A 72,089-nucleotide genomic window follows, 5' to 3' on the forward strand; every position below is an offset into this window, starting at 1 on the left:
ACCGGGGCGGTATATAGCCCAAGTAAGAATCTTTGGAATACCAAGGATCAAGGAGGAATGAGTTGTCGAGTGTGAGTATGCTCGAATGGATTCTAATTTATCGTATGTTGTATTTCAGAGGTAGATCATGGTGAGGACACGTCTTATGCCTGAGAGCAGTGGGGCCAGTGATGAGGAGATCCGCCGGATCATCCATGAGGAGGTGGCTACGGCCATCAGGGCAGAGATACCAGAGATGTTTGGGTCTATTAAGACCACGTTGATTGAGACCTTTGACGAGCGTTATGCTGCTCTTTCTGAGGCTGTTGTTGCAGCAGCCACCGCAGCTATTGCTGTCGCGAGGCCGCAGGGTGGTGATGTGTTACTGTTCCGAGAGTTCAGCAACACAAAACCGCCGGAGTTTGATGGGACCCAGGACCCAGTGGCGGCTATGAGATGGATTTCTGACATAGAGGGGTGTTTCTTCACTTGCTCATCTCCTGAGCATTTGAGAGTCCGGTTCGCGCTGAACCAACTTCGCTTGGGAGCGAAGGACTGGTGGAAGTTTGTGACGGCGCACTTTACGCCTGCTGAGCTTGCGGTAGTGACCTGGGAGAGGTTCAATGCCATGTTCCGAGACGAGTACGTTCTCCAGGTGGAGAGGGAGCGTTTGGCCCATGAGTTTCTGACCCTCAAGCAGGGTACTGAGTCTGTTACGGTGATTACCAGGATGTTCCAAGAGAGGGCGATGTTCTGCCCTGAGCACGTGTCTACTGAGCAGGCACGTATGAGCCGATATTTGAGTATCTTGAGGCAAGGGTCATGATGGAGTCTGTAGAGCGGGGTCTTGCTACAAGTGTGGCAAGGAGGGGCATATGGCCAAGGACTGCCCCAAGGGGTTTGCGGTGTGTTTCCACTGCAACCAGACCGGATACCAAAAGGCAGAGTGTCCGCAATTGCAGGGATCATCCCAGGGAGCACCTCAGGGATCTGCCCCTGCCGCCATCAGAGCTACCGAGAGTCAGCCAGTGAAGGCCGAGGCGCCGAGAGCACGAGGGAGAGCCTTTCAGGTGACCGCGGAGGAGGTCCGCGCAGCGCCCGATGTCGTGGCTGGTATGTATTCTTTCGTGTATTTATTTGATGTTGAGATATCATGCTTATATTATGTTATGTGTAGTTACTTTTCTTGTGAATTTTGTACCTGCCTTGGTGTTATTTGACGCGGGTGCGAGTCGGTCTTTTGTGTCTTTAGCTTTTAGTCAGCAAATCAGTCTTAGTCGTGAGGCGTTGAGTCGGCCTCTGAGAGTTTCCATAGCTGACGAGAGGGTGATATATGTCATGGAGGTAATCCGCGGGTGCGTATTCGAGATCTTCGGGGTCGAGTTCCCGATTGACCTGGTTCCTATCGCGATGGGCGATGTCTGTGTCATTGTGGGCATGGACTGGTTGAGCAGATTCGGTGCGGTTATCGACTGCGAACGACAGCTGGTGACCATACGAGACCCTAGTGGGGGAGTTCTTACGGTGTACGGCGAGGGTACCCGTTCTAGGTCAGCATTTTGTTTGGCCGCTAGGGCGAGGCAGTGTCTACAGCAGGGTTGTAAGGGCTTTGTGGCATATGTGATGGATTCGAGGGTTGATTTAGAGAGGCCGAGGTCAGTTGAGGAGGTTCCGATAGTGCGTGAGTTTCCGGATGTATTCCCAGAGGAGTTGTCGGGTGTGCCTCCCGTGATGCAAGTGGAGTTCAATATCGATTTGGTTCCGGGTGTCGCGCCTATCGCTAAGGTACCTTATCGCCTTGCACCTCCAGAGATGCAAGAGTTATCCTTGCAGCTTCAGGAGCTGTTGGGAAAGGGGTTTATTCGGCCGAGCAGCTCGCCATGGGGAGCGCCTATCCTTTTTGTCAAGAAGAAGGATGGTTCACACTGGATGTGCATTGATTACCGGGAGTTGAACAAGCTGACAGTCAAGAACCGTTACCCGTTGCCAAGGATCGATGATTTGTTCGATCAGTTACAGGGAGTATCTTGGTTCTCCAAGATTGATTTGAGGTCTGGATATCATCAGGTGAGGGTTCGAGATGAGGACGTCCAGAAGACAGCATTCAGGACGCGTTATGGGCATTACGAGTTTGTGGTGATGCCTTTCGGGCTCACCAATGCCCCCGCAGTGTTCATGGATCTCATGAACCGAGTGTGCAGGCCGATGTTGGATCGGTCATTGATTGTATTCATCGACGATATTTTGGTATATTCGAGATCTAGGGAGCAGCATGAGGAGCATTTGAGGGAGATCCTCGGAGTTCTGAGATCGGAGAGGCTTTATGCCAAATTCTCCAAGTGTGATTTCTGGTTGCGAGAGGTCCAGTTCCTAGGACATCTCGTTAACCAGAAAGGGATATTGGTCGACCCAGCCAAAGTCGAGGCATTGATGAGTTGGGAAGTGCCGAGGTCGCCTTCCGAGATCAGGAGTTTCTTAGGGTTGGCGGGTTATTATCGGAGATTTAGCAGAGACTTCTCCAAGATCGTGGTGCCACTCACCAGGTTGACCCGGAAGGGTATCGCTTTTTCATGGGGCCCCGAGCAACAGGCCTCCTTTGAGACGCTTTGCCAAAGGTTATGTGAAGCCCCGTGTTAGCCCTCCTGGAGGGGATGGAGGACTTTGTGGTATACTGTGATGCATCGATCTTGGGGTTGGGAGCGGTGCTGATGCAGAGAGGGCATGTGATAGCATACGCATCGAGGCAGCTGAAACCTCATGAGACGACGTATCCCACCCATGATCTAGAGTTGGGGGCAGTGGTGTTCACCCTCAAGATTTGGCGTCACTATCTGTATGGGGTTCGGTGTACGATATATACGGACCATAAGAGTCTGAGGTATTTGATGGATCGGCCCAACCTAAATATGCGGAAGAGGAGGTGGTTGGATGTGGTTAAGGATTATGATTGTGAGATTATGTATCATCCGGGCAAGGCTAATGTGGTAGCCGACGCCCTGAGTCGTAGGGCGGAGAGAGCCCCATTACGAGGTGTATGTTTGCGATTGACCGTGATGGCTCCGGTGTTGGACACCATTCGTGGAGCACAAGTTGAGGCCGTAAGATCGGAGAACCAGAAGAGAGAGTGAGTTGTTGGGTTGGTATTGGAGTTTTTTACTGATAGTCGGGGGCTTATGACTTTTCAGGGGCGTATATGGGTACCGTTTGTTGGAGGGGCGCGTACCATTTTGATGGAAGAGGCTCATTGGTCGAAATTTTCGATCCATCTTGGGGCCACTAAGATGTATTTGGACCTGTGGAGGGAGTACTGGTGGCCCTGTATGAAGAGGGATGTTGCATGGTTTGTTGAGAGGTGCTTAACCTGCCGTAGGGTTAAGGCCGAGCACCAGAGACCGCATGGTAAGTTGCAGCCGTTGGAGGTTCCCGAATGGAAGTGGGAACAGATCACCATGGATTTTATCACCAAATTGCCAAGGACCGCTACGGGAGTCGATGCAATTTAGGTGATTGTGGACTGGTTGACGAAGAGCGCCCACTTCCTTGCTATTAGTGAGAGCTCCTCCACAGAGAAGTTAGCAGAGATGTACGTGAGGGAAGTGGTATCTCGGCATGGGGTGCCAATCTCGATTGTCTCAGACCGGGATGTACGTTTCACTTCCAGATTCTGGAAGAAGTTTCATGAGGAGTTGGGTACTAGGCTGCATTTTAGTACCGCATATCACCCCCAGACGGACGGGCAGAGTGAGCGGACGATTCAGACGCTCGAGGACATGCTCCGGGCATGTGTGTTGGATTTCGGGGGAAGTTGGGATACGTACTTACCCTTGGTAGAGTTTTCCTACAACAACAGCCATCATTCGAGCATTGGTATGCCGCCCTTTGAGCTGTTGTATGGGAGGAGGTGTCGGACCCCCATTTGTTAGGGAGAGGTTGGACAGCGTGTGATGGGCAGTACAGAGATCGCGCTTCAGATGACAGAGCAGATCCAGTAGGTCAGACAGAGGTTGTTGACCGCCCAGAGTCGTCAGAAGAGTTATGCGGACAGACGTCGGTCCGAGCTTGAGTTTCAGGTCGGCGACCTTGTGCTCCTGAAGGTCTCTCCTTGGAAAGGAGTGATTCGATTTAGGAAGAGGGGCAAGTTGGGGCCCCGATACAGTGGTCCATTCTGAGTGGTTGCGAGGGTAGGCAGGGTAGCCTATCGTCTGGATTTGCCAACAGAGCTGGGGTAGATTCACGACACTTTCCACGTGTCGCAATTGTGGAAGTGTATAGCCGATGAGTCAGCAATGGCTCCATTAGAGGATATTCAGGTGGATGCGAGCCTGAATTATGCTGAGAGATCAGTGGCAATCAGAGATCGGAAGATCAAGGTTCTGAGGAACAAGGAGGTACCCTTGGTTTTGGTTCAATGGCAGCATCGGAAGGGGTCCGAGATGACTTGGGAGAAGGAGCGTGAGATGCATGAGCAGCATCTGGAGTTATTTGCAGAGCGAGACTTCGAGGGCGAAGTCTAGTTCTAGTGGGGGAGAATTGTAATAGCCTGGATTCCCAGGTATTATTCATTTATATATTTTTGGTGTTTTGTGAGGAGACTCGGCGAGTTGGAGCACAAACTCGTCGAGTATGATCTCGGCTATGGGCATGCGTTCGCGTCTGGACTCGGCAAGTCCACGCTGTTTAATGAAACCCTAATTTCCAGGGTATGAGACCTATTTAAAGGGGCTTATGGCCGTCATTTGCAGCCACCAACCCCAGAGAGAACCCTAAAGAGTCTTTGAGCGTTTTGTGAGAGAGAAGAGGAAGATCCTTGACTATATGTGGGTGTTTTTGCATATAGAAGAGGATCAAGGCAAGAGGAGACCAAAGAAAGTGCTAATCCAGTGATTCCTGAGCTCAGAGACTTCATTTGAGGTAACCATTCGTTCCTTTCTCAGTCCTTGGTGTAAATCTTAGAGTTAGGGTTTCTTTGTGGAATGATCCATGGAGTAATTGGCCTCTTATCGTGTTGGTGCTTTAGATCTGGACCCAAAGAGGTCCAGAGACCCTTTTCCCTCAAGCTTTATGAGTGTTAATGGAGGCCATGAGCTTAGAATAGCATTCTAGAGACCATATCATCAAATAAGGCCTTTGAACCTTTGCATGAGCACCAAGATAGTAACTTTACGTGATGTATGTGCTTGGAAGGACTGGATCTATGAGTTATTGGAACGGACATGACCTCAGGAGTGAGTTTGAGTTTATGCATGGCATAGACTCGCCGACTCTGAAGAACAGACTCGGCGAGTAGCATGAAGATTGTCCATAACCACTTAGCGAGTGGTCTTGCCAAGTTAAGGGGTTGACTCAGTGAGTCAGGGAGAGTCAGAGAGGGTTGACGGGTGGATTGAGTCAAGCTGGAACTCATCGAGTTGTTCTTGAGACTCGGTGAGTTGAGTCGTGGTGGCCCCGCAACTCATGCCAGGTGGAACTCATCGAGTTAGGAAAATACTAGACGTGTCGAGAGAGGATCCCAGGGAATAAGTGGATGCGTATAGACTCGCCGAGTCGCTATAGTGCCCTCGCCGAGTCCGGTCAAAGTTGACCGTTGACCATTGACCAGTGTTGACCTGTGTTGAGTTGATAGGGTTAGTCAACCTTAGTTGTGAAGTGTTATTTAGAGATATATATTGTGTTATTGGAGGACTATAGGTCGGGGGATCGAGCACGAGTGATTTCAGGGATTTGCGAGTTACCGAGATACGCGAGGTGTGTCTTCTCACTATACTTTACCTTGAGTAGGTAACCAGAGTTATGTGATAGAGTATTTGTATGCTATGTATATTATGTGTTGCACTGCATCATTCTATGTGATTTATGCTATGCATGTTTACAGAGTTAGAACCTGAGGGTTCACAGAGTATGGGTGCACGGACCCACAGAGTTATAGCATCGAGTGGCTAATATGTATTGTGTGGTATTTTGGGGAACTCACTAAGCTTTGTGCTTAGAGTGTTTGGTGTTATTTGTTTCAGGTACTAGTGATGACCGTGGGAAGGCGCCGGCTTGATCAGTACACACACAGGATTTTTATGTCATGAGATCTTGGGATTTTATATGGCATGGATTGAGTTTCAAACATTGATGTTTTTATGAATATTAAATGGTTTATGTTTTTATAAAATGCAAAAAATTGTTTTGAAATTTACGGTGTTACAAGTTCTTCTTCCTTCAAGATCACCAATAACACCTTAAAGGTTCACTTCCAAGCTCAAAACACTCAAATGGGAATTAGGGTTTCACTCTTTGGGTTTGGAGAGATGGAGGTTGGTCATAAGAAGGTCTAAGAGCAACTTAAGGTGTTTAAACAGCGCACAAAGCATAAAAATTAGGGTTTTCACCTGGTAAACGTACGCCCCGCGTACGTGGGTGCCTCCGTGACCAATCTATCGATCCAATACACCCAACGTACTACTACCATAGCCCAGTGTATTCGGCTAGGTTCCAAACTACAATGGTTTTAAGGTTAAGGGAAAAAAGGAAAAATACCTAAAATGAAAATGTTACGATTCTCCCCCACTTGAATCAAACTTCGTCCTCGAATCTGCTCACTCTTCCGATGCTATTCCTTCATAGCCTCAACCTGAGCCTCTCGGATCTGCTCTAAAAGCGGAATAATCACCGTCATCCTCAAACACATGCCCATGATCGGAGTCGCGACCACCTTGCGGCTGAGAGCATCCGCCACCACGTTCGCCTTCCCCGAGTGATAAAGGATCTCAAAATCATAATCATTCACCACATCCAACCATATATGTTGCCTCATGTTTAGATTCAGCTGATCCATCAAATACCTCTGGCTCTTGTGATTTGTGTAGATAGTATAGTGGACCCCATAGACATAATGTCGCCAAATCTTCAAGGCAAACACCATAGCCCCCAAATACCTCATGAGGCTTCAGTTGATCCATCAAATACCTCATGAGGCTTCAGCTGCCTCCAAGCGTAAGCAATCACATGAACCCTACGATCAACGCGTCACAATATACCACAAAATTTTCGACACTCTCCGACAGAGTCAAAATCGGAGCATAACAAAATCGCTGCCTCAGAGTCTTAAAACTTTTCTGCTACTCAGGCCCCGAACGAAACGTGACGGTCTTCTTCGTCAACCGATTCAAAGTAACCGCTATCTTGGAGAAATCCAGAATGAATCTCTGGTAGTAACCTGCCAATCCAAGGAAACTCTTAATATCGGATGGGGACCTCAATCCTCCTACCTCTTCACCGCTTCGACCTTGGCCGGATCAACCAGAATACCATTTTGGTTGACAAGGTGCTCCAGAAACTCCACCTCACGCAACTAGAACTCACACTTGGAGAACTTCTCATACAGTCTCTCTTTCCTCAAGGTCTCCAATAGGGTGTTAGAATAGACCATGATGTCATCAATAAACACAATCAGATATCGATCCAACATGGGTTTGCGTACGCGATTCATGAGATCCATGAATGTGGTTGGAGCATTGGTGAGCCTGAAGGGCATCACCACGAACTGTTAATGACAATAATGAGTCTGTAAGGTCGTCTTATGTGTATCCTCCTCTCTGACCCTCATCTGATGATAACCCGAATGCAGATCAATCTTGGAAAACCAAGATGTACCCTAGAGCTGGTCAAATAAGTCGTCAATCCTCGGGAGTGGATAATGGTTCTTACCGTTAGCTTATTCAACACCTGGTAGTCGATACACATTCGATGCAACCCATCCTTCTTCTTCATAAACAGGATCGATGCAACCCATGGCGAACTACTCAAACGAATAAACCCCTTTCTAACACCTCCTGCACCTGTGTAGACAATTCATGCATCTCTGGAGGTGTTGAAGGTGCTTTGGCTATCGGAGCCGAACTAGGAACCAAATCAATCTGAAACTCCACCTGCGTCTCTGGAGGCACTCTAGGAAAATCCTCTAGAAATACATTTGGGTACTCCCGAACAATCGGAACATCAACCACAGTAGCCATACCCTTTTCTCGAGTATCCAAAACATAGGCAATAAATCAAGAACAACCCTATTGAAGATAGCGTCTAGCCCTAGCTGCTGAACATAGAACTGGCCCACGCTGAACACCCTCTCCATGGATCACTAACTCTCCCTCACCTGGGGTCTGAATACTTACCAAATTCCGCTCACAATCAATCATTTCCTCATTGTGGCTTAGCCAATCCATCCCTATAATAAACTTATTCTCATATAGGGGAATATGAACAAAATCAATCGGGTACCACTCACTAAACATCTCCAAAACACAACCCTGATGAAACCTTGATAGCTGCATAGAAAGATCATTACCAATCTCATCCTCTAATGGATAATCCAGCTCCCCCGGAGCATCGAAAAATCTCTTGTTGAGTGTGAAAGATACAAAGGATCGGGTAGGCCCCAAATCAATCAAAACCAGTGCAGAGATATTGTTCACATGGAATGACCCTAAACGCAAACACAAAATATAATCAATAAAATTAACATAAATAAAGAGATAAAGAGAAAATACATACCCGTCACCACATTTGGTGCTGCACGAGCCACCTCGGCTGATGGTCGGAATGCTCTGCTCCTCACAACAGGCACCTCGGCCTTGCCCTGTCGGCCATCAGTAATCCGCAAAATCACTAAAGAGGGTGCTATAACTTCCCCCTTGCAGCCAAAATTAGGCAATTGGCCTTCTTATGTCCCCCCTAATTGAAATGGAAGCAAATCAGATCAGATACCTGGGTGGTGGTGGCATTCCTGTAATCCTTGCTGAAATGATATGTCCTACCGCACTTGAAGTAGCCAGAACCACCCAACCTGTACGCCCTATCATGCATCTTGCCACAGCAGCCCCAACCCTGCTGGCCCATCGACCTCGAGTCAAAAACCTTGTGTCTTTTTCCCAAACCATTTACACTCTGAACCTGATCCAGCTTCCTCTTCCTATCCATCTCCAAGTCAATTTCCCTCTCTATGGCCCGTGTTATCATATCCTTCAGTGTCTTACAACTGGATCGACTCACAAACTTCTTGATATTGTTCGTCAACATCTCTTGGTATCTTGCCCTCTTCATCTCCTCACCCGACACATACTGCGGAACCAATAACGCCCTCTCACGGAACATAGCAGTGATATTTGCCACCGTCTTTGTAGTCTGGTGAAGGTCCAGAAACTCTCTCGCCAACTGCTGGACCTCAATCATAGGTGCAAACTCGGCCTGAAACCTCGTCAAAAAAATCCTCTCAAGTCATTGACTCAATCGCCTCACTCCCAAGGCGTGACCAACCTTCTCCCACCAGTCTTGAGATCTGTCTTTCAAAAGACAAGATGCAAGTATGACCTTTGCTTCCTCATTACAAAAGCTAGATTGGAAGGCATTCCCGACGTCTTCCAAACAATGCCTGCTCGCAATCAGGTCCTTCTTCACGAAGAACTTTGGGGCTCCACATTCCCAGAACTCACGGAAATTCAAAGTGTGAGCTCCCAGCATTGCCACTATATTAGAAAGAAAAGTTCCCAAGCACTCATCCAGAATCTCCAGAATTCCCTCCTTGACTGTGCCAAAGATCACAGGTGTCTGCTCAAGTATACTGTAGGTAATCTTTGTTAACATGAACTCTCGCATCAGATCATCCATAAACCCGACCCCAAAGCCCAAGCCTGAACCATCACTGGCGCCCCCATTTGCACTAGGACCTCATCGAGTGACCACCATATTGAAACATAAACCATATAAACCATCAGAACGTACTCGAAGAAAAATCCCACACCCTAAAATCTCTCTGGTATAATCGTGGCTTTCCTTGACTCGAGTATGGATCCTATGTTTCCAGTAGTACAGGCCCATACTACCTTCCACATCTATTCGTACTTTCCTCAAGGATCGCTCTGAATCCTCCAGGTCACTCCCTTATCAATCCAAACAACCCTCTGTTGGGTCAAAATATGGTTTATACTTTACTTTTCTAGGCAATTGTATTTCTCTGTAATATTTGTGAATATATGGCCTAGTTTACGGCTGAGTTTACAGCCGTAAACACCTTACGGCCGTAAACTCATTTACGGCCCATTTGTTTCCGGCCCATGTTCCCTTGTATAAATAGAGGTGTTAGGGTGAGGAGTAAAGATTGATGAACCCTAGAGAGTTTACGGCCAGAGAGAAACAGGAGCTTTTATGTGTGTGTGAATCTTTTGTGTAAGGAACTTAATTCATATCATCAATACATTCAAGATTCAACATATTCTTCTTCTCCTTCTCTTCTATTTGATCTGGCATCATCCATTTGATTGGGATTCCGCACCATCAAATGGATCTGATTGATACACAGGCAAATTAGGGACTTACAATTGGTATCAGAGCCAAGTTGTATCAGTCAATTTTGTCAGATTTGGGGCTTTATTTGATCTTATTTTCGAAATATTCTTGCGTTTTTGGATAGATCTCGCAAAAATAAGGGGGGTTTGTTCTTCGTATTTTTCATAAAAAAGGGTTTTTGATCGTGTATTGGAGCTTCAAAGTCGAAAAATCGCTGTTTTTCACGTAATCGTTGAAGGGTTTTCGGCCAGAGTTTACGGCCGGCGGCGGAGTTCGTGTTTGCGGCTAGGGTTTCTCATTGGCGGCGGCTAGGCTTTCGGAGTTCACGGCCGGATTTTACGGCCGGAAATTGTTCACAGTCGCCGGATATTTGCGGTCTCGGCTTATAGAACGGCGTCGGCTCGGTGGACGGAAGTTGCGGCTCAGTTCAGCGGCTTGGCTCGGATAGCAGCTAAGGAAGTCATCTTCAAATAAAAAAAATAGAAGCGAATTTTGGGGTTACCGGGGATCGAACCCGAAACCTCTAGTTCACAGAAAGCACTCCTTGCCAACTCGACCAACCGACCCCTTGTGATTTCCCTTCGAAAATTTAAACTCAAACACTTCTAGCCGCACCCTAATTTCGAAATTTGACACTTTTAACCCCAAAAATCAATTTCTTTCCTTTTTAAATATCTTTTTCAACCAAAAATTTTAATTTTTAATTTTTGACTTTTATTTTTGACTTTTTACTTAAAATTTTGATTTTGACTTTCAAGTTTGACCTTTGACTTTAAACTTTGGCTTTTTCGTTTAACTTTTAAATTTTCAAATTTAGCTTTTCGGTTTGACTTTTCAAGTTTGACTTTTGAGTTTTACTTTTTAAATTTGACTTTTAAGGTTGATTTTTGAGGTTTATACTCAAAGGACATTTTAAATTTTTTTTTTTTTTTACTTTTAAGTTTTATGTTAGCTTCTAGTTGTGTTTTTTAATTGATTTTAAAGTTTATGAGGGAATTAAAAACATGAAAGAGAGTCGTCAAGAGATGTTAAGACAAAACTTCAACATGTTCAATTATATCTAAGGAGAAACCCTCGAAACTCAGTTGCAGCGATTTACTACACTCACTATTGAGATGAATATTGCTGGGATCTTTTTGACCAAATCTGAGATAAACAAAAGGCTATTGAATTCACTACCAAAATCGTGGGATATGAATGTAGCTGTCATCAAGAAGACAAAAGATCTCAATCGTCTTAGTATTGTTGAAGTAATTGAAGAGCTTGACACTTTAAATAGTTCTGTAAACCTTCCGGTCAATGAAGTGTCATGTTCTCATTCATGTGAAGTTTCATGTTCTCAATCATGTGAAGATACGATTAAATTTCTTCGGGAACAAATTGATTTATTAAAAGGGGAAGTTGAGGACCTGATATATAAAGGATATCAACTCAGGAAAGGACATAAACCCCTGAATGTTGAGTTAGAAGCTAAAACCAAGGACTTTAGGAAACTTCAGGAAGAGTATAGCAACAAGTGTGAAAATTATGATTATGTTAAGAGTCAACTTGCCTCTGTAACTGAAGAACTTGACGCTTTAAAAATCAAGTGTGGAAAAACTGATGTCAGTTTCAAAAATTATATTGTGTCAAGTCAGACAGTCGAGTCCTTATATGAAACCCAGTTAAGATTCAAAGAAAATCAAAACAAGGGTCTAGGGTATGATAGTGTTCCTCCTCCTTTCAATCATAACTACACATCCACCCACATGACAAAGAAAGAGATTGACATGGAGGCACATCTTCAATTTGGCAAACCAACGGGATTTGTGTCACGAGGAGTTATTAATATTGAAGATACTAATGTTGCTACTTCTTGTGCAGGCAAAGTAACAGAGGATGAGAACAAGGAGAGCACTACTGAATAATCCAACATCTCCTTGAACTCTGAATTTGTTGCTTCGAACTCAACTGCTTCTGATCAGCCTGTCGTTGGTAAATACAGGCCACCAATTCCAACGCAACAGAGTTCTTGTGGCAAGTGTGCATGTGGGAACAACAAGAGACAAGGCAAGGATATGCCACCAGGGGCAGGAAGAAACAACTTCACAGTGAAGAAAAAGACATGTTTTCACTGTGGAACACCTGGACACATTGCCAGAAATTGTCCAAATCGTGCATACATTCCCTACTATGCACAAGGCTGGCAGAACGCGCCAAGAGGGAGATACTCCAAAAGAAACCCCTCAAGGTCACGTTCAGACATTGACGACTGGAATGCCAAGAAGGCCAAGAATGTAACTCCCAAGGCCAAGAATCAAACTCCAAAGGACAAGCATCCGAATCCTAAGGGCAAGAAGGAAATGTCAGCCAACAAGCCCAGTTCAAGAGATGCTCCAGTGAAACAAAGACCGGTTAGGTCAAAGTCATCTCGGCAGCCGGCTTCAAGTTCCAAAGCAAGTGTCGAGGCACCCATCGGATCGAAAAAGAAATGGCTTAAACCCAACTACAAATGGGTTCCAAAGGCTCAAACTCCCAAATCAACTAACGACTCTAATATTTCTACATCTTCTATTTGTGATAAGCAGGACATGTCATGGGAGAGAGTACCGTGCAAGGATGACAAAGGTCGACCCAGTTTCAAAATGGACTGGGTTCCAAAGACCAACTGATCCCGCTCTGTGTCGGAGCATCTATGGAGGCATATCATCAGACTTCGGTTTGTTGGTAGTAGCTGTTCCAGGCACATGATATGAGGCATCTCTCAATTGTACAACACTCAGAACATTGTTTGAGAGTATGTGTCCTTTTGCGGGAAAGGAAGAAAGGAAGAGATCACAAATGGGGTTAGTGCTTAATGATATGAAGAATTTTCGGATCTCAACTGAGATTATATTTGCTGTTCTCAGACCTTCTGAATGCAGATTCAATCGGTAAATTACGGTTTGCGTTTTCTTCTCTATACTCCTGAATTTTTTCTTACTCTGATTCGCTTTAAAGACTAATTTTTGTTTTAGGATAGTTTAAATTTGTGCATTTATTTTCGTTTCTCTCATATGCACAAATTTAGGGGGAGAAATAAAAACAAAACAAAAATTAAAAAAATTTCAAAAAAAAAACATTAAAAAAAATAAAAAAATAATATATATATATATATATATATATATATATATATATATATATATATATATATATATATATATATATGTTGGTATGAAGTGTTCTTGAGGGAGATTTTTTTGGGAAGTGATATTATCAAGTGAAAACAGGCAACCTGCGTCTGTGTAACGTACCCGAAGTTGAAGGGTCTATGCTCTGGTTTGATGCGTCGGTAGGCACGAAAAATTTTAAATGGACTTAACTAGGGAGATTTGAACTTAGGAAATTTATAGACTTGACAAATCTTGACCTAGTTAGATCCATTCATCCTGACAATACGATGCTCGGATAGGTTGAGCAGGGAGAAATATATGGGAATCTACTCGTCACATTAAATGAACCCGTACTTGGAACCGTGGTTTAACTTTTCCTCGATGTGCGGATTCTGTCCTTAATTCCGGTTGGATGGGGCGACTGGTAAATTCCGATAAATTAGTTCTGTAGAATATCATTTTCTTTCTTTCCGTCTGTTAGTCATATGTTGTCTTCTTTACGTGACTTCCAATCCGACCTGGTACACAACATATGCAACTCTATGTCTCTGCAGGCTATATATATATATATATATATATATATATGTGTGTGTGTGTGTGTGTGTGTGTGTGTTTGTGTGTGTGTGTGTGAAATACTTCTCATCTGTTAGCCATATGCTGTCTCCTTCGCGCGACTTCAAATCTGACCTAGTACACAACATATGCAACCTTCTTCTTCTCTTCCCATGCAAACCAGTTCTAGATACATCATTTGAATACACGTTTAAGGACTTGAAAAGTGACGTATAATCAAACAACCAATCCGGACCCACTCTGGCGTCTGTCTCATTCTCTTCCAACCAACGCACGTCATAGGATTCCACAATCTGTTTGGTTTTCTTATTGTAGACTCTATAAGCGGTGCGAGCAGCATACCCTACAAAATTACAGTCATCGGCTTTGTCATTAAACTTCCGGTTGGCATCTAGGTGAAGAAGGGTGCAAGGATAGCCAAATACTCGGAAGTGACTGACTGACGGCTTGTGTCCATAGTAAATTTCATACGGAGTTTTCATTTGAGCTTTGTTGATAAGCACTCGATTCTGAACATAACAGGCAGTGTTTATCGCCTCCGCCCAAAAGAAAACAGGCAGCTTTGAGTCACACAGCATCGTTCTTGCAGCGTCTTTGAGTGTTCTGTTCCGCCTTTCAGCAACACCATTTTGTTGAGGTGTATGAGCTGAACTAAATTGACGCAGGATACCCTTTTCAGCGCAGAAGTGATTGAGAACAAAATTCTTGAACTCTGTTCCATTATTAGTACGAAGCGCCTTCACCCTATGATTGGTCTGATTCTCAACAAGTACAACGAACTTCTTGATCAATTCAGTGACACCAGCTTTGTTGGATAGAAAGAAAACCCACATAAATCGAGTGAAATCATCAATCACAACTAAACAGTAAGAACTTCTGTTGATGCTTAGCACGTTCACTGGACCAAACAAATCCATGTGAAGTAATTGAAGAACCTGACTGATTGAGTTAACCTGTTTTGGCAAGTGTGACTTTCGATGGTGCTTTCCTTGAGCGCATGACACACATTTTTCAAACGTGAGAAAGTCCTTGACGGGAAATCCACGGACCATCTCATTTTTCGCAAGACGATTCAGATTCTTGGCGTTAGCATGACCTAATCTTCGGTGCCACAGCATTGCAGTTTGCTCGGAGATCTAGGAGAATAGACAAGTAACTTGTTCTAGGAGATTGCTATTCATATCAATAATATAGGCGTTCCCATCCCTTTTTTATTTTACGAGAATCCATTCTTCAGGGATGACAAAGCCTGGCTTTAAGACCATGCATTCCTTGTCAGTGAAATGCGTAGAATAGCCGTTGTCACAAATCTGAGAAACGCTTAACAGACTGTGTTTCAACTCGGGAGCGAAATTCACGTTTTCGAAACTTAGAACTCCATTTGACACGGTTCCTCTTTGAGTGATTTTCCCTCCATCTCCACCCGCAAAAGAGATATACCCCCCATTAAATGATTGAATGTTGTGCAGTTGGGTGATATCTCCCGTGATCATATGCCGGGAACAGCCACTGTCGACGAACCAGGGTCTGACGACATTTCCCCGCAACTGTCCCTGCAAAATGTGCGGGTTTAATTAGATTTGGGCACCCAGTTCATGATCTTCCTGGGAGATCCTGATGCCTTTCCATATTTATTGCACTTAAACTTCTCTGAGGACATAGATGATGTATTGGGAGCAGGTTTGGGCCTCCATTTATAATTAGGTTTTCTGAAAAGCTCAGTTAACTTTGTCATTTTATGCTTAACAATCTGCTTAAAGCATGTGTGACTTCTACCAGAGTTGGTCAAAGATCCACTACTGCTTTGGGATGAGCTTGACCTTGGCATGGCTATGCTCCTTTTGGGCAGACTGCTCGGGACATGGTGATTAAAAACCTTTTTATGTCTGTGAAAAATATCCCTTTTTCTATTTCGTTCATCTGCCCAATCATCATTTCGAGAGCGGCTTCTAGAGGAATTTCTATTTAAAGACCTTCCTCTGAACTTGTTCTCCCCTCTTGGAAGATTATGACTCACAAACACTCGGTTAAGACAATTTCTAGCAATATGACCACTAGTACCACAATTAAAACAAATCTGCTTGTTATTGTTAGAACTTGTGCTGCATTTATCAGATTCGTTTTCCCTACAAACACCCTTGCTTGTCTCACAAGAACATGCAACATTATTAGGTTGTGAAGCAAGTGAGGGTGCTATACTCGTGGAGGGTTGTGAAACTAGTGGTGTCTCAACATTTTTATCACAAACATTCAAATTGTCAACCAAATTGTTCAAAAATTTATCAGACATATTAAAAGCACTCAAAACAGTATCAGAAGTAACAACTATTGTATCAGAAGAATTAAAAACACCACAAGAAATATTATCACTTAAAACATTTGAAAAAGAATTGTCTTTATTTAAAATGAAAACTTCAGGTTTAGACTCGATTTTATTTTCAGAAACACATCCTTCAACTTCGTTCTTTGACTGATTCAAGGATTGATCTGCAGGAGAAGTAGAAATGTTAGTACTTTCAACATTAATAAATCCTCCCGAAATAAAACCGAAGGGCTTGCCATAAATCATAAATGATTCATTGGCAATCTCTTCTTTGGACAAAGGCTTGGACACATATGAATGATTGAAAAGAGGGGGTACATGATTATACCCTAGACCTTTTGATTGATTCCTTTTAAACTGCATACTTTGGTCTATCATATTTGCAACCACCTCACTTGAGAAATCATATTTTCTATAATATATATATATATATATATATATATATATATATATATATATATATATATATATATATATACATATATATATGCAACTCTATTTCTGTACAGACTATATATATGTGTGTGTGAAATACTTCTTATCTGTTAGCCATATGTTGTCTCCTTTGCGCGACTTCTAATCCGACCTGGTACACAGCATATGCAACCTTCTTCTTCTCAACCCCTCTGAAGTAGTTAGCAATAGAATTTTGAATCTCTTCTCTCTCTGAATGGTTGTCTGCTCACCCGGTGTAAGGAGTACTCTGGAAGTTCTTGATGGCTGGGGCGTATCAGGAAGCGGGAAACACGTTCCAGTACACTTAAAATTGAACTCATACAGATTGTCTATAGATCTCGCTGCTCGATTTAGGTGGACAACAATATCCCTGGTCATCGTCAGCTGAATGGTCCTTAAGATATAGTATTGAGGAATTTAGGACCAGATATAATATCTAGGAACTTAAGTTCACCTTGTCTTGTAACAAATAGTATGTCCTAAATCTGTCACAAAATTTTCGTGTTTAAGTGGACAACAATACTGACGATCGACCAGACAAAGATGTGAATATGAAAGGTACCGACAAGTGGATAAAGGCTGTCTAAAAACTTTGATCCCAAATCATTCTTAAAGTTAGATATCATTTTATTTTTGTTAAGTTTGTTCATAGTGTTCTTCTAATTTAAATATTAGGGGAGAATTAAAATAAAAAAAAACAAAAAAAATTAAAAAAAATTCAATATAAAAAATAGTGTTATTTATGTTTTACTTTTTGTTCTAAGTTTTCTTTTAGTTTTGTTTTTGTCTTGAAAAGTGATATCAGGTATAGATAAGACTCATGGAGTTTGTGTTGAATATTTCTGAGCCAAAGCCTTGTCTGTGAGCATCGAAGAATTCGCATTCAAAGGAGCAAGAAATGAAGATTATTCTTTCAACATTCAATCCTTCAACCCCAGAAGCAAGGTGAAGCTACAATTGAAGATTATGTGACGGATTGCATTGAAGCCTCCTCAATCAGTCTGCTGCTATCTTTGTACATGCTGAAGTGATCCAGAAGATTTGTTCTTTCGGATGTTCTCTCTAAAGATTCTCAAGCTGAAAGCACTATCTTTCAAGAATCAGTACATCAAGCCTCCTCACCCAACGTGCGTTCAATGCCAAATTCTGAAGAAATGCCCAACCGCTCAAGATGAAGTCAATTATTGAAGATTCATCAAGTTCATCTTGAAGTCGTGAAGAATTCGAAGATTAAAGCTGAAGCCAAAGCTCCCAATGAAGATTATCAAGAAAGCCAGCTACTTTTTAGGGGGAGCTTGTTGGGTCAATTAAGAAAAGAAAGCTATAAACCAAGGGGGAGATTGTTGGGTCAAAATATGGTTTATACTTTACTTTTCTAGGCAATTGTATTTCTCTGTAATATTTGTGAATTTATGGCCTAGTTTACGGCTGAGTTTACGGTCGTAAACACCTTACGGCTGTAAACTCATTTACGGCGCATTTGTTTCCGGCCCATGTTCCCTTGTATAAATAGAGGTGTTAGGGTGAGGAGTAAAGATTGATGAACCCTAGAGAGTTTATGGCTAGAGAGAAACAGGAGTTTTTATGTGTGTGCGAATCTTTTGTGTAAGGAACTTAATTCATATCATCAATACATTCAAGATTCAACATATTCTTCTTCTCCTTCTCTTCTATTTGATCTGGCATCATCCGTTTTATTGGGATTCCGCACCATCAAATGGATCTGATTGATACACAGGAAAATTAGGGACTTACACCCTCAACAAGACAAGGCTCTCGACACCAATTCACCTCCTAGGATTTCCTAGTACTACCACCTCACCATTCTTCGCCATCAGTTGCAGAATGAATTCCCTCTAACATCCTCTAACTAGCTCACGAATACTATTTCATATCACCGACATTAGATAATTCTTTGAATGAGAGGTCTCACACTACAACAGTTGGACTCCAACAAGAGTTGTGCAATAGAGTTCAAAAATTAACTTTCTAAAATTATCTAGTCTTAATAATATGTAACTTAACATATTCTTTTACTAGTTAGCTTATGTTAATGGGAACTCCAAAAAGCATAAAGCAAGCACCATTCGAGCATCGAGTAATTGGAATAAAGGCATAACCTAAACAGGCCATCCTACCACTGACTGATCAATACTAGTATGCAAGTCTACAAAGCTTATAGAGCAGACATACAAAGGCATATCTCCTAGCATTGTGTCATGAAATCCTGAGCAAATCCTTAGCCCTAATCTAGCATGTGATTCACATATTAATAATTCAAGGCATAACATAAACACCAAGGATCTGATACCAACTTGTAATGTCCCAAAATATAAGACCAAAAATTTTGCTTTCATAATAATAAACTCATCAATCAAACATATTTACAAAACCATAAAGAAACAATAGAGTATGTCAATCAAGCATCCCAAAATACATCAGATTTAAGTAAGGCGGAAATCATGATGTGTGTGCGATGCGATCAAACCGAGCTCTACCCTTCGATCTGGAAGTTCCTGCAACATAAATTGTAAACCGTAAGCACGAAGCTTAGTGAGTTCCCTAGAATACCTCATACCATACATATCAAGCATACAATGGGCCATGACCCACAACCATTGGGTCCCGCCTGGATTTGAGCCCCGCTCGGAATGGATCTATATGTACAATGTGATGGGCCCCGCCCAACTCACTCATCAGGCCCCACGTAACATACATACAACATATAGACACATGCAAGGTAACACAGAAAACTAGTATACATATAACCATAATCCATGGGTCGGCATTGGTGTCTTCGACCCGCTAAACAATGGGAGGAGACTCACCTCAAATTGCTAAAACAACTAGATAAATACACGGACTGCTGATCCAGGAAATCTCCGCACTAAATACCATCAAATAATACCCTAATTAAAAATTACGTCATAAATCATAACCGGGACCCAACTCATTATCCTCAATGTCTAGGGTAAAAGACTATTTTACCTTTTCCTTACTAGGCCCAACTAGCTTGGCCCAACCCAATGCCACCAAAAATCCCAATATAGCCCAAACTCTTAAATGATACCCAAAGCCCATAATATGCCTAAATCCAAGAAGGCCCAAATCCTAACAATGGCCCAAATTCAAAAAGACTCGTGACCAAACAAGGCCAAAAACCCTAGTAGTCCAAATATGACCTAAAACACAAAAGTCAACTAATGTCAACAATTGTTGAGTACGCCCAACGTACTCATACTTAGGCCCTGCATATGCCACCTTGGGCCAGTACGCGTTGCATATAAGATGGGTACACCCAGCGTACTCCACAACAAGCCCAACTCGCCATTAAGTTCTTAATTGGTTAAACCACTAAGTCCACTTATCAGATCTTATCCTAACTGATGTCTTAACATGTAAAGTTGGCAAACTTACTCCTTTACATGTTTTAATGGGATCCAATACTCAATAAAACCCATAATAAGAACCCTAACTCTTGCATGGTCCAATATAATACATCAAGATTGAATTTTTATGCACAAAGTGCCTCAAAAATGCTAAGATCTACCATCCTTAGTTATGGAGTAGCTCATACTCTCAAGCATAACTTAAGGGACCATAAAAAGCATAAAAACAAGCCCTAACTAGATCTTTTAGAATGGACCATCAAGTTAAGAGCTTAATGCCTCCAAATGCTTTCCAAGTTGGTGATGATTATGGATCCACAAGCTCTAGCATAACAATGCAACTTCCAAGAGTTCTTCTTCCTTCAAGATCACCAAAAACACCTTCAAAGTTCACTTCCAGGCTCAAAACACTCAAATGGAAATTAGGGTTTCGTTATTAGAGTTTGGAAGGTGGACGTTGGTCATAAGAAGGTCCAAGAGCAACTTAAGGTGTTTAAATATGGCACAAACCCTAAAAATTAGGATTTGCCTGTAGTGACCGTATGCCCTACATACTTCCATGCACGCCTCGTAAATGCTGGTCCCTCTGCAAACAATCTATCGAGCCAGTATGCCCAACGTACTCAGCTAGGGACCAAAATGCAAGGGTTTTAAGGTTAAGGTAAAAAAAGGAAAAATACATGAAATGCAAATGTTACAGACAATGTTGGTAGAAGTTCCTAACATCGCAGAAGTAAGTGAGTTGGAGGAAGCCTTTTATGTTTTGTGCCCTAAAGAGTGTTACCACCCTAATGTTGCTTGATTTCTGTTTTGTGGGACCCATGTTGATGTGAGCTAATTATTAAATGAATATGTTATGTTACATGCTGCCAAGGTTAAATAATTCTAGAATGATTGGTTTGTCCCTATTGCATAGCTCTCGTTTAAGTCTAACCATTGTAGGTTTGGATCTTTTATTCAGAAGATTATTTAAGTTATGTTTCATGTAGTTGTATTCATGAACTAGTTATTTGACATTAGTAGGATTTCTTCAAAAGCTGATTGCAGGGTGAGGTGGGGAACCTAGGAGAGCCTAGGAAGTGCTTTAGTGAGAATGGTGTGTTGTTTAGCAGGTTTTAGGAACACCAGTTTGAGAAGATGACTTAAAGGAATCATCATTGTTTAGCAAGTTTTAGGAACACCAGTTTGAGAAGATGACTTAAAGGATTCATGATGATTCTTGAGGAGAGTATGGATAGGTGTGGAATTCCTTGGGTATGTTCTGATAATTTGTATGGTTGGTTCTCAGTACGGTGATGAGCACCCCTGGAGGAGGTTATGGTTCTAGTTCAAGTTCAAGCTCTGGTGTTGAATCGATTGATGGGAGGATTCATGAGTTTATTATGTCTAAGATTGATCGATGTATTTTGGATGTGACTCCTGTGAGTTTGGTACCATCAAGAAAGGGATTATGGAATTGTTGGATGAGCAAATTGGAGCTTTCCGTACAGAGATTACGGATGGTCAGATTGGGGCGCAGACTCTCTCTTTTAGGGAGTTCAAGGCTTGTGGATCCCCAGAGTTCTTCGGGAAGAAGGACCCTATTGCGAGTAGGCAGTAGATTACTGACATGGAGAATGCTCAACATACTAGTTTCTACCCGTAGGGATCGAAGGTGGGATTCGTATTTTGCCTTCTAACTTTTGAGGGATGGAGTCGTTGATTATTGAGAGGAGGTCGGACACTCTCTGGGAGTTACGGATGTTGCGGCCATGACTTGGGATGATTTTGTGACGAGGTTCAGGGTTGATTTTGCACCAGCTATTGAGGTGCACAAGTTTGCTAGGGAGTTTCAGGACCTTTCCCAGGCGATGGAGACAGTGGCGTAGATCACTGCCATGTTCAGGGAGAAGGCATTGTTGGTTTTGTAGTACGTTGTGGATGATATGTTACGGGATGATATTCAAGAGTGTGTTAGCCTGTTAAGCAGAAAGGATTTAGATGATATGATTTCTAGAGCCCATGAGCGCGAGCTTGAGCTATAGCTTTAGATGAAGTGTGGGTTGGAGCAGGAACAGACCACAGTGGGCCAAGTGAAGAGTCCCAAGACTCAGGATTTACGTTCGAGATGCCACCAGAGTCAGGGTTGTTATGCCAAGTGTGGGAGGACTCACAAGCGGAGCTGTCATGAGAAGGGAAGGGTTGCTTCTATTATGGCCAGGCTCGTAGTTTTAGTCGGGATTGTCCTCGGGGTTCGAGTCTGATTTTTTTCACTTCAACCAGGTGGGCCACAGAAAGCCTGACTGTCTGAGGTTGACAAGTGGAGCGATAAACGCACCTAATGCAGCTACATTGAGGATTAATGATGGTCGCGAGGTTAGGCGAAGGATCTAGTGGTGAGGAGTCGAGCATTTCAGTTGTAGGCCGAGGAGACCCGAGTTCCATTAGGTGTTGTTACAGGTATGTATCGTATTCATGTTCTTCATGCTTTTATTAATTATTCTTTTAACAATGTGATTGTGTGTGAGATTTTTTGTTCTCTTTGTTTAAGTATTCACCCAATAGTCGTAGTTTCTTTATGATTGCCTTATTATTATTGATCAAGCAATTTTCAGATGCCAATTTGTATACCGAGAATCATTTTGAAGGGTATTTGGTTAAGCCGATTGTGGGCGTCAGCATGGGAGGCGGAGGTCGTTGTTAGAGTGAGGCCTAGGTGAGAGTGAACTGAGTGTTCTGCTTGGAGGAATAGTCGCTAGATTAATTATGATGGTTCCATCGCAATGGGTTGGAGAAAGTTGCAGTGTAAGTTTATTGGATTTTTAGAATTAAAGATGGTCGATATCTCTCATGGTTGAGAGGTATAAGGGATTGGTCAAAATGCGAGTGTAGGGTGATTTGCTGTAAGATCTATGTTTTTAGAGATGTGTGTGTGGTCCTCGCATCGGAAGCTTCTTGGAAAAGATCTTGTTGTAGCCGATTTTCCCATATGGGACAACGAAGACAAAGTTCAAAGGTGCTTTCCCTCACACCAGAAGCTTTTAGGCAAATATCTTGTTAGTAGGATAAGAGTTGTTGTGATCTATCAACTTCTAGGCATGGTTGATTCATGTCCACGTGGTTTTTCCCAGAAGAAAGTAAGTCATTTTATTGGTTATATATTTGTTCTGATAGTATGTTTATTCGTTCTTTTCCATCAGTTGAGGTTGTTCAAGGATTTGAAATTGAATCAAGGGAAGGTGCTTTGGATGCGACAATGTTTTTCGGCAAGATTAGCAAAGTGTTAACCTGGTTTTTGGGGTGTGTGAACCCCAATTTGTTTGGTCATAAAATCTTAGTCCTTGTGAGCTCAGGATGGTGACGTTTGAGCATTGAGGTTGTGGGATGGCTCGAAAACCCAATGGTTATGGGGTTGGAAAGTATAGTTGAATCTAATTGGGGGATAATCGGTGGGATTAATGTGAATACTTCCTAGTGTGAATCGATGTTGAATTCTATACCCTAGGTCAAGTGGTGAGCCAGTTCTACTTGTGGTATGAGTCGGGGTTATGCCAGGAATAATTTTCATTATTTGGTTGTAATCAAGGGGGAAAATGCGGAGAATTCAGGTTATCCTGTCCAAGGACATGGAGCATCGGTATTGTCACATTATGGGTTCGTGTCTAGGTACAGATTGAGGGTTATATTAGAACCTCTCTGCCTGTTATTGTCTAATAAAGGATTTAGGGTTCGAAATACAACCCAAATGCTTGTTTGGGATTTAGCAGGTTGGGTTTTCGGCCTAGGTTGATTTTGGATCGATATTGTGGATGGTTGGTACGACCATGGGTTGGGCCCATGGCTATAGCAGAAGTGTTGTGAGACTACATATTGGACCGTAGTCTCCGCTAGGATGTGTTTAGGCATTGCAGGAATGGTTGTAAGACTGTAAGGGGATCACAAACTTCATTTAGGTTGAGTTGGGATTGTTATTTCTATTTAGCCACTTCATGTTCAAGCAGGAGGGTTGTTAGAGTTGTATCAGTGGTTAGTCTAGTATAGCTCCTGATAGAGGGTGAGGCCTGTTTGGCTAAGCTAGCTTGGGTGAGACCTGTGTGCGAGGCCCATTTGGATATGCTAGTTTGGGTGAGACCTATAGGTGAGGCCCGTTTCATTATGCTAGCTTGGATGAGATCCGCAGGCGAGGACCATTTTGTTATGTTATCTTGGGTGAGCTGACCATTCAAATGCTTGAGGATATGCTCCGGGCAGGTAGTATTTGTGGTGAGTCTCCAAGCCAGTAATCGAAGGTTGGCAAGATCAGTGTGCTCCGGGATCTTAGATCTCAAGTGGATTAAATGGTATCACGATGTATCGTGAATTAGTAAATGTATGACTCATGAATGTGGGACCCAGTAATGAATAATAAGGTTGGGGTGTTAGAACAAGTTTGGAGTATGGAAGATCAGGGATCAGCGAGTTGGATCTGTGTGGCAGATATGCTAGGGTAGCCTTTATCAGTTAGATTCTTGGGCGGATTTATGTTGTGCGACCGTGCTTGAGATTTTCAGCCTCAACAAATGGGAAAGGAATTTGCATCCTAGTATATTATAAGGTCAGCATGAAATCAGGAGATCTCAGACATAACGAATATGCGAATTTTTGGTTATCAGGATGTGAGCTATGTATAGGTTTTGCATCAATGGTTGATACTTGTGATGGGAGTTGCCTTTATTTTAAGATTCAAGGTTATCGACATCAGTGAATGCAAAGGGTTCTGTTTTCCAGTTATCATCGAAATATTTGGATTCGGAGGGGTTTTGTTAGTTTCAGGTTGCAATATGAAGTCTTTATGGATGTGGATTGAATGGTATTGTCTATCCGGAAGTCAGGCATGACATAGGGTTTTCGGATTTTGGGTGGAATAGTTGAAATTTCTCTTTATTGGTTAAGGTCGGTGTGGCAAGGTTTGTTTCTTCATCGGGGCATCTGATGTCTGCCAACATTGAGTTTCGATAACAGTTTGGATGGCAGTCTTCCATGTGAGATTATTTCTCGATTCTATTTTAGAATTTAGGAAGTTCAGTCAAGGTCGGCTGGTCTGGTAGAGTAAGTTTCAAGGAATAATTTAGAGGACGAAATCTAATTTAAGAAAGGAGAGGCTTAATATTCAGATCTTTAAAGTATGAATTTTTAAAAGTATTTTGGGATTTTTAGTTGGCCACAACATGGTGGAGGAATCACCACAATGTAACAGAACTTTTATGGGACGTACATCTTTAGATAGTGCTATGGCATGATGCTATATTGGCCACGACATGGCATCCATTTTGTGTAAAACTATGACAACCCGAAATTTTCTATTACTTTGAAAGCTCAGTCAGTCAACTCAATTTAGTGTCAGACTCATTCCTGCTATCATTTAGCATATTTCAGAGTCTGTTTGAGCATTTTGAGCCTAATACACTTAAGGAATAAGTGTTAGAAAGTACCTGCTAGAACCACAGTGTAGCAAATCAGACCATAACCCACTTAAAATGAGTTCACAGCCACAAGACCATGAGTTTACGGCCGTAAACTCATGTGGCCGTAATCTCGAGAGTGTATATATGGTCCTTGTCCATTTTTCTCATTCTTTCCATTCCTTGGCTGATTTTACTTCAAATCCTCTCAATTATCATCCCGATCTTCTCCCTAGATCTTCAAAACTAGTAAGTATTCTTCCATGACTTGTTGATACATCTCTTAATCTAGTATCCTTACATGATTTCATCCATAAAAATCATGTTTTCATAGATCTTCAAGTTTCACCAAGAATACACACTAGTGTTCTTGGCCAAAACCGACCATTTCAAGCTCCTATATCGTAAGTACTCTTGTTCTAACTTGTTATGTACTAGATTAAACATGTTTAGGCCATAGAAACATCAAGATTTAAGGGTTGGATGAGAGTTTACGACCAAGGATCTCCCAAGGCCGTAAACTCCCTATAAGTGTGCATTGATGCCCCAAATTCCTTCCTTATGCTTAGAACTTCGATTAGAACCCTCCACCAATGAACTAGGGACATTAAACTTCGAGTTGGTACATAATACCATGAATTTACGGTCATAAACTCTTGGTGGAATGGTCCCGAGGCCGTAAACTCATGTAAAGGACAATTCTTGGACCTTAAACTCATATAGACTCTTGTTTAGCCTTGGAACACTTAAACACTTGAGACTGCATAACTTCAAGACCATAAATATGACCCTTTAGAGAGTTTCCGGCTAGGAGTAAACTCCCCTGGTCCGTAAAATCCATGGAGTGTGGTCCTTGGGCCATAAACTCAAATGCAATGCCTTACAATCCTTAGATGAAACCCTATGACCTTCTAACACTTTAACCAAAGTGTTTTCCACGATTTAGGGTGTTTATACTTGTCTAATTAGTGTTATAATCACTAATTGTAAACATATATATATGTCCTTATATGTTATTAGGATCATTGTGTGTGTTCAAGTCTTCACTTGACACCTAGCACTTGTCCGACGCTTCCATACGATCCACTCACTACAGGTGAGTTCATACCCCTTAATTAACCTTTTAGATGTTTTTAAATTCTTTTATCGGGGGAATACAAGTTGAATCATACTAGTTATTATATCAATCACATGTGATTAATAACTAGCATACAAATGGATTTTGATGAAGCAAATGAATCGAGTATGAAATTTGTCAGAGTTTCAAGTGATAAAAAAGTAGTATGCGAGATTTGAACACCAATGTAAATATGATTTCTGGTTCAGCTCTATTACGCTTCTCAAGTTTTTACAGAGTACAAAGTACAAGTTCTGTAAAAAGCTCTATGTAACTCTAGTAAACACTCCTATTTATAAGAAAGAAAAGCATACAAAAAATATTCTAAGGACTAAGCGTTATGCTTCGAATACAATGCCTTAGAAAAATACATTACATAAGGAACGAAGATTAGATTATACGAAGATACGAAATACTTCGACTAATTACTACAAAATATACTCTTACAATATCCCCCTTTGGAATTAAAGTCGAAGTCTTCAATTGGTAAGAATTTGAATAGAGTAAAGCATGAGCCTTCGAATCTCCGTATACCAGTTAATAATTTTCTTCAGTTCCTTCTTATCACCTTCGTTATTCTTCTTACAATGGTTCATACGAACAACTAAGTTCGTATATTGCAAAGTTGAATATCTTTCCACCTCAGCAGCTTGAAACAAATTTTATTCGATCTTCCTGACTTATCCTTCCCAGAAAAGACTAACCCAAAGGGTTTCAAGTAGATTTCTCCATCAGCATATCTTTTAAGTTCTGCTTGAGTCTTCGAAGGATTCATGGGAGCTTTTATTTCCAAACCCTTCGCAGTTGCCAACTCCACATCAGTCATTGCAAGACATTCATAATAATTTTCAATAAAGATTTTGATGTGAGTCACTCCAACCTTAAACTCATATGGCTCAGTATTTTGCAAATAAGAAAATGATCTTTCCTTTAGAATTAATGCAACTTGTATAAGATCATACAAGTTCATCAATGGAAAGTCAGCCACAGTAAAATCATATACTTTTCCATCTGCCCTCACCACCACATACTTAATATTTTGGACTGTGTCTTCGAAGATCACATCCTTCTTTATGCTAATCACTTTCTTGATCTTTGTTAATGACCACACTTCTTTAGATGGCTTAGCAAGAACAGCATGAAATCTGATTTTCAAGTGTGTCCCTTCATCTTTTTCTTTAAATTTGCTCTCAGCCTTGAATTGTGGCATGATAAACATCATTTCTTTGATGGGGAAATCCAATTGGCTTGAATCTGTGTTTGTAACAATGTAGCTTTGTTTAGGCTTTTTCTCAAATGCGTACATGTGATTAAAATCAACTTTGGCTTCAATCGTTTCATAGTTATAGTGCTTCGCAGGATCACCCTTGTTCAAACAAGGAATGTCACTTGCTCTTTGAGTATTCTCATTTTCTCAACCTCTGCTTCTACTTCTGCCTTCTTCTCCTCCTTAGATTTTTCAATCAGTATCTCTTTTCCCTTTGACTTAGCACCAGATACATTAATATTTTCTTTCGATTTGGAACCACTCCCTCCAACTTCAGTATTTTTACCAATCACAATTCCTTTTGGTTTTGTGAATGGCACAGTAGTGACAACTGTTGAAGAGATTGGACCAGCTGTTGCAATGATTGGTTTTGTTGATGGAATATTCGTTGAAAATACTTTCCCCACAACCTTTGAATCTCCTCCTGTCTTTGTTCCTGCCATTATTTTTTCTCCCCCTTGGACCCCTGTGCTAGCAGGCGGGGCATACGTAGTTGGAAGAAGACTGCAGATGCAGGATAAAGGAGCCAGTTGCTGGACAAGTAAATCTTCAAACTTTGAAAATTTCTGGATCAAATCTTCCGAAGATATTGTGGATAAAACAAGATTGGAAGATAGAATTTTGAGCTCTTTAAGAAGTGCGAATATTTCCATGAAATTTTTATTATCAGTTGTTAAAAGCTGAGTAATTTGTGGACTCAAGCTTTCATAGAGCTTCGCAAACTTTGTAACAGCTTCGCATATAATATCCACCTTCTTGATGATGGATTCGAATTCAGTACGAACAACTGAAATTTCCTTCTCCATATCTTCACGTAATTCCTAAATTTTGAAATTTACATCTTCTCGCACTTTCTTCACATCTTGAACGAATAGCACATGTCGTTCTTTTGCTACAACTTTCAAATATTGTAAGGTTGACGAAAAGTCAAATTTCTATGACTTCGCCCGTAACTCATTGTTTTTATCAAAAAGATCTATCTTTTCCATTAAACGGGACTCAGAATCTTGAATCATTCCAGAAACTTTGGATGTCAGCCTCCCTTCAAGCAATGACAACAAACCATCAACTTCTAGACTTGATACTGCATGACTTCCCCCAATGTCAGCTTGAGATTGAATAACTGAATTGAGTTTTGTATTCAAAATCTTAAATTGTTTCATCGTCGTAAGCATATGATCCGGGAAGTCAGTTTCCTCCTCATCGAACTCCAAGTTTTCAAATGTTCCCCCAAAGCCTTCTGATACATTTTCGGTTTCCAGGAATGCATCTTTTAGTGGAGAGGTGGTGGTAGATGGATCAGTTGATTGTGATGAAAAGAGAGTTGTGAATGGATGTGAAATAATGTGATTAAATGTGGAAGAATCAGTGGTAGATGTTGTAGGAATAATAGGGTTAGTCTGAGAAGGCAAAGAAACGAGAGATTCTTAAATCACATTCGAAGTGTTACCATTAGCTGCATCATTTACCATTAGTTGCATCATTCAAAGTATTCTCACCCATGATGACATTTGTATCCATATTAGATATGTTTACATTGATGTCTGAAGTTCGAGCCTCCACAGTAACTGGTGGTTGAGTCACAGAAGTATCAGCTTTAGAAGATTCTTTGAAAAGAACTGTTTCTGGAGTCTCTGGAATAACTTCTATCTCATCAGTTGTAGAATCAGAAGAAAGAACCAACTTATGCTGCTTCTTCTTAGAAATATTCTTAGCCATGTCAGCAGCCATTCTCTTCTTTGATGATGGAGAAACAGGGGCAGGAATTTCCCAAAAAATGACCCCTTGATGAGATACTTGTGTTTTGCGAACAATCATACCTGATGATCTTCTCTTACTCTTAGATTTCATCTTAATTCATCCGAATACACCAGTCTTCGAAGGAATGACTTCCTTTTCAGTGACCTGGGTATCAGGAATAATTGGGTCTGTCTAAATTGACTCAGGTTCAACTACAAGAACCTGCTTCGTTTTTTTTTGAAGACTTGACTTTTGTATCTAAAGACCCAACATCAGTTGTCTTTGATTTCTTTGATTTTTTTTGGATATCTGTGGTAAAAGAATCCCAGTTTCCACAGAAGTATCAGTAGTTGCTAAGTAAGAAACCAAGATTGGGTTCGAAGGATCAACTCTCTTTAGCATCGCATCGGGGATACGAGCTGTAAACAAAAACTCATCCAAATCATCCGTTGCATCCTTCGGACAATTATATGTATGAAACACAACCTTCTCCTCATTAGCTGGAACTAAAATCCCTTCTTTATCATAGAAATGTTGCAAAATCAAGCTCCAGTACCTAGCACACGAAATGCCATGAACAACATTCGTGTTCTCGATACTCTTTTGAAATTCCTTCCAGCGTTGAGTAGAATAGTCCACCTGAAGATCATAATATAGCCCTGCTACCGTGGCGTATACCTCCATTATGCTCTTATCAAGTCCCACCGTTCTTCCAGTCAAACATTGAAGAGAAATCCCAAAAAGAAAATTCCATACACATGGAAGCTCCGACTTCTTAAAATTGCTTATTTTTGTTAACTGGGGTTGATGACCCATTTCATTAAACATGTAGACGATTTGAGGAAATGTGAAAGAAACATATGGTGGAGAATTTGGGATATCGAGAATTTTGCAGAAAAGCTTTTCTGTCAATCTAACCTTTTTATCATTGATTAGATTAAATGTAACATCATCCAATCCTTTGGAATATGTGGCAGCTGAATCCGGCTTGTGATAACCAGGATAGAGGAACAGAAAAGGAGTTGAACATTGCTTTTGATAATACAGAATTTTGCAGAGCGACTATCAGCATTTTAAGTTCTTCAGGATACAATGAAACATTGGATTCCACCTGATAATTGGTACCCTGAATCTTCATGATTGGCAGAGAAGTAACATCATCTGTTCTGTGAGAAGGTTCAGCCGTAACATTTGCAACATTCGCCATTTTTAGGGTTTTGAAGTAAATGATGAACAGAGAGAATTTGATTCACAGAGAGTATTTGGAATCAAGAAAGCATAAACGGATCATTAACCCTTGTATCCCCTTTTATATGTACCTCTTCAATTTGAAATCAAAGCGGGATAAGCATTTAATGTTTGCTGACGTGTCACCGAGAAAAGTGCATCATGACGATGATAAAGTAACCATGCGTCAAAAAGTAACTGTCACATCGACTTGAAAACCGGAAGTAATATAAAACATCTCCTCAAATAGCCTGTATTTATTGACCCAATGAAATTGTAACCGTCAGAACCCTTCGGATGGAGGTTAGGCTCTTTTAATTTTGGGTTTTAAAGTAAAGTCATTTGCCAGAGATTCGAAATCATCAGCCTGAGTTGGTATTACTCAGAACCTCAAGGATTTCGTGTGTGAATTGTGTCCAAGAATTAAAATCAGAAACAAATAATTTTTTTTTTTGGATATTTGTGATGTCAAAAATGAATTTGACATGAAGGCAGTTAAACCCCAGGCAAGCATTGCTTCGTTAATTATCAAGAGAGATAGTCAACAGCTTGTGTATGTTCCTGTGAAATACAATCGAAAACTTATAGATAAGTTTTGAAGGGAATATTTTGTAAAGTTAAATGGCTGGCTAAAAACAATTTCGTTACATATCAGCCTTAACATAAGGTGAGTAATTGTAACAGAAATTACTTGTGTGACCAGTGTAGTCATTGACAAGTGTGCTTTGAAAAATATTTAAAGTAACTTTGGGATTCGAAATAAACTCAAACAGAAATCATATTCATGAAAAAAAATTATGTTGGATCTTGTTGGGTAACAAACTTCGTGGGTTTCGAAAATTTGATCAAGATCAATCATACGAAATGAATATGATTTGGAGTTTTGAAGATTGGTACTGAAACAAAAGTTTCGTTAAAGATGGAACATAGTTCCTCGTCAATTCCTTAATTTGGAAAGAAATTTTGGTTTCACTATCATCACGGTCACATGATGACTGATAATTGACACAGATTTGTGATATACCTAGATTTCGATTGGTTTTGATCAGAAACCTCGTGGATATATGTCTTCGTGTGTGCAAGTGTAAGAATTTTAAGATGAAAAATATTGGTTCCTTAGAAAGAATGTACCTCTATTATATTGGACCAAACAGAAAACTCTTAACTCATGAGAAGAGTAAGGTAGCTCATTGGACTAATGTGAATGTAAGCCTTATTGGGAAGAAATCTTCGTATGAATAATTTCATTAAGGCTTTCGAACATTGAGTCAATTCGAGGCTTTAGATAACATGTTGCAGCATGCTTCTAGGGACATCTTAACTAGTTGAAATTCAAAAAGTAGAGATTTATACCTGACCCTAGAATCTGCGAACATTTGCCTCTTCATCTCTTCAAGAAAATCTACAACAAAGTACTTGAAAAAAAAAAACTTTTTGTTGTTTTTGATTTTTCGAAAAGAAAGAACAAAATAAAATGAAAATATTTTTGATATTTTTGAGTTTTCGTAAACAAAAAACCAAAAAAAATTTTACAAAAGTTACTTGGTGCAGATCTTTGAATTAAAAAATAATTCCAATCATACGAATTCGAAGCATTCGAAGAGTGACATATGAACAGTAACCTTATCCTTTGATGACGTGTTTGTGAACTGTCAATCTCCTTTTTCGCATGAAATAGAATTACCATCAACCATTCCAAGTCCTTCTAAAATTCTTACAAACGATTTTTCATCCAATGCTTTTGTGAAAATATCAGCCAATTGATCAGTAGTTTTCACAAAATGAACATCAACATTCCCATTTTCTACATGATCTTTTATGAAGTGATAGCGAAGAGAAATGTGTTTTGTCTTAGAATGCTACACAGGATTATGACAAATTCTGATTGCACTTTGTGAATCACAATATAAACACATGTTTGCTTTTTTGATTATCTGTGATGTGCAAGCAGTAGCAGCAACATATTCAGCTTCAGCTGTTGAGATAGAAACACATGTCTGCTTTTTCGATTGCCAACTTACCAATTTACCATCAAGTAATTGACAACCACCACTTGTACTTTTCCTGTCCAGATTGCATCCTCCCAAATCAGCATCTGAATATGCTTGAATAAAAAATCCAGTATTCGAAGGGTACCACAATCCATGCGAAGATGTTCCTTTGAGATAACGAAAAATATTCTTCACAGCAGTCAGATGTGGTTCTCGAGGATTTGATTGATACCTAGAACAATGACAGACAGAAAACATGATATCAAGTCTACTTGCAGTCGAATAAAGTAAAGATCCAATCATGCTTCTGTATAAAGTTATGCTAACGGCAGGTTTATCTAACGAAGGAGTGAGTTTAATGTCAGTTGCCATTGGAATGCGTAATTTCATGCTATTCAGCAAGCCAAACTTTTTGAGCAGATTCTTCATGTATTTTTCTTGATTTATGAAAATTCCTTCTCTAATTTGACGAATGTTTAAACCAAGAAAATTATTAATTTTTCCCATCATACTCATTTCGAACTTACTTTTCATCAGATCTTCGAATTCTTTAGACAAAGCAGGGTCAGTTGAGCCAAAAATAATATCATCAACATAAATTTGAACAAGCATTAGATGATTCCCAGCTTTCTTACAAAATAACGTAGGGTCAACTGATCCTTGTTTAAATTTAGATTGCTTCAAAAATGAAGTAAGAGTTGCATACCAGGCTCGTGGTGCTTGTTTCAAACCACAAACTGCCTTATCTAAAATATAAACATAATCTGGATGTTTTTCGTTTATAAAACCTGGAGGTTGTTCCACATATATTGTTTCTTCGAGTTCTCCATTCAGAAATGCACACTTCACATCCATTTGATATACATCAAAATCTTTGTGAGCCGCATAAGCCAAAAATATACGAACTGCCTCGAGTCTTGCAACAGGGGCAAAAGTTTCTTCGTAATCAATTCCTTCTTGTTGAGAATATCCCTTAACAACAAGTCTGGCTTTGTTTCGAATTATATTTCCATCTTTGTCGGTTTTATTTTTGAAAATCCATTTTAATCTGACAATTGAAACATCATTTGGTTTAGGAATTAACCTCCAAACCTTTTTTCGTTCAAATTCAGACAATTCATATTGCATTGCAACAACCCAATTTGAGTGTTCCATTGCAATCTTAACTGTTTTTGGCTCAATATTAGAGATAAAAACGTTGAACATACAAAATTCTTGATGAGCATTTAATACCTCATTCTTCGCACAAATTTGAGCTCTTGTTAAAACTCCTTCTTGTGGATTACCAATTATTTGTTCCTTCGGATGATCTTTTGTCCATTTGTCCATTGGTGGATAAGCTGGATCGAAGTCCAATGGTGCATCTTCGTACATTTCATCATTTTTAGATCCTACAATTGAACCAACATCATTAATATCATTATAAGTTTCATCATTATGATTTAACTCCCCCTCAATATGATCATTTAATTTCTCCCTCTCAACATCATCACATTCCTTTTCATTCTCCCCCTCGAAAGAATGCTCCCCCTCAGGTAGAGTGTTCGAATCCGTGTGCTCCCCCTCGACTGGATCATTATGCATACTTTCGCCCATTGCTTGAGGAGATGATGTTGAATCATCATTTAGTTTTGAAACTTCAGTGACATGATTATCAGGAGCATGACATTCAGCATTTGCAGCATAATCTGAATTTCCAAAAATAAGTCAAAATCAATATCAAATGATTGTATATTTTCAGATTCAGTTTGATTTTCTTTTAAGATTGGATGATTGTCAAATTGTTTATCAAATTTTTTAATATAAAAATCATCAAAAGTAACATTAAACGTTTCTTCCACTTTTCGAGTTCGTTTGTTTAGCACACGATAAGCAACATAATTATGCGAATATCCAAGAAAAATCTCTTCATCAACTTTTGCTTGAAATTTTGAAAGATTATCCTTAAGATTCATAATAAAGCACCTACATCCGAAAACATGGAAAAATTTGACATTAGGTTTTCTATTATTGATGATTTCATAAGGAGTAATATTAAAACGTTGATGAATGAAAGATCTATTATGAGTAAAGCAAGCAGTTGAAATTGCTTCAGCCCAAAGATATTGTGGAAGATTCGCATAGGCCAGCATTGTTCTTGCAGCTTCGCATAAAGATTGATTTCTTCGCTCAACGACACCATTTTGTTGTGGTGTATATGGAGATGAGAAATTATGCAAAATGCCTTTATCCACCAAAAATGAATCAAGAACATTGTTTTTAAATTCAGTTCCATGATCACTCTTTATCCTTCGAACCGTCTTTTTCAGCATTTTTTCCATTTGCTTGATAAAGTCAATCATGATTTGAGCAACTTCTGATTTACGCCTGAGAAAATAAACCCACGTAAATCTTGAAAAATCATCCACAATAACTAAGATATACCATTTATGATTTAGTGTTGAAACTGTCGAAGGACCACATAAATCAATATGTAAAAGCTCTAGTAGTTCAACAATCTTCGAATCAATTGTGATTGGATGACCTTGTTTATGTCGCTTGCCAACTTCACAAGCTGCACATAAAGAATCATTATCAAATTTAAGTACAGGTAATCCTCTTACCAAATCTTGAACTACAAGTTTATTGATGTTTCGAAAATTAAAATGTGAAAGTCTTCAATGCCATAACCAGCTCAGATCTGATGTTGCTTTCGAAAGAAGACAAACAGCAGGTTTGCCTACAATCGGATTGATATCCAATGTAAACATGTCACCCTTTCGCTTTGATTTAAGAAAAACTTCTTTAGTGTCGACATTCGAAATAAAGCTTCCCTCTTTGTTAAAAAGTACTTGATTGCCAGTGCCCACAACAAGTTGAGAAACACTTATCAAGTTATGTTGTAAACCTTCAACATACGCAACTCGATTCACTATGAATTTACCATTCGTGATTTTTCCATATCCTTTTACTTCACACTTCTGATTGTTTCCAAATTTAACAACTCCTTCTTCAAGCTTCGAAAATCCCTAAGATTCTCTTTTTTCCCAGTCATGTGACAAGAGAAACCACTATCAATGTACAATTTATTATCGTATTGCTCGTCACATAGTACCTGCAGTCATTGAAAGAATTTAGGTACCCAAGGCTTTTTGGGTCCTTGGAAATTAGATGTCAACGAAGAATTAAATGAAGATTGTTTGACCCAATCACAAAATTTAGTCTTGAGACTATCAATAATATCTACATCATCATTTGAAGGAATTGAAACATAAGGTTGTGTTGATTTCAAATTCTCACTGATTTTACTCTTCGTATTCTGAGAATGTGATGGAACTGTCTTTGGTTTTGTGACAGGTCTCCAAGCTTTGATTGAGATATTCGAATCTTTTGATGATAAACTGCCATTTGAAGAATGATTGACATACTTTTCATAAGCCTCTTTGATTTGTTCTTCTGAGAATTTGCTAGACTGATAAACTTTACCACGACCTTCGAGCCAGTGATCTATATTTTTCCTTGAAGTGATGCCTTTTTCATATGAAACCTTTAATGTTTGTTTCTTCGTATGATTAGGAAAATTTGGCTTTTGAGGAACAAAATCAATTTTTGGTTTATGAAGAAAAGATTCAGCATATGAAGTATTCACAGTGGTTTTAAAATGTTGTCTTTGAAAAAACATCTTTGGAGGATTAGATTTTTATGAAGAAAAGATTCAACCATGATATTATTTATTTGAAGTTCTAAACAATCTATTCTAGCAAGTTTCAAATCTAATTTCTTTTGTGTCTCTAACAACTGATCAGACAGCTTCTTAGCCTCATTGATAGCAGATATCACTATTGAATCGAAATAAGTAACAGTTTCACCAAAGGAGATTAATTCATAATTATAAGCATGTACTGGAATATTAAAAGATTCAAGAATGTTACGCACCTTTGTAGTCATTGGAGATTTGTCAACAGCTTTCGATACGAAGCATCTCCCATGAACTTCGTATGCATCTTCATTTGATTCTTCCTCCAACTTCGCATACATTGCTCCATGGGTTGGATGTCTCATCTCTTCATCATCTGACCCAGATAACCAAATTTGATAAGTTCCATCTTCATCTTGTTCACCATGAGCAACAAATGAGAGATTCTTTGCCTTCGAACGCAGCTCCTCCAGCTTCTCCACATAGTATGCTTCATCCTTCGTCTTATTCTTCTTCTCATCTCTTTTCTTTAACATGCAATCATTAGCCAAATGATTAGCCCCATTGCAATAGTGACAATCAATTCCAACATCTCCTTTCAATTTCTTCTCAGTTTTTCCTTCAACAAACTTCGTATCTTTCTTTTCTTCCTTCTTCTTCTCGTCCCCAACACTTTTTGTCATAGTATTTCCTTTACTTTCAGAAGACTTTGACTTCGGATTGAATGGCTTGTTAAAGAATTTTTTTTACACGATTGTTAGAATAAAAAGCAATTGCTTCATCATCTGAATTCATGATGAATCCTTCGTCTTCATCAGAAACATCTTTCTCAGCTTCTCTTTTAGAAATCTTCGAAACCAAAGCTAGTGTTCCTCCCAAACTTAACTTTGATTCTTCTGCAATTTCATTAACCTCACTTTCATGTGACTTCAGCTGATTGTACAAGTCATTCAAGGTTGACGTATCAAAGCTCTGTTGATTTTTAACCATCATGCTTACACTACGCCATTCCATTCGAAGACCCATAACAAATATGAGATTGAATTCCATGGCTGACCTGGCGATTCCATATCGATTGCATCGATAGATTAGTTCATTAAGACGATCGTAGTAAACTTCGATTGTTTCACCATCTTTCTTTCTGAAATCCTTAAGTTCCACCAAGCATTGTTTTACTGAATTAACTTTTGTCTTTTCACTACCCTGAAACTTCTCTTTGAGATTGTTCCAAATCTCCTTTGTTGTTTTACAACTCCTTACGTAGTTGTAAACAACAGGAGGCAATGCTCCTCTCAGCTCTCTCATGCATCTTTTCTCCAAATTTTTAAGTCGATCAGATTGATTCTCTACCTCGGAATTTCCAGATGATGCACCTATCGGTTGAACATTTGATGGCGGATTGCGATCACCAGAGATACAGTTCCACAGCTCTTCATCCAAACCATTTAGATAATCCTGCATACGATCAACCCATTGATCGTAATATTCAGGAATTAACATAGGAATTTTTGTGGATGATCCTAGAAGATGAGAAAATGAAGTCATGGAATTCAGATTGAAAGACACCATTGATATACGGAAGAAAACCTTAAGAATTTTTGAAGAAACTTTAAGAATTTGACAACAAACTATATGATTCAAATCAGAAGCACTAATGGATTTTTTTTGTTTTCTTATACTGTTTTAGTTTTGTTATATATATTTGATATGTGTTGTTCCCTGCTCCCACCTCCAACTGCTGCCTATTAGATACGGACAGCAAAAACTTCATCACCGCCTCATGTTTTATTTCTTTGACTGCCTATCTTCTCAAACAACCCACTCTCTCTAAACGTATCGACATCCCTTCTATCTAAGATGGGAGCCTGCATCGACCCAATTAGAGATTTTATCTGAGGTTTCAGGGATGCATTTTTGTATGTGTTTTTTGGTTTTTGATTTCTTCTTGTGTTTGGGTCAGATTGATTGTTCGAAGGATGAGGAAGGGTGTTGTTTTCGCTAAACCAGAGAATGCCCGTCAACAACTAGGGTTTTCTTCCCTAGCCACGTATACCTAGGTTTTATGAAGCTTTTTCTATAAAACACGATCCAGGTCGCAACCAAGGAATGAATTCGTTATATCTATCATCTATCATCACGCTTCACTCATTTCAATCGAAGAGAAGGTCAGAACTGTCACCAATAGTCCCTTAATCGCTGGAGAAACGACTTTATCGGGAATTCCCATTGTTAACTGTTTCAAATGAATGTAACAAGTAGTAGACCCTTATTTCCTTTGCTAAACATATATTTTTGTTACCTTTACACCTAAGATTTACCTAAAATTTATTTGAATTTTCTTGGGTGTGACTCACAGTAACATGAGTTTGTTTTGTGAATAGACGGGAGAAGAAACACTGACCAACGATGGATGCTTTTAAAGATGAAGTTGTTACAGAGTATGGAAACATTAGCAACAAGATTAAACCAAACAAAGAGAAGGAGAAGGAGAGTGCTGAAACAATCATCGTAAAAGTTAAATCTCCTCCCATGAACCCCTTTCAAAGTTTATTCCTATATACATAACTAATTGCACTCTTGCTAACACTTGATTGCAAAATTCATAAACATTGGTCAGAAACAAAATGCACTGCAAGCTCTTCATGATCTAATGACATCAAAGAGGTACAAGGCTTGACAGAAAACACACGAAAAGTTTATGCTTAAGTAAATCGAGTTCTGTGTTCACACGAGGAGGAGTAGATTTGCTAAAGAACACCATCTTTTATCCTGCAATTGAAAATCACACTTCCAGTTTCTTGGAAAACCAACTCGTGTCGAGAACGTAATAACATTTAACATCTACCACTTCTTTGTGATTATGGAATTGGCATTTCAAAATGTCATCGTTTAGAGTTAATAGCTGAATCTGTTAAGTAATGAAGTTGAGAGTTAATATTTGAATTTCTTAAGTACTTGACTTTGATGTCTTAGTGTTATGAGTAACAAAGGGAGCAGAAGAAATTGGAGGAGTTGAGGTAATCATTGATTAGTATATTGATGCGTGCAAATAGCTACACCTAATTTTACATATATAACCTAACTAACTGAACTAACTAAATTGCACCTAAGCGGTGTACCTAGTCAAATTATAGAATAGTTGGGTAAGTCGGGTGTCGATCACAGGGAATGGTTTTGACTAATTAATCTATCTACTACTAAATTAACCTAATTATTAACAAAAAAAATGGAATTTATCTAATTTTGCAAGTTTAGATCTTAACTCTTTAACACAAATTTAATCAATTACTAAAAATACTCCCATTTAGTTTGAATCCACTTCTTCTTTCTGGTTAGCTAACAATTATGGATTATCAAAGTTGGTAATCTAATTTTATATTATATTAGTAATTTAAGTCTAAATTTACCAATATTTAACTTATTCATGTAAAATTATGCATGGTCACACATAATCAAACACAAAATTAGTTATGATTATGAATAAGCTATGTAAGATTTATTAGGCAAACATAATTATGGCCATAACATATGCTCTCTAACACAGCTAAATTTAATTTTTTCAATTACTTACCTAAGATTTGGTCAATCCTAGCTCTAGCAATTTAGTGTTCACTAAATCACTATCTGTCAAGTTCATGTAATTTAATTATCACTAAGCTACATAGAACATGAATTCGAGTAACTAAAGAATCAATTATTAGCATGCTAGGTATTAACAATCAAACACAAGCTCAATACCAACTAATCAAATCCATAATAAATTAACTAAACCATAAGTCGAAGTTTCATTTAGCTAAACAGGAGTAACTAAATTCAGCTACTCATACTCAAAATCAAACTAAAACAAAGCAAAGTAATAGACATGATTAAAGTACCAAACGATTAAACTAATTATGAACTCTCTTCTCCTATGGTGTTGAAACCCTATTCCAGACCTTCTTTTCCTCTGAAAATTGTCTGCTGGAAACTCTTCAATCAGCCAAAAGTCTTCCAAGTCGTAATGGACAAGGATATATATATATATATATATATATATATATATATATATATATATATATATATATATATATATATATATATATATATATATATATATTCTGATTTTTCAAAGTTCACGTTGTGAACCAATACCTCTCATGACGTGAATACGGGATATACGTGTTTGACAAGGACTCTTCCACCGGGTGCCTATCTTCTAGAATACTCCATCTCAAGTCGTGAATCTAGACAACTCACGACGTGAATACAACAGATTTCGTGTGTTTCTTATTCTTTCATTCTCCAAGCCTAAAAAGTTCTATGTTTTGACAATTTTAGTCACTTTCTTCGAAAATGCTTCTATTTTGCAGTAGAATATAAATTAAGCTTATAAGTACCATTATTCTATGCAAATAACCAAAATATTAATAAAAATGTAAATAAAATTGCCTAAAAACATGTATAAATATGGCAATATCATATATACATATTATTTTCTACTAAAATTGTTCAACTTATTATTATTATTTTTTAGCATTTGGGAGATTTTACTGATACAAAAGCGATAATCCATAATATTGTGCTATGTTAACAACTATGAACAGATACATCCTTTTACTTGACTACCCTTTTTTTTGTTATCGTTATACATTAATTTAATATGGCCTTTGAAGTTTCAATTTCGACTATAAGGGTCTTCCTTATTACTATATTTTATGATTCTTCTGAGTTTGAATGTAGGTAAGATAGTCTGGGTGATAATGCTTAGGGTGACAGTAAATCATCCGAATCGAATAACAGTACTTGAGATTTCGGCAGAGAGGAGACTCAGATTGTTGATACACAGTGTTTTGATTCTCCAACTTCATGATGATGGCGAAGAATGTATTTAAGTTAAAATGAACCCTTAATGCATATTTTCTGATTCTTTTTGGGTGTGTAGATCATCATCCCCTGTTGAATTAAAAGTAAGGATTTCCTAGAGTGCAGATACTTTATTAATGTTCAAGTGCGATTATATTGCAAAAAATATTTAATTGGCTGGTCTTTTAATTAAATATTGTAACATCCATTTCTTTGTGCATTTTGCTATATAGTATTTGGCGATTATGAAATGTCGTTGTTAATCAAATCTCCGGTGTGTAATGATATTTTTTTAGCTTTTATTCGAAATATACTCATGACTGCTTTCTTTCTCTTGAACTAGGTAATAAGTTTAATGGTGATGATACTGAGCAACTATACATTCTACAATGTACTATTCCCTTTGATGATACCGCCATTTTGGAAAATGATTTAGCAACCCAGCTGATGGACCCCGATGGTGAAACCCAAGTGGTTAACTTCTATGATGATACCCAAGTGGTGAACTTAGAGACTGAAATTGAAGAGATGGATATTCTTGATTATCTTAAAAGGAATGCAACTTAGTTATTCAATGATTATGATACAGAAGAACTCATAGGTACTGATCTTGAAGATACTGAAAAGATTGAAGTAGTGGACGACTCTGATAAAGATGCAAGTAAGAGAAAATCAAGTCAATTTTCAAAAGATTTCAAGCTTAGGAATTCAGTGCCAGACTTCACTCATAAGGTTAGACTTCACACACATTCTTTCTGGAAAATTTTGTTACAGAAGCCCTTGCTTGAATTTTATTTATTTATTTATTTGTCTTTAATGAAATATCATTTTTGGCCCTAATATTTTGTATGTTTATAAAATTTCAGAGGCTCTTGTAGTGAGGAATTTGCTTGGTTACAGGTTGCCTCTTGATGTACAAGAAGCCAAATTAGAATGGTAACTTCCTTCTATATATCACTTAATCATCTCCCTCCCCAATTTTAGCTCTTGATGATGAGAGCATTTTTTTTAATTGGTACAGTACCGTAGAATGAAACATTCTTTATGGAAAGATGTTTCAATCGCCTTTTTGACTTATTTTCAAAACGAGGTTCCTTTCTTCATTAATGTGTATTTATTATTGTTCATACACATATCGTTGTATTCTGAAACAAGTTAGTATATAGTAGTATTCTTCTTTTCTTGCAGATTCTTTGAAGAATAAATGAGTCATTTTGTTTTTGGTATCACTTCTCAAATTTTACTTTCATGAAGAGGTTAGGAAAGATGTTGTTTTGGGTTTTGTTTTTGATCTTTTTTCACTTTTTATGTATTTTTTATTGATTAAACATACATAAGTTTCTTATGGGATTAACTTAATATGTCAGGGGAGTTTCATTGGATTATTGTTTGTATTAACTTTATAATTTCATTCAATTTTATCATTCTAATTAACTTTTATAAGATTCATGTTATAAATTTTTAGAAAGCTTTATGTTTGCAGCGGGGGATTAGTCGGTGCGCGAAAGCTGGTCCGGAAACTCTCGTTAGGGAAGTTCCCTTTCCAATTTTTTTTTTTAGAAATGGTCTTTATACATTTTTTACTTCTTACATTTACAACAATAAAACAGTGGCTTTACCACTCAATACACTAACTGTTGAAAAAAAAAAATTAACAAGAGGTTCGATTATTCCTTCGAACATTCGGTGTTGTGATCCAAGGATTACAAGATGCCTGATAATGATGTTGAGTAATTCCATTCCATTCGTTTCAATTCCATTATTTTTTCCTATAGGAACATATGAAAAATTAGAGCCACTATATGTAAATCATTGTATAGTTTGTTGCAATTTCCTGCTTTTTAATAAGAGGCTAATAAATATTCTCTAACCTCCGCAACTCCAACACCCGCAACGCAAGATTCTTCCCTAGTTATATTTTAAAAAGTTAAATATCTTGTTGATTTTTGTGAAAGTGGTCATTAATACAAACCATAGGTTTGAGGTTTCTATATTTTTTAGTTAGTTACGATTATTGAACTTCTTCATTAGTTATATAAGATTGATAGTTTTGGTTATTTAGAGCAGTTGGACTACCTTTTTTTGTATATATATAACGTTATTGATTTTTTTGGTACTTAAGGTCTCTTATATGTTTTTTTTTTTTTTTTTTTTTTTTTTTTTTTTTTTTTTTACAATTCATAATTACAAATTGTATTTTTCTACTTCTTTCTTTACGATTTATTATTATAACTTCATTTTTACTTCGTGTGTATATATATATATATATATATATATATATATATATATATATATATATATATATATATATATATATATATATATATATATTTTTTTCACAATTTGTTTTTATAATTTTATTTTTTACTTTGTTTTTATATGTATTTTCACAATTTATCTGTACACATTTATTATTTTTTTCATTTTATATATTTTTCACAACTTCTATTTCTACTTTGTTTTTATTTTTTTTATAATATTATATTACGACTTTAAGTTTTATTTCTTTTTACATAATTCATTTTTATTCATTATGTTTACTTGTAAATCTGAAATTGTAAAAGTAGCAAAAAAAATTTAGTAACTAATTATAGCAAAAAAGATAAATAAACTTAAACTGCTAAAAAAAATAAAAAAAAATAAAAAAAAAAAAACCTTTTTGATAAGTTATATATTCATTTGATTTGTCGACGGCTTTGTATAAAATGTCGGGTGAACCACCCATAGATTTTCAATTGGTTTCAATTGGTTAGTTTGGTTTGGGACAATCCGGTGGCTCAACCACCCATTGTTTGCCATCAACAACGGAATAATATAATAGTTTATGTACAAAATTACATAAATAGTGCCTATGATTTTTTAGATTTTGGTTTTTGACCTTAATTTTTGTTTCTTATTCAGAGCTATCAGCATTTGATTTGGCATACGAAATTGTAAAGAACTGAGTTTGATGTCTAAGAGATGTATTCGATTATGTAAGGAGTTACAAAAAAATGTACAAGATCTTGCCAAATTAAGAACTCACACTCATACTCTAAATGTTATCTCTCTCTCGCACAATCTAATATTCAAACCACTATTTATAGATGTGCTACAATTACACACACACACACACACACACTCTCTCTCTCTCTCTCTCATGTCACAAGGCTTTAATAACCACGTATGCAAGTATGAAAATGGGTCTTCTCAAGCCAAGTCTTCACTAGTTATATAATAGAGAACTTTGTACCCAATATTCTCCCCCTCAATATTAGGAATGGATGACTCGGCTTTAATCTCCAAAAAGAGTAACTTTGCAAATGAAACCTTAAACGTGACAAATGTAGAAATGAGCATTAAATCTTCAAGTCTTCAACGATTTTCCAATCTGGGTTCTAGAATGTGAGAGATTATAATCCGAGCATCAAAATGTAATTTGGGGTATCCAAAACCCCAAGGATTAATTACCCAAGTTAGAGCATAAAAACACACCCCAAAAATCTTCATTATGTCCAAACTCTTCATGAGACCGGGAAAATCCAAACCACTTCAGAATTTCCAATTCGAATCACTTCATGATCTACTCCCACTCAAGGTCACATCAGTCTTCAAATTCGCCTAATATGAAAAATCCAAAACTTTCGACTTCGAATTCTCATATTAAAATCTCTCCCTCTTTTTTAATCGAAATATGATTATAAAACCCCAATAGAAATGAGAAAACGCTCAATTTGAAATATGTAATACAATCCTCCCCCTTGATATGTGGCATAAACGTTTCATACAAATCCGAAAAATCAATAATTTTGATACCTTTAGTCGAATAATGAGCTTTTCAGATTGCCTTGGACCAAAAAATGAACAAAATATGTTCATGTTGCTGAAAAACATCTTGAAAAAATAACACTCTTGAAATCCACCAAAAAATTTCCCAAATTTGGAACAATTTTAGTTTATGGGTAAAAGCGTAATTTTCCGAAATTGCAGGGACCAAATATGAAACTTTTGTCATCTTCCCTAATTCTAGATGCAAGAAAGAACACTCGAACACTCACAACACCAATACTCGGAACTTCACTTTCGACTAAAAAATACCAACTTTCGATCCCCACGCCATTGAAATTTCGATACCATGCTTTTGCAAACAACTTTTGACCATCAAACCCAGTTTCAACTTTCGCATATTCACAATCCAAGTTTCGGCTAATAATCTTCAAACCCAGTTCACAATCAAAACTATTCCTTCGATCATCAGTGTCTAACCTTAAAGTTCGACTCTAAATTCCAACTTTCGACCTGATGGTTGTCGAGGCTAACAAAATTAATAACCCTAAATCTTTTACACTAAAATAGTGTATAGTGGTAAAGGGGTTGAATCCGCCGAGATTTGTTCAATTTTATAACTCTATGAAAAATATCTTTGTAAAAATACTTATAAAATAACAATAAAAATAAAAATGGGGGGTTTTGGGCTTTTTAAAATACTTGAAATAAAACTAGATTTAAACTAAGATTTAAATGGACAATTCAACAAAAATAAGATTTTGATGTAAAATCAATAAGAGAAAGATGGTTGACTTAAGGTTTCTTCACTTTGACTTTTGATGAACATATCATTAGAATCCAATGGTGCAATACTTGTTTTAAATCCTTAATTTGGCTATAGTAATCCAAGAAGCTTAAGATTACCTAGACTTTACTTAGTTTTTAAAATGGTTAGAGAAACTCAAAACAATTTTCTTAGTCAAAGTCATAATTTCCATTAAGCATGTAATTAGTGAAAGTCAACTAGCATTAAGAACCAAAAAGTCACCAAATACAAGAGGAGCCAAATTTTTTCACTATCATGTTGGAGAAAATGTTTTTATTATTGCGTGAAGCAAAACTAACACAAAAATCATTTGTTGCTTGCTAATTTGAGGATCATTTACTTAATCAAGAAATTAGTCAACTAATCACCACAAGCATATTTAAACTTATGAATAAAAACATACAAGTAGTAATAAGATGTTAAAACACAAAACATTCTCATAAAGATTCAAGAACTAGTTCATGGAGTCTTCAATACTCAACAAAAATCAAAGGATTTCACCAAAGTTAACCAAGTTTTGTTTAGCCAATTAAGCATGGCTAAACTCAACAAAACAAAGTAAGTAAAGATTGTACCAAACATTTTACAAGATTGAAGAGCAAAATGATGAAGTTCTTGGCCTTCAAAGTCTCCAAAAACTCCAGAGATAAAGCTCCAAAATCGGATTTCCAAAAGTTGTGAAAAGTAGCACTCCAACCTTGTAACAACCCGAAATTCTGTATCACTTCTTGTAACTCAATTTGTAATCCAATTCAATCAACCAACCGTCGTTTTCAAATCCGATTCCGATTTCGTCGTTTAATTAAGTCATTAATTTGTATTGATCTAAAATGACTTAATGGGTGTCTTAATGTAATTAGAAATCATTCTAACACCCCATTCTAGTGATCGAGACATTTCTAAAATCGACTATATCGGGTTACAGCAACTTGGTCGGGTGCGACCAAAAGCCCCGTCTAACGCCGGTATCGGGTAGAATTCTGCAGTGTCCGATTCCCAAACACTATTTAAAGTGTTCAAAGCTTCCATTTGAAGCTTTTGGCCCTCTTTCATTACTCTCTCTAACCTCTTTCCTCATCCAACAAATCAAGGTCCAAAACAAAGATTTAAGGCTCCAAATCAAAGAGGTAACATTCCTAACTTGTTATTCAACCTCTTTAACCTTCAAATCTATGTTTAAACTATGAATTAGGACCTAGAACATGTGTTTACGGCCAAGGAGCATGCTTGGGCCGTAAACACATAAAAATGGGGTTTTTATGCAATTTAACCCTGCCAAATCATTGTTGGGACTTAGATACGACCTTGAGGCTTGCAAATCTGGACTTGAAACACCTTAAACTTAGATTTTGAGGGGTAAACATGAGTTTATGGCCAAGACATGTGCTTGGACCGTAAACCCCTCAAACATGGGGAGTAAACTCCTTTAGACATGTTAGAATGCCTTGAAACTTAACCAATAGCCTTGTGGTAAATCCTAGAACCATCTAAAAATAGTTTGGGGGTGTTAAACATAACAAAACACCACATATAAGAGTTTTCGGCCATAGCACATACTCCTGGGCCGTAAACTCCTAATTAGGTGTTAATTGATGCCCTAAAGTGATACCAAGCCTTGGAAAATTGACTAGAATCACATGTGATTGTTCTAAGTGCCATAAAATAAATATACATGAACATGGGAGAGTTTACGGCCGTAAACTCCAAGTTTACAGCCGTGAACTCCCTTAAATATGGTATAAGTCCATTTAATCCATTCCAAGGCATTTGAGAAATTCATTCCAACAATCCCCATGTCCAAACAAGCCATTAAACACTCAAAACCACCCAAACATGAGTTCACGGCCGTGAACTCATGTGTGTATGGGTTTTATGGCAGTAAACGCCCTAAAGTGTTTACTCTCAGGGAGTAAACTCAAACCCCAAGTCCCTCGTACCATTACACGTCCGTAGATGTGTCACACCCCAAAACCACGAACGGTGGAAACGTTCAGGGGTGGAGGACGTCATGTACAGTATCACAACAGTGTAATATAATAAACAAGCAACAACATCATCCATTGCATTATAAGTAAAGTTTAATACATGTGTGTTCTTTCATTGTAATAAGACACCAAAAATATACAATCAAAATAAAAGACGAGACTTGTCTGCTCCGACTTCTCAAAACCTGGCCTCCATACCTGTCTACTGATTACCTGAGAATACAAGTTATTTTGAAAGCGAGTATCAGCTTTAAGCTGGTGAATTCATAAGTATATAAGTGCCATTGCCTTGTTTGTGAAAATCTGTTATGAAAGCCATGTAAACCTTTAAATGAAAATGTTGAGGTAAGTATGAAATCCCTAGAAAAACCCTTATTTTCTATAAGTATGAAATGTAGTCTTCTACCAAGACCCGAATGTTCTGTATGTATGAAGTGTAGTCTTCTACCAAGACCTGAATGTTTTGTAAGTATGAAGTGTAGTTTTTGTATTGACTAGTACTAAAAGTGCTTAGTCTAACTCATCGTTTATGTGAAAGGTATCACAAAATAAAGTAATAGGAAATACGTAATAAAGTAAATGTTAGCCGGAGGTACTGGTGCTAACATGTGCTTTATATAACCTAATGAACATCCGAAGATTGTCCAATTGTCCTCTGTAGCAGCAGCAGGGCGAGGGAAGGGTTAGTCCCCGTAAAGGTACTCCTAGTATAAGTAATAACCGTAGGCATCCGTAGATGTTCATCACTCACTGTTGCTAACAGATGGGTTCCGGAATGGTTAGTCCCGTACGTATATCCCGAGGTACTGTGGGATAGAGGCCCATCTAGGTATCCCGAGGTACTGTGGGATAGGGTCTTGTCTTAGATATCCCGAGGTACTGTGGGATAGGCAGGAAGATTTACACAGAAGGTACTAATAAATCATCCTCGCAATTTGAGATACAAATATTCACTATAAACTAGTATACACAGGTAAAGGTATCTACGTAAAGGTACTCTTGTAATGTGTTCATGTATCATGTAAGCATATGTAAAGGTACTCATGTATCAGGTAAGGTTCTAGTAAGAACTCATGAATGAACTGACTCTTGTGTGATTCCTTGTAATAGAAGTAATGTGTGATATCTTCAAATTATCCCTATGATAATCTACTGTAATATAACTGGATGATCATGTAGGTTTGTACACTCTTACTACTCAAGAGTGTGGGAAACTAAATGAAAGATGTACGCTATAACATCAATACATATATAAGAATATAAGTGTATATGCATAGTTTAGTTCAAGAATGAAAAATGGTTTTTGTAAGACATCTATGGGTTTTGAACAATAATTAACAATGACTTGATGTCATTTTAATAAACATTTCAAAGGTAAAACATTTGGTAACAATGTGTTTTTAAGATGTAAAACCATTTCATGCATCACATTTTGTAGCATGTGAAATATGTTAAATGACAAACACAGTTATAAAATACATATCAATGATTAAATAACATGTTTGTTTCTATTTGTATTCCCCCCCCCCCCATTAAAGCATTTAAAATCATTTAAAATATTGATTAGGGGTATGAACTCACTTGAAAGTTTGAAGATCGCGAGATGGAAAACCGGGCAGAGTTTCGTCTCGGGAAACAGATTTTTCTCGGGATTCTCGGGATTCTCGGGAATAAAATCGACCTTCGGGACTGGAGCAAAATGACCAGGGCTTCGGGTTTGAATGGGCACGGAAAACGAGGAAAAACGTGAGAGAAAAGAGAAGAAATGGGCAAGTTTTTCGGAAACCCTCGCATCCCTTTTATAGGGGTGCTGAACCGCCTCAGTACGCTGGGCGTACGAGGGTACGCAGCGCGTACTGGGATGTCATCGCTTACGCACTTCGGATGGGAGAGCATAGAGGAGTAGGGGCGACATGGACGATCCGAGGCCCTTGATTCGAGTACGCGGGGCGTACGAGGGTACGCAGGGCGTACTCCGGTCCTATGTGCTGACTCCTCTTTGGATATTACCAAGGATTTATATTTAAATTTATATTTATTTTAAATAAACTTCAAAAATTCATATCTCCTTCATACGAACTCCGTTTTCGACGTTCTTTATATCCACGCGAAGGTGAGACTAAGATCTACAACTTTCGTTTAGATTCCGTTGGCAAATTATGAAATTATTTTTATTATTTATTTATTAAAATGACGTAATTAAGGAATTTCTTCAAAAATTCATAACTTCTTTATCCGACGTCCGTTTTCGTCAGACTTTTTACTGTTGTGCTAGTATTGTTGATCCCTTCGATTCTCATTTAGATTGTGTCGGCTAAAAGTCTATCGATCTCTATTTCGAGTTTTTAGTTGTCTACTGTTATATCTGTAACTTAGATAAATCACAACTTCCTCATACGAAGTCAAATTTGGACGTTCTTATGATGTACGTTTACGGTTTAATGATATGTAAAACTTTTATTTAGATACCTAAGGCTAAAAACTATTGTATTGAAACTTCGTATTTTACGTCTATCAGTATTGCCGGTTTTGCCGAGAATCTTCGGTTGGTCATAACTTCTTCGTTATAACTCGGATTTTTGGGTTCTTTATATGTATGAAAACCTTGATACGATTCCTACTACTTTGTTTAACCCAATTAAGATTTTAGGAAAGTTATATTTTGACCTTGATTTGATTGGTTTTACATTACATTGTCTCGAAATATCGGGTTGCCACAAGATGTCACCCGGGTCATTCCAAACACTCGTTTTGAGGTATTTAACCTCATTGGAGTGTAATGTTCCATCTAATTAGTGATTTTAAATATAATTAGATATACACAGACATTATTTCATTTTACATAGGGACATCGCGAGTAATCAAGCCCCGAACCAACGTTTAGTGTCCGAAACAGTCGCAATTCCTCGTCTGGTGAGTTCATACCCCTACCTTTTTTTTCACTGTTTTTAGGGGGGAACACAAGAAAAGTACAAGGGATTACTTGTAATGAAAACATGTTTTCGTGTGTGTGTTTCACATATTATATGCTTTTAACACTGATTGATACAACTGATAACCGTTTGAACATGCAGATCAAGTAAACTTATGTTTGTGAAATGGGTTTATAAACTGTTGTGTTTTATATATTTCACAAATGATTTCCACATTTTATCAGTTAAAAGCATGACATTAGAACATTTGAAACATAAAACTTGTACACTGTATATCCTCGGTAACACTCCACAGAGATACGCGAGTGGAGGATTATCATATTATTACTAGTAAATTTGTTAGTCCTGTATGATTGGAGACATGTCCTCGGTGAACACTCCACAGAGATACGCGAGTGGAGGACTGCACCTGTATCCAGAATCTCTAGGATTGGAGAACGTGACTTGAGTGTATAGATCTATATGGGGCTGACTACCCCACACCTGGCTGCTAGCTACAACCGAACCGAAATGGTTCAAGGGTGACAAAAGTCATAAGGTGATGTGGACTACTTATTGCCACATTTAGTCTATCGTATGGTTATGGAACTCGCAATTAGGATAACAGAGATTTACTTAACAGTAATAATGAATAACTTAAAACATTTTACAAGATAACCAGGTTTCAGAATACATCTTTTACATTGATAACCAACATTCAGGAAAGCATGGGGCTTTCCTGGGGAACGTTTACATAACTAGAAAAGTGTAACTTTATATCTTTTACAATTGGTAAAACACAATCAGGAATGTATGGGACTTTCCTGGAGATACATTGGTACGTAACCAGAACCGTATAACAAACCAGATAACATAACTGTACATTTTCACAAGAGTAAACGTGTTTTCAGTGTACAACTTTACTTTACATGTTGAGAAAAAAAACCAACCTTTTTAAGAAAATATGGGATTTTCTTGGTGTGTGTAACATTTTCAGAAGCAGAAAGGAAACTCGAACATTTTCACAAAACAAAAACCGCTTATGAACTCACCAGTGTCATGCTGATTTTCAAACTGCTTGTGTTCTCAGGTCAGCGTTAGAACAGGTACCCGAAGATCATTTTGTTCCAGGTTGGAGTGCGCAGAAGGCTAGTTCGTTTTGTTATTATATACTATGTATCACAACTGTATAACTTTACTTTTGAAACAAATGTAAAACTTTTCTATATGTAATGTAATGGTTGTTCTACTTTACTTACTATGTTCATTGGATTTGATACTCAACGTGGAGTCAACCCCGGAAATGTTTCCGCCTTCGGTTTTCGGGGTGTGACAGATTGGTATCAGAGCCCTTGTTTATACTGAATAAAGTATACCAAACCTTACATGGTATAAAACTATAAACACTAAAGGGCCTAAGTGCTCTGAAATAAAAGTATCTTCAAACTATAAGTATTTTCAAAAGTATATAAGTATACCGAGCCGTCGAGATCCATAAATACAAGTAGAACAAAACATAAGTAAATGGGTGTTGTGTACTGTGGTTAAACCTGGGTAGTTATGTAGTCGTGTCTAGGATCAATATAGCCTGGCCAACTATATTCATTCGAGACACGACCAAAATGTGCTTGGGAGTGACTGTGGTATGCGGCATGCCTAAAACTTACCCTAATACCACAAACATCGAGCCAGTGTAGTAACGAATCATGAAATACTATGGGAGTATTTCTCGAGCCAATTCTTTGTAGAAATCCTCGTTCACGTATAGATCCTTGATCATTCCATTAGCGATAGTTTACCTGCTTTGATAACTCTTTCCTGCTTTATCGCTTATTCGGAATAAATATCTGTCATATCTCTTGATTCAATTCAGAGGACTTATCATCCTCTCTTTCTTGATCTTATTAGATCAAGATGCCTCCCATAAAGAGACCCAGCTCCAAGACCAACAACCCTCCGCCACCACCTCCTCCTGAAATTGACCCCGTGGTATTTCAGGCAGCTGTTACCGCCGTAGTGGCAGCTGCTATGTCCCAATTAAACACCCGTGGTTCCGGTGGTTCAGGAGGTGGTACTCAAACTCAGGATCAAGAAAGTAATCAGAGACACCGAAAGGAGGGTTCCTATAAGGATTTTATGAATGCAAAACCAACATCCTTCGATGGCACTGGAGGTGTCATTTCCTTATCCCGATGGTTCGAGAAAATCGAATCCATCTTTGAAATATGTACCTGTGCGGAATCTGATAAGGTCAAGTTCGCAACTTGTACCTTCATTGATAAAGCCTTGACTTGGTGGAATGGCCGAGTCAAATCTCTGACCCTACCCGTAGCCAACGCCATGGGCTGGGAAGCCATGAAAGAACTCTTGATAGCCGAATACTGCCCCCGTGGTGAAACGCAGAAACTAGAGCACGAGCTCTGGAACTTGAAGATGAAAGGTTCCAACATTGTTGCATACACTTCCTGATTCGATGATCTCGCACTTCTCTGCCCGGGACTAGTCACTCCTGAAAGTAAAAAGATCGAGAGGTTCATTTGGGGGTTAACTCAACCAACAAAGGTCATGTCTTAGCTGCTCGTCCGGATACCTATGATAGTGCCAAGACTTTAGCCCAAACCCTAATTGATCATAGTGATGATGTCGAGGAAACCACCACTGCTTCTGAGCCGACTAAAAGCAGTGGTGAGAAGAGAAAGTTCTGGAAGAAGAAGAAGGGTCAATCTTCCCAAGGATCCTCCAAGAGATAGCAAACAGTAGCAGTCCATGCTGCTACTACCCCCGTTGCTGCTGCTTCTGTCATGGGATCCACAGCTCCAACTCCTACCAGCCAGTATGCTGGTAATCTTCCCCTCTGTGACAAGTGCAAGTATCACCACAACCCTGGCCCCTGCTAAGAACTGTCGTGTACCAATTGTGGTAAGAAGGGGCACACCGTCCGATTCTGCAAAGCTCCGGCCCAATCGGCCAATTAATCTTCGGGAGAAGGTGTTGGTCAAGCCTGCTACAACTGTGGTGAAGTTGGGCACTTTTAAAGGAACTGCCCCAAGAAGTCTACAGCCGATAACACCGGGAGAGTCCTAGCCATAGGACGGGAGGAAGCGGTCGCCGATCCAACTGTTGTCTCGGGTACGTTCCTTCTCGACAACTCATATGCTAGTATTCTTTTCGATTCGGGTGCTGAAAGAAGCTTTGTTAGTCATGCATTCAAACATAATCCCCAACCTTTAACTGAAACATTTACCGTCGAGATGGCTAACAGTGAGAAAGAAAGTGCTAGCGAGGTATTCGTAGGTTGTACCCTTACCCTGAACGACCATTCGTTTCCTATCGATCTCATGTCGGTATCCATAAAGAGCTTTGATGTCATCATTGGCATGGATTGGTTGAGCCCCAATCATGCAGATATCCTTTGTTTCGAAAAAGCCATCCGTCTCAACCTTCCCTCGAGTCAGACTCTCGTCATCTATGGCGATAAACTCAGTTCCAACCTTCGTATCATTTCCTGCATCAAAGCTCAAAAGCTCCCGCGAAAGGAGTGCATTGCGTTCTTAGCTCATGTAATCAACGAGAAACAGGAAGTTAAAGACCTTGCGAGCATCCACGAAGTCTGTAACTTTCCTGATGTATTTCCCGAAGAGCTTCCAGGAATTCCTCCCGAGCGTCAGGTCGAGTTCCCTATTGACCTAATTCCTGGAGCTACTCCCGTAGCGAAGTCTCCGTATCGCTTAGCTCCAGCAGAAATGCAGGAATTATCCAGCCAACTCAATGAGTTGCTTAATAAAGGATTCATTAGACTGAGTTCCTCACCCTGGGGAGCTCCGGTATTGTTTGTCAAGAAGAAAGATGGATCCTTTCGGATGTGTATCGACTATCGCGAGCTGAAAAAGTTGACCGTCAAAAACCGATATCCTCTTCCGCGAATAGATGACCTCTTTGATCAACTCCAGGGAGCCAGTTACTTCTCCAAGATAGACCTTCGGTAAGGGTACCATCAGCTACGAGTTCATGAGAGTGATGTGTCCAAAACAACTTTCAGGACTCGCTATGGACACTACGAGTTCGTAGTGATGCCCTTCGGTCTAACTAACGCACCGGCAGTGTTGATGGACCTGATGAACCGGGTGTGTCGTCCTTATCTGGATAAGTTTGTCATTGTATTCATTGATGACATACTTGTCTACTCTAGAAGCGAAGAAGATCAAAAACAACACTTGAGGCTAGTGTTGGAAACCCTTAGATCCGAGAAGTTGTACGCGGAATTTTCCAAGTGTGAGTTCTGGATTCAGAAGGTAACTTTCCTCGGTCATGTTGTAAGTGAGGAGGGTATTCATGTAGATCCTTCCAAGATTAAAGCAATAGAGAATTGGTCGGCACCAAAGACACCCACAGAAATTCGACAATTCTTGGGTCTCGCCGGCTATTATCGGAGATTTATCCAGAACTTTTCCAGAATCGCCAAACCTCTAACCACTCTAACACAGAAAGGTGTACCCTTTTGTTGGAGTGATAAGCAAGAAACCGCGTTCCAGACGTTGAAGAAAGCCTTGTGCAGTGCGCGTGTTCTGTCCCTACCTGAAGGGACAGAGGACTTTGTTGTCTTCTGCGATGCGTCTAATCATGGCTTAGGCTGTGTGCTTATGCATAGAGGAAAAGTAATTGCTTATGCTTCTAGACAGTTGAAAGCACACGAGGTCAACTATACCACACACGACTTGGAGTTAGGAGTCGTAGTCTTTGCATTGAAGATTTGGAGGCATTACCTCTACGGAACCAAGTGCACGATCTTCACTAACCACAATAGCCTGCATCACATCTTTGATCAGAAAGACTTGAACATGAGGCAACGGCGATGGGTAGAACTACTCAGCAATTATGAGTGTGAAATTCGTTACCATCCCGGCAAGGCCAATGTGGTAGCAGATGCCCTTAGCTGAAAGGAGAGTTCAGTCCGCAAAGTGAAGAACTAGACGATGACCATCCATTCCAACTTACCCATGCAAATCCGAGAAGCCCAGTTAGAAGCCCTCAAACCTGAGAACGTGTCGATCGAAGCCTTAAGAGGAATGGAAAAGAAACTTGAGATCAGAGGTGACGGAGTCCACTGTTTCCTGGATCAGATCTGGATTCCAAAGTCCTGAGGATTCAGGGAGATTGTCATGGAGGAAGCGCACAAAACCAGATACTATGTTCACCCGGGCTCCGACAAGATGTACTTGGATCTCAAGAAACAATACTGGTGGCCAAACATGAAAGCTGAGATAGCTACGTTCGTGGGCAAGTGTCTGACTTGCGCCAAGGTTAAAGTTGAACATCAGAAACCCTCGGGTCTGCTCCAGCAGCCTGCGATATCCGACTGGAAATGGGAGATGATCACCATGGATTTCATCATCGAACTACCCAAGTGTCCGAGTGGGTACGATACCATTTGGGTAATTGTCGATCGTTTAACAAAGTCCGCTCACTTCGTCCCGATCAAAGAATCATACAAGATGGAAAGACTCGCGCGGATTTACATCCAAGAGGTAGTCCGACTGCACGGTGTACCTTTGTCCATTATCTCTGATAGAGATAACAGGTTTACCTCCCGATTTTGGCAGTCTCTCCAGAAAGCTCTTGGAACCAAACTAGACATGAGCACGGCGTATTATCCTTAGACCAATGGACAAAGTGAGAGAACAATCCAAACCCTGGAGGACATGCTTAGAGCATGTGTCATTGATTTTGGAAAGTCGTGGAACACGCATCTATCTTTGATTGAGTTCTCGTACAACAACAGTTACCACACCAGCATTAGGGCTACCCCATTTGAAGCCCTATACGGTCGCAAGTGCAGATCCCCTCTGTGCTGGGCCGAGGTGGGGGATACACAGTTGGCCAGGAGTCGAGTCCCTGACAGTGCTCTCACTGGTCCTGAAATCATCCGCGAAACCACTGAGAAGATTATCCAAATTCGGGAACGATTGAAAGCTTCACGAGATCGCCAAAAGAGTTATGCTGATAACCGTCGGAAACCTCTGGAATTCCAGGTCGGAGACCGTGTCCTGTTGAAGGTCTCGCCCTAGAAAGGCACTGTACGCTTTGGTAAGCATGGGAAACTTAATCCGAGGTACATTGGACCCTTCGAGATCCTTTCCAGGATCGGTCCGGTAGCCTATAAACTTCGTTTACCTCACGAGCTCAGTAACATCCATCCCGTCTTCCATGTTTCAAATCTCAAGAAGTGCTTATCCGATGAAACCCTAGTGATTCCTTTAGATGAGATCAAGATCAATGAAAACCTCAACTTCGTGGAGGAACCGATCGAAATCATGGATCGAGAAGTCAAACGTACGAAACAAAGTCGTATCCCGTTAGTGAAGGTTCGCTGGAATGCCAAGTGGGGACCGGAGTTCACTTGGGAGCGGGAAGACTCAATGAAACAGAAGTATTCGCAACTCTTTCCAGATGCATGATTTGTATTTTGTCTTGTATCTTAAATTTGAATTTCGGGACGAAATTCCCTCTAACGGGGGGATAATGTAACAACCCAAAATTATGTATCACTTCTTGTAACTCAATTTCTAATCCAATTCAATCAACCAACCGTCGTTTTCAAATCCGATTCCGATTTCGTCGTTTAATTAAGTCATTAATTTGTATTGATCTATAATGACTTAATGGGTGTCTTAATGCAATTAGAAATCATTCTAACACCCCATTCTAGTGATCGAAACATTTCTAAAATCGACCATATCGGGTTACGACAACTTGGTCGGGTGCGACCAAAAGCCCCGTCTAACGCCGGTATCGGGTAGAATTCCACAGTGTCCAATTCCCAAACACTATTTAAAGTGTTCAAAGCTTCCATTTGAAGCTTTTGGCCCTCTTTCATTACACTCGCTAACCTCTCTCCTCATCCAACAAATCAAGGTCCAAAACAAAGATTTAAGGCTCCAAATCAAAGAGGTAACATTCCTAACTTGTTATTCAACCTCTTTAACCTTCAAATCTATGTTTAAACTATGAATTAGGACCTAGAACATGTGTTTACAGCCAAGGAGAATGCTTGGGCCGTAAACACATAAAAATAGGGTTTTTATGCAATTTAACCCTTCCAAATCATTGTTGGGACATAGATACGACCTTGAGGCTTGCAAATCTGGACTTGAAACACCTTAAAATTAGATTTTGAGGGGTAAACATGAGTTTACGGACAAGGCATGTGCTTGGGATGTAAACCCCTCAAACATGGGGAGTAAACTCCTTTAGACATGTTAGAATGCCTTGAAACTTAACCAATAGCCTTGTGGTAAATCCTAGAACCATCTAAAAATAGTTTGGGGGTCTTAAACATAACAAAACACCACATATAAGAGTTTACGGCCATAGCACATAATCCTGGGCCGTAAACTCCTAATTAGGTGTTAATTGATGCCCTAAAGTGATACCAAGCCTTGGAAAATTGACTAGAATCACATGTGATTGTTCTAAGTGCCATAAAATAAATATACATGAACATGGGAGAGTTTACGGCCATAAACTCCAAGTTTACAGCCATGAACTCCCTTAAATATGGTATAAGTCCATTTAATCCATTCCAAGGCATTTGAGAAATTCATTCCAACAATCCCCATGTCCAAACAAGCCACTAAACACTCAAAACCACCCAAACATGAGTTCACGGCCGTGAACTCATGCGTGTATGGGTTTTATGGCAGTAAACTCCCTAAAGTGTTTACTCTCGGGGAGTAAACTCAAATCCCAAGTCCCTCGTACCATTACACGTTCGTAGATGTCACCCGGGTCACTCCAAACACTCGTTTTGAGGTGTTTAACGTCATTGGAGTGTAATGTTCCATCTAAAGTGATTTTAAATCTAATTAGATATATACGGACATTATTTCATTTTACATAGGGACATCGCGAGTAATCAAGCCCCGAACCAACGTTTAGTGTCCGAAACAGTCGCAATTCCTCATCAGGTGAGTTCATACCCCTACTTTTTCTTTCTCTGTTTTTTTCACTGTTTTTAGGGGGGAACACAAGCAAAGTACAAGGGATTACTTGTACTCAAAACTTGTTTTCGTGTGTGTGTTTCACATATTATATGCTTTTAACACTGATTGATACAACTGATAACCGTTTGAACATGCAGATCAAGTAAACTTATGTTTGTGAAATGGGTTTATAAACTGTTGTGTTTTATATATTTCACCAATGATTTCCACATTTTATCAGTTCAAAAGCATGACATTAGATCATTTGAAACATAAAACTTGTACACTGTATATCCTCGGTAACACTCCACAGAGATACGCGAGTGGAGGATTATCATATTATTACTAGTAAATTTGTTAGTCCTGTATGATTGGAGACATGTCCTCGGTGAACACTCCACAGAGATACGCGAGTGGAGGACTGCACCCGTAACCAGAATCTCTAGGATTGGAGAGCGTGACTTGAGTGTATAGATCTATACGGGGCTGACTACCCCACACCTGGCTGCTAGCTACAGCCGAACCGAAATGGTTCAAGGGTGACGAAAGTTATAAGGTGATGTGGACTACTTATTGCCATTTTTAGTCTATCGTATGGTTATGGAACTCGCAATTAGGGTAACAGAGATTTACTTAACAGTAATAATGAATAACTTAAAACATTTTACAAGATAACCAGGTTTCAGAATACATCTTTTACATTGATAACCAACATTCAGGAAAGCATGGGGCTTTCCTGGGGAACGTTTACATAACTAGAAAAGTGTAACTTTATATCTTTTACAATTGGTAAAACACAATCAAGAAAGTATGGGACTTTCCTGGAGATACATTGGTACGTAACCAGAACCGTATAACAAACCAGATAACATAACTGTACATTTTCACAAGAGTAAACGTGTTTTCAGTGTACAACTTTACTTTACATGTTGAGAACAAAAACCAACCTTTTAAAGAAAATATGGGATTTTCTTGGTGTGTGTAACATTTTCAAAAGCAGAAAGGAAACTCGAACATTTTCACAAAACAAAAACTGCTTATGAACTCACCAGCGTCATGCTGATTTTCAAACCGCTTGTGTTCTCAGGTCAGCATTAGAACAGGTACCCGAAGATCATTTTGTTCTAGGTTGGAGTGCGCAGAAGGCCAGTTCGTTTTGTTATTATATACTATGTATCACAACTGTATAACTTTACTTTTGAAACAAATGTAAAACTTTTCTATATGTAATGTAATGGTTGTTCTACTTTACTTACTATGTGCATTGGATTTGATACTCAACGTGGAGTCAACCCCGGAAATGTTTCCGCCTTCGGTTTTCAGGGTGTGACAAACCTTCCCCATATAGACTCTCAATTGAATTTTGAAATTGCCCCTGCACGAATCCATGCGGGCCGCACGAACTGATAGATATTAGGTCTTCTTTATTTGTTGGGCTTCCACAGCTTAACCCATTTAGCCCAGTTCGAGTCTGATTAGCTTCTAGCCCATTTTTCTTCAAGTTTTCTTCATTTTAAGCCCAATTTGGCTTCTCCAAATCACCCATAGCTCGTGAACTCTCCCGATTAATAGTCTCCACACGCTCGAATATTCCTTCCACTTCTTGCAAATTTAATGTTCGTTTCCTCCAAGCGTTCAAATAATCAATGAGCCCATTCCATGCATCATCTCCATAGCTATCAATCCCAAAATCCTTGTTGTCCTCCAAGTCCAATTGCTTCCCAAGGATCCCGCTCCGCTAGTCTCCTTAAAATCTACAATTATACTCAGAAAACTAGAAAGTACCCGAAATGGTTATAATATAACAAAAAGGAAAATATGCATGGAAATTAACTAAATTATGAATGAAATATAATAAAATAAACTATAAAAAGAAGTAAATAAAATGAAACTATCAAATCACCCCAAGCTTAAACCTTACTTGTCCTCAAGTAAGACAAGACTAAAATGAACTCGAGATGAACTATCCTAAAAAGAATGGAGAGAACCACAGAACTTGATCACCGTTAGTCAATATGGTCAGAATTGATCTTGTTATTATCTCATGAGTTTTTCATCTGATGAAAATGGAACCATAAACCACAGCCAGAACAACTCCTATAGGTGAGTAAGGAAGGATGGACAGTCGCAGCCCTAATAGAACATGCATACAATGAAGAACATTTGTACTAGGGAGAAAGCAGTTGGACGGGCTCGTATGAAGCTCTTTTTTTAAGTGTACACTCTTATCACGAAAGTTGTGTGATTTCACATATGTCGGCCACTCTCAAGTGTGATTGGGTTTCATCACTTGAGCACCGTTGTAGGAACCCAAACCTCCCGTAGTATCCGATTCGACAGTCTCCTTAACATCGCCAATTTGCAAAAACAACTCGATCTATATACAATAAAACATTCCTAAATAAATGAGTATCAAACGTCGGGTGACCAAAATATAGGAAAATTGACCTATCTAAGATAACCGCAGCTTGGAATTTGCTTGCTTTATCTTTATATATATTTTTTTCTTTTTTCTTTTTTCTTTTAATTTTTTTAATTTTTAATTTTAAATTTTTTTAATGAAACTTGAAAGTAATGTACTTCATATTGAAACTTTTAACAATAAAACTTTTTTGACTTGAAATTATGTTCCCAAAAGTATGTAAGTGGAACCGAAGGGTAATGATAATAATAATCTGAATGGTCTAAGTGTGAAAATGACTATGTGAGGAACATAATGATGTAAGATCCTTTTCAAACTTGTGGTTTTCCAATAATAATGAAAATGACCATATGTGGGCTAAAAGACTCTCTAAAATCCTAAGGAAACTAAAAAAATGGTGATGTAAATTGACCGGATATAGATTCTACTCGGGGACAAGCACCAGTGCTTCATCCTAACGATTCAAACATGATCAAGTGTGATCCTCTCGGCGGTATGGACCGCAAGGCAAAACACATCCATTGCTATAGTATATCCTACAGTTGTTAGTATTGCATGCATAATTCTTCATGAAAACTAACTGACCATGATCACTTACCCCTTTAAGCTCCAACAGTTGATCCCACGTATGAAGTCCCAAGCTATGGCTAATGGTCCTGGTTCAAGGTGTGAGATAACAACAAGATCATGGACCGATAGTGATACAATAACTATGAACCTGTTCCATGGCATCCAAGGGGGGGAGGGGGTGAGAATAAATAGACAATAAAAATGCATGAATGCTAATTCCCTAAGCTAAATGTTATGAAAAATAAAAAGTGGAAAAGAAGAAATAAAATCTTTATGGAATTTTATATAAAAAAATGAATGCAAATTAGCTTAAACTAATATGATATGCAACCTAACTAAAAAATGCATGAAAAGGTAAAGAAGAAAGCGAAATGCCCTACCACAAGTCTAAGAACAAGCATTGTCCTCAATGCTTAAGGAAAGGACGAAAATGACCTAAATCGGAGGGTCGGGCAGCGGAAAGTGTCTGTGGTGTTAATGGTAGTCCCACATGTCCTAGACCTAACAGGAAGTAGGTGGGAATGACTACTCCAGCCTATAAACATGGGTCACCACATCCTGAACGGCTCGAGTGTTCTCTTGTCTGAGTGTTAATGTGCTGAATAGTGGAGAACATCATGGTGAACTGGTCAAAGAATGTAAAGGGAAATATGATCCGATCTCGTGTCCCCCTGTTGATGTGTCGGATACTGGGGCTAGTCAAAATGTTATGGAGGAGGCTGAAAATGGTCATCAGCTTGATCAATAGGTGGAGGGTAATCGAATGGAATGACCCATTGCTCGGGGTCGTTTGGTTCGAGTGACCCGATATACTCATGAGGGAGAATGAGGTATGGTTTACCATCAAGATTCCATATGTGACCATCGATCGAGTCACGGATGATTAACATTCTTCAGAGTGCATTGATGTCAATACGAGAGGGGTCGGATGCTTTTTCAAATGGATGGGTAGAAAGATGAAGTTGAAGTGGATGCTGAGATGCAAGGAGTGTGATCAAGCCTCCAATAAAAATGTTTCCCGAGTCCATTGTAGTGAGATTGTAACATTTATTGAAGAATAATGATGCAAAATCCGGATGGTGACCATTTTCACGAGTCATGCACCAAAGAAAAAATAATTCAGATTTAGAGAATGGAGCCACTTCTGAGCAGGCGAAAATGGTGCATACAGGGACTCAGTGGGCTAGACGCAAGCATGGATGAATAATTGAGGAATCCTTGGATGAAGACAATGAATACCGTGGTTCATGGGTAATTTTTCGCCAAAAGTAGTGCTCATTAAATGCTTCGGGCCAAGGATCTTGATGGGCATACGTATGGTCCACCGGGGTACCCATTAGAGAGTTCACAACCCGATATGGAAATGTCCGATTTTCTCCTAACATTTGAAAAGTTACGACTCTCGATTCATCATAAGGCTTGAATGTGGAAAGTAATTCTAGGGTTGGTTCAATGTAAGTTGCCGCATGATTATGAATGAATTGGCCCCATCTGATGTTGTCAAATAGTGCTTGAACCCCTTCGAGCACTCCGAGAGATACAAAAGATTCTCTATGAAGGAATTTTGTTGATTTGATTTGGCATTTGTTCGAAGTGAAGAATTCATAAACCCTGTGGTTTTCACGATCTAGCAAACAAAACAGGGGTGTCCTTGGATTTACCTTTTGACCCACCCTTAGATGAACTAGGTCTGGTACCCGCTTTTGCATGCTTAGACATTTGAATCGGGATAAAAGTTTGATAATAATGACTCTGAAATCACCCTAAAAACCACGCGGACATCAACACAATTCCAACAACAAACGGGTATCGAATATGCAAATAATCAAGTTAAAGGAACGAGTGTACCCATTTTGTTCATAACCGGAACAAATTGTAGAAGCGGAATTAGAACCACTAGTGAGATTATCCAAGACACACCCCAAGCTTATGTTTTTGCTTTGTGTTTAGTCTGAATTGCTAGAATGACCCCAAAAACGTGCTTCAAATAGATTTTCCGGCGACTAGAGTGGCGACACTTAAAATCCGGTGAAAATTTTTAGTGGGCTTTCGAGTGAAGAGTGGTATGGTTGGAAAGCCCTTGGGAAGTGGAACAAAATGTTGTGCTCAAAAGTTCCAAAGGTGGTCAGAGTTGGTCGGAAAACGTGAATGAAGGCGGTGGAGTGTGGTGGCAGCGCCCAGAATTCCAACAATAGATCGGGGAAACTTTTAGGTGGGGTTTGTAGAGGGGGGAAATTGTGAAGAATGGCGGTGGTCTAGTGGGATTACGATCGGTAGAACTATGGGAACTCAAGTTTTTGTGTAGGGCTTCAATGGAAGTGGGTGTTCTTGAGAGAGAGAGAGAGAGAGAGAGAAAGAGAGAGAGAGAGAGAGAGAGAGAGAGAGAGAGAGAAAAGGAGGCTTAGGGAAGAAGAAGAAGAACCGATAGTGTAGAGAATAAGAAGGGTTGCACATAATCCTCAGTCAACTTTAGTCAAAAGCAGGTCAAAGTTGGTCAACAAACTTAAAAATCGGTTTCTAAAATAATTTATTGGATTTGGAAAAGATAAAAGCACAATGCTTTCCAAAAATGGCCTTCTTTAAAGTCCTTGGCGAGATGTCCTCCTCGCTTGTTTCAACACATCGGGACATCAAAGTGGATGATTTCAAGAGCATTTGCATTGAAACCTTCATAGAATGGATTCAAACGATGCCCATTGACCTTGAAAATTTGTCTTGTCTATTCACTTTGATCTTCTACTGCTCCATAGTCAAAGGTATTGATCACAACAAAAGGCCTAGTCCACGTTGACCTTAACTTTCCTGGGAATAAATTCAATCGTGAATGGTAAAGTAAGACCCTATGTCCCGGTTTAAAATGCTTCCGGGTGATGGACTTGTCATGGAAAAGCTTCGTTTTCTACTTGTAAATTCTTGAGTTTTCATAAGAGTCATTTCTCAATTCTTCTAACTCTTGAAGTCGAAGTTTCCTATTTCTTCCCACTTTATCAATGTTGAAGTGGCATTGCTTGACTGCCCAAAATGCGCGGTGCTCCAATTCTACAGGAAGATGACATGGTTTTCCAAAGACCAACCTAAATGTAGATATGCCTATCAGGGTTTTGTAAGCGGTCTGGTAGGCCCACAAGACATCTTCAAGCCTTCAACTCCAATCTTTTCTTGTCGGGTTCATTGTTTTTTGAGGATAGACTTCACTTCACGATTTGAAACCTCCTCTTGACCATTTGTTTGAGGATAGTAAGTAGTAGAGACACAGTGGGTCATGTTTTAATTCCTCAATAAAGCCTCCATCATCTTGTTGCAAAAATGCATACCTCTTTCACTAATCAATCCCCTAGGCACACCAAATCTCAAAAAAATATTAGATTTTAAAAACTCGATAACCGTTTTGACGTAATCCGATCTTGTGGCTTTTGCCTCAACCCATTTAGTGACATAGTCAACCGCAAGCAAAATGTAAACATTGCCAAATAAGACGGAAAATGGGCCCATGAAATCAATCCCCCATACATCAAAAAAATTCACAAACAAGGATTGGATTTTGTGGCATTTGGTTCTTTTGTGAAATGTTCCCCATCGTTTAGTACTGTTCACAACTTTTACAAAACAAATAACAATCGCATGACATGGTTAGCCAAAATAGTCCACACTCAAGAACCTTTCTCAAAGTTTGCTTAGGTCCGAAGGGTGCCCCACAAGAAAATTCATTACAAAATTGCAAATGGATTGATGCTTTTGTGGGGGTACACATCGCCTAATAATTTGATCGGGACAATGTTTCCACAAATAAGGTTCATCCTAATCATAGTATTTTGCATCACTTTTCAATTTATCTTTTTAAACACGCGTGAATGTGTCGGGATACCTTTTCGTGACCAAAAAGATAATGATATCGACATACCAAGGAGTAGATTAAGTAAGGGAAAAGAGATGCTTATTCGGAAACTCGTCCCACAATGAGAGAGGAGTCTCATTTGAAGTGATCTGGCTTAGATGACCGACAAGAAGATTCTCGCATCCACTCTTGTCCCAAATTTCCAAATCAAATTCTTGCAATAGTAAGATCCACCACATGAGTCTTGGATTTTCAACTTTCTTTGTCATAAAGTACTTGAGAGCCACATGATCCGAATACACTATAACTTTGGTGCCAAGTAGATATTGCCTAAACTTCTCCAAAGTGAACACTATAGCCAATAGCTCTTTCTCCGTGGTAGAGTAGTTGCTTTGAGAATTGTCTAGTGTCCTTGATGCATAGTAGATCATATGGGAGGCTCTTCTATTCTTTTGTCCTAAAACGGAGCCTATAGCATAGTTGCTTGCATCACACATGATCTCAAAGGGGAGATCCCAATTTGGTGCTTGTATGATGGGGAAGATGTAAGAAACTCTTTGAGCTTGTCAAAAGCTTCTTTACATGCCTCATTGAACTCAAAATCAACATCCTTTTGAAAGAGTTGGCACATTGGTCTTGTTATCTTCGAAAAGTCTTTGATGAACCTTCGGTAGAATCCGACATTACCTAAAAAGAACAAACTTCCTAAACACAAGTCGGGTAAGGTAAGCTTTGAATAACATCAATTTTAGCCTTATCTACATCGATGCCTTTCTTTGACACAATGTGACCGAAAATAAGACCTCGACTCACCATAAAATGACATTTTTCAAAATTTAAAATCAAATTCATTTCAATGCATCTTTTCAAAATTTTGGTGAGATTGGTCAAACATTCTTGAAACAAGTTTCCATATACCGTAAAATCATCCATAAAAACTTCAATTATGTTCTCAACATATTCCAAGAAGATACTAACCATACAATGTTGGAAAGTGGCTGGAGAATTACACAATCAAGATGGCATTCTCCAGTATACGAAAGTGCCGAATGGACAAGTATGGGTTGTCTTTTCTTGGTCTTCCGGTACCACTGGGATTTGGTGAAAACCAGAATACCCATCTAGACAACAATAATGAGACTTTTCGGCCAACTTTTATAACATTTGATCAATGAAATGTAATGGAAAATAATCTTTTCTTGTGCTTGCATTGAGTTTGTGGTAGTTAATACATACTCTCCACGCTATTTACACGCGGGTGGGGACCATCATACCTTTGTTGTTTTCGACCACCATGATCTACGTCTTCTTCGGCACTACTTGCTCCAAGCTCACCCACTTACTATCCGAGATTGGATAAATCATCCTCGCATCAAGAAGCTTCAATATATCTGTCTTCACAACTTCCATCATAGGCGGATTTAATCTTCTTTGCGCATCTTGTCTTGACTTGCATTCATCTTCCATCAAAATCTTGTGCATACAAGTAGGGGGGCTCAATCCTTTTATATCCACAATTTTCCAACCCATAGCTTCTTTGTGTTCTTTCAACAACTTGAGGAGTTTCTCTTCTTCAAATCTGGTTAAGTGAGTTGAAATGATAACCATAAGAGTTTCATTCTTTCCCAAGTAGGCATACTTCAAGTGTTGAGGTAGGACTTTCAATTCTAATTTCGGTTGTTGAATAATTGATGGCGGCAACTTTGTATGGGTTGGAGGAAACTCAAATTGCTTAACATCAAATCTTGTAGATTTCTTCATCTCTAAATTGTTTAACAACTTCTCAACTTCCTGATCTAAAGAATAAATCTTCAATTTCTCGGCTAGTTTCCCACAATCAAACCCCTTGCTTAGAATCATCTCCAACATATCACCATTGGACAAATTAAACAATTCTTGGGTTAGTGATTCAACAACATCAAGAAAATACAATGATGAAACATCACTAGGATATCTTATAGCATCGTAGATATTAAAACTTATTGTTTCACCATCAAACTCCATTATTAAACTTCCCGCATACACATTGATTTTCGTCCTAGCCATCTTAATGGTCTCCCAAGTAAATTTAGAGCCAACTTGGAGGACATTTTTTCTTCTAAATCAATCACATAGAAGTCCACCGGGAAGGCCAATTGGTTCACTTGCACCAAAACATCTTCAAAAACACCTCTAGGAAAGACACTTGATTTTTCCGCAAGTGAAATTATGACACCAGTTTCACTTAAAGGTCCGCCATTAAATGATTCATACACCGAATAGGGCATGACATTAATAGAAGCACCGAGATTGAGTATAACACTACTAAAAGTGACATCCCCTATCTCGCAAGGAACCGTGAACATTCCGGTACCTTTACACTTAGGTGGAAGTTTCCATTGTAAAACCACATATATGTTTTCATTCATTGAAATTTTCTCATTTCCTTCATTTTTCTCTTTTTGGTATAAATCTCTTTCAAGAATTTTGCATATCTAAGAATTTGTTTGATTGCAACAAGTAAAGGCATGTTTATTTCCACCTTTCGGAAGGTGTCCAAAATCTCTTTCTCCAGCGCATTCTTCTTGGAGGATGCAAGTCGGGAGGGGAATGACGGTTGAGTGGCTCTTGGTGTCACTAGTGGAATAGTCTTCTTTGGAAATTTGGCTTGTGCATCAATCTCGATAATAGGATCCTCAATGGGGGTGATCTTTATTTTTTCGTTATCTTCCCTTGGCTTCTTCTTGGAACTACTCTCTCCGATTTTTTACCACTTCTCAAAGTCACTACATTGACATTTGGGCTCTTTTTGGTTTGAGAAGTTTGTTTTCCATGGGACTCCAACTTGCTTATTGATTTAACTATATCTCCCATTTGTGCTTCAAGGTTGGAGATACTAGTCCTTGTCTCTTTTTGGAATTGTTGGGTACTAGTGGCAAGAGACTTGATAATGTCTTCAAGAGACATTCTGGAGCTACTCGGTTTGGATTGAGGAGGTTGTTGGTGATGATGTGGAGGGTGTGGTTTGGGTTGATAATGTGGTTGTGGGTTCTGGTAGTGAGGTTGTTGTGAGGTTATTGTGGTGGGTAGGAAGGTCTAACCAATGTATTTCGAGGCAATGGTCTTAGGTTGTAGCTCATATTGGGATTTGGCTTCCAACTTGAGTTGTATGTTTTTTGGTAACCGTATGGTTTGTTGTGGTAGTTGTGGAACTCTCCTGTGGCATTCACATGTTCCACATATTCTTAGAGGATGGAACACATATCCGTAGGATGTCCCATTGTTGCACATATTCCACAAACTATCACTTGTGGAATTTGTCCCATGGCTAACTTTTGAACAACTAATGTAAAATCTTTGATTTGAGACTTTAGGTTCGATGTCCCCACTTCGTTGACTTTGTCTTGTGTGTCTTTCTTCATGTCTTGGTGTGGGCCAAAGTGTTGGGAATTCGCGGTTATGGTGTTGAATATTTGTCTTGTTTGTTGTGGAGCTTTTCTAAAGACATCTCCACCACTTGAGGCATCAACTAGTACTCTCTCCATTGGCAACAATCCCTCATAGAAGTGTTGAATGGGGAGTTGTTCCAGAATTTGATGTTGTGGACAACTATAGCACAAGTTGTTGAACCTCTCCCAAAAATCATGTAAAGTCTCATTTTGACCTTGGTGGATTCTACAAATCTCATTTCTAATACTTGAGACTCTTGAAGTGGGATATAACTTGTCAAGAAAAGCTTTTGCCATGTATGTCCATGAGTTGATTGACCCCGGTGGAAAATAGAATAACTAATCATTTTCTCTATCAGCCAATGAAAAGGGGAATGCCCTTAATTTGATTTGGACATCGGTTGACCCTTGTGGCTTCATACTATATGGAACATCTTCAAATGCTTATGAGGGTCTTCATTCTCAAATCCATAAAAAGTTGGAAGGTGATGAACTAAACTTGACTTCAATTCCGAACCTCCTTCTAAAACGGAGTAATTGATACCGGTTGGAGTTTGTGTAACATTTGTTTCCATCATTGCGATCAAGGTTCTTTCGGGAGCTTCTCCACCTTCCCTCATTGCAATTGGGTTTATGATGGGTGGATTTTGTTGTAGGGGAGGTGTTTCGGGAATTTCTTAGCTAGAATCGGGTTCGTTATCACTAGAGGAAGCGGTTTCAACCTCCAGGTCTCCGTGAGGATTTGAAGTTTGACCACGTTCTATTCTATTTTCCTTCGCCAAAAGCCTTGCTTCTTTTTCAATTTCTGCATTATAAATCAAAGCACCTGTACGTTCAGATTTGAGCATAGAGAAACAAATTGATTAAAAAAAACCAATCCCCGGTAACGCTGCCAAAATTTGGTGGTTATCGAGGCCAACAAAATTAATAAACCTAAATCTTTTACACTAAAATAGTGTATAATGGTAAAGGGGGTCGAATCCATGGAGATCGGTTCAATTTTATAACACTATGAAAAGTCACTTTGTAAAAATACTTGTAAAATAACAATAAAAATAAAAATGGGGGTTTTAGTCTTTTTAAAATACTTAAAATAAAACTAGAACTAAACTAAGTTTTAAATGGAAAATTCAAAAAAAAAAATAAGATTTTGATGTAAAATCAATAAGAGAAAGATGGTCAACTTAAGGTTTCCTCACTTTGACTTTTGATGAAAATATCATTAGAATCCAATGGTGCAATACTTGTTTTAAATCCTTAATTTGGCTATAGTAATCCAAAAAGCTTGAGATTATCTAGACTTTACTTAGTTTTTAAAATGGTTAGAGAAGCTCATAACAATTTTCTTAGTCAAAGTCACAATTACCATTAAGCATGTAATTAGTGAAAGTCAACTAGCATTAAGAACCAAAAAGTCACCAAATCCAAGAGGAGCCAAATGCTTTTAGTACCATGTTGGAGAAACCGTTTTTATGATTGTGTAAAGCAAAACTAAAACAAAAATCATTTGTTGCTTGCTAATTTGAGCAAGATTTACTTAATCAAGAAATTAGCCAACTAATAACCACAAACATATTTAAACTCATGAATAAAAACAGACTAGTAGTAATAAGATGTTAAAACACAAAACATTCTCATAAAGATTCAATAACTAGTTCATGGAGTCTTCAATATTCAACAAAAAAACAAAGGATTTCACCAAAGTTAACCAAGTTTTGTTTAGATAAGCATGACTAAAATCAAGAAAACAAAGTAAGTAAATATTGTACCAAACATTTTACAAGATTCAAGAGCAAAATGATAAAGTTCTTGAGGGTTCTTGGCCTTCAAAGTCTCCAAAAACACTAGAGCAAAAGCTCTAAAATCGGATGTGCAAAAGTTGTGAAATGTAGCACACCAACCTTCCCCATATAGACTTTTAATTGAATTTCTGAAATTGCCCCTGCAGGAATTCACGTGGGCCACGTAAGGATCCTATGTGGGCCGCATGAACTGATGGATATTGGGTTTTCTTCATTTGTTGGGCTTCCACAGCTTAACCCATTAGGCCTAGTTCGAGTCTGATTAGCTTCTAGCCCATTTTTCTTCAAGTATTCTTTATTTTAAGCCTAATTTGGCTTCTCCAAATGTGAACTCGCCCGATTAATAATTTCCACATGCTCGAATATTCCTTCCACTTCTTCCAAATTTAATGTTCGTTTCCTCCAAGCCTTCAAATAACCAATGAGTCTACTCCATGCATAATCTCCATAGCTATCAATCCCAAAATCCTTGTTTTCCTCCAAGTCCAATTGCTTCCCATGGATCCCGCTCCACTAGTCTCCTTAAAATCTGCAATTATACTAAAAAAACTAGAAAGTACCCGAAATGGTTATAATATAACAAAATGGAAAATATGCATGGAAATTAACTAAATTATGAATGAAATATACTAAAATAAATTATAAAAATAAGTAAATAAATTAAACTATCGCGACCATTTAAATGTCGATGCCAGCAGGAAAAAACATAAACCACTTTCGATTCAACAATTTAACCTTCAAACTTCCAACTATTATATCAACCACTTTTGATTTCATACTTTGATTTCCAGTCAGCCTCAAAGTTTTGACCTTGGTTATCAAGTTTCGACTATCAACCATTCACAATCCCCAATAGACTTTCATTTCCACTTCAAATCATATATCGAAACCGAAAGATTTAGTATACCCAAGAGTCATTATAGAGTGATATTGCTAATAATATATGATCCTATAGGGTCACACCATATAGCAAGTCATGGTCAATTGATTATTTATTAGTATAATTTGATTATTAATAAATATATAAACACTTGTATTTAATTGGAAAATTATTGTTTCATGGAAATAATATTTTACTAATTGGGAATTTATTATTTGTGGAAATAAGATTTATTAGAGAAAT

This window comes from Lactuca saligna, chromosome 5, assembly GCF_052625555.1.
Source record: "Lactuca saligna cultivar CGN05327 chromosome 5, ASM5262555v1, whole genome shotgun sequence".
Lineage (NCBI taxonomy): Eukaryota > Viridiplantae > Streptophyta > Magnoliopsida > Asterales > Asteraceae > Lactuca > Lactuca saligna.